Source organism: Dermacentor silvarum, chromosome 9 (assembly GCF_013339745.2).
Source record: "Dermacentor silvarum isolate Dsil-2018 chromosome 9, BIME_Dsil_1.4, whole genome shotgun sequence".
In the NCBI taxonomy this organism is placed as follows: Eukaryota; Metazoa; Arthropoda; class Arachnida; order Ixodida; family Ixodidae; genus Dermacentor; species Dermacentor silvarum.
The window spans coordinates 118,621,633-118,693,721 of record NC_051162.1 but is presented as its reverse complement, the minus strand read 5'-3'; the positions used below and the strand labels follow the sequence as shown (position 1 = coordinate 118,693,721).

The 72,089-nt window shown below is 46.8% G+C and overlaps 1 protein-coding gene across 1 annotated transcript; it reads left to right on the top strand.

Moving 5' to 3' along the window:
• Window positions 1-30,179: 30,179 nt before the first annotated feature.
• On the top strand, window positions 30,180-67,621 carry LOC119463851 (uncharacterized). The gene is made up of 14 exons (XM_049655409.1): window positions 30,180-30,285; window positions 35,321-35,392; window positions 36,680-36,715; window positions 37,462-37,744; window positions 38,255-38,386; window positions 42,264-42,386; window positions 43,714-43,945; window positions 49,907-49,949; window positions 51,168-51,305; window positions 57,670-57,952; window positions 59,801-59,932; window positions 62,062-62,184; window positions 63,989-64,220; window positions 67,216-67,621. The coding sequence occupies exons 2-14, from the start codon at window positions 35,333-35,335 to the stop codon at window positions 67,415-67,417; spliced, it is 2,019 nt and encodes a 672-aa protein (XP_049511366.1). The 5' UTR covers window positions 30,180-30,285; window positions 35,321-35,332; the 3' UTR covers window positions 67,418-67,621.
• Window positions 67,622-72,089: the final 4,468 nt, after the last annotated feature.

Here is a 72,089-nt window from a genome sequence, read left to right as displayed (position 1 = left end):
TATAGACGTTTCCGAGTAAACTTGAGGGCATAGTCGGCTCTGCAGCGTCAAAAAAAGAAAAAAAAAACGCCTTGTTTTGCTAAGCGTTAGGTATATGTGTCCGCGAATGCAAAGATTTGCCTATGCTGCTTTGTTTGGTGTCGGAGAATGCATACGTATGCATAGATGAATATTTCATCTGAAAGGGCACATAAATCGACAGCACAGCTAGAGTCACCAACGACAATGGTGCTGTGCTAGGTTAACGAGCTCAGGCCATTCACAACCTCTCGTTTACTTGGCGAGATTCCTTTACTGCACATGCTAATGTGCAGAACGCAGCAATACGCAGTAGTGCTAATGTGAAGGTAATTTACGGTGACTTGAAATCAAAACACACGCTCACATCAGCAGTTCCACGTGTCCGTCATGGCGCCGTTGCAGCAGCGGTTTCTCACGTGTCCGAGTTTTTTTTTTTTTTCTGCCACGTCCTAGCGCACAGTTTCGCTATATTTGGACAAACTTCCATTTCCCTAGACAAGGCCTAAAATCCCTAGATCTAGAGGAATTTTCCTAGAGTTGGCAGCACTGGCCTGAGAGTGGCGGCGTCTGTGCGTGCGTGAATTTCAGAGGCCACAGCGGGCCGCACTGGGACGGACGAGCAGGACGATGGGCGCATCACAAACAATGTAGCAGCTATAATTCACGTAGGTCACTTATATATAGCTGCAATGCAACGTTCCTTGATGCGTCCGAAAGGTTACGCCGCTAGGGATGCCGTGCCGACAGTGGTGTAACCTAAAATTCTTCTCGTAATGCGATAGCATTGTAGCTGGACTTCACAGGCTTTAGGGGTATATCATCGCATGGTCTAAAGATGTGCGCCGATCCCGAAGGCAATGCAGTCTAACGTAGCGTCTCAAAGCGCTAGCTGCCAGGAGCGAAGAATGCGAGACACTCGCACGTGACGGACGCGCCAAGACGTTTCGAAGAACGACTTCGGCGTGAGAGGAGCATGCGTGCGATCGTGGCCTAAATACTACGGCAAAAGAAAGTGTAAAAAAAAATAGCGGTCGTGGCCTAATGATTTGAGCATTCGGCTGCTTCGCTGGAAGATCAAGGTTCAATCCCACCGTCGGTCACGCATTTCTTTGCATGCATTATAAACGAACTTCATCCACTTTTCAGATAAGTAACAAAAAAAATATCGAGGTGCGTTAAGTCTGCACGAGATCGCGAGTTTCTCTACGAGATATAAAACCGTCCCTTTAATAAACCAGTGCGACGCAGACGTCCGTAGCTGTCGAGACCGTCACAATCATCGCAATCTAAGTATGCTGTTGCGTGCTTATAGAGAGCTAGCGGTGATAAAGCGCTTGCCTAATTTTTCGTTTCTTTTTCTTTGTGAAAGCACTACCAAAATTTTGTTGCGCCTAATTAGGATGCACAATGCTTCCCACATGATCTTTTTTTCTTTACTTTGGGTGTGTTCGAATTCTGGTAAGCATTGGAGACAACCTACGTAGACAGCCGAGAAGACGGCTTAGAGCCGAAGTAAACGAATGCACCTGGAGGACTTGAAGCTACTTCACCTCGGCAAGGAAAAGCTAAGAGAAGCAAATGTTATCACTGCATTCTGGCACCTTGCGCGTAATAAAGCATGGCTACGTTTTCTTGTGCGCAGGTGACCTTCCCGTCGAAGTTTCCAAGCTTTCTGGTCAGCCGCAATGTCGTGTGAACAGCAATTAAAGTAGCCTGCATCGTTTTGTGCTTTGATGTTGTATTCGCGAATCTGTCTCTTGTGCCAGCTCCGTCGGAATTTGAACGACACGTAAGGTGGCGGCTGTGCGCTTAGCTGTCTAAGTAGCCGTCTACTGTGAGTATTGGGACAGCCTTTTTAACCGCTCCACCGCGGCCAATCACCCCCGTTGATATGAGCCATGCGATAACGCCACAACAACTATGGTGAGATCAGCCGTTAGGGGGCCAGCCGCTGTCGCAACAAATTACTTTCAGAATCGGGTGAAAAGCTGAAGTCCGATTTGTCTTGTTTTGTGTGTGATATTTTTTTTTTTGCGAACCGGCGCATGTTGGGTGAACATTGTCGCCGGTGGCTTCGAAAGAAGCCACCGGCAGATCTTTAGACAAATGGTCCCCTTTTGTTGTGTCGCGACGCAAAGGCAAAGTCACGGGAGGTGATAGACTCTAGCGGCACACCGAGTGCGCAACCCTTCAGCCAGAGATGCTGTCGTTGGCACTATTGGCCTTGCAAGGGTAGCCTTTGCTCGGTTTCGAGCCGGCTTTCTTCTCGACTTAAATTTGGCCTTGAATTGAGAGGAAGAAAGCGCTTTATTCAAAAGCAGGGTGTTATGGGGCGTATCTTTGCCTACAATGCTACTCGGCATAAAATAGGACGAAGGGAAAGAAGGGCTTGGGAAGAAGGTGCGTGGGCAGGAGAATAAAGAGTGTCAGTGTCACCCGAAAAGGCATAGCATTGAAACCGATAGCGAGGTCTGGCGTTGCGCTGAAGTCGTCTCAGAACGCTGACGTGATGACAAGCGCGCCGGCGGCGTTTCAGGTGCCATAGCTCTGTGGTTCACGAGATGAGACCGAAGGACAACTGTCGGCGTTCGTCAGCGTATAGAAGGGATTGCATAAATTTAGCTTGACAATCACCACTGTGAGGTATATGCACAAAGCTACTCAGCACGAATGCGAAACTGTGCGCCTGCAGTGGACGCCAGAACGCTGCCGCGGCTACGATATAGATGATGGAGCACAGCGTGACCAAGGACGACTTAAAGAAACATCCTTGAGCGTGACGGGGCGTCGACTTGGCTTCATCGCTTGTGGAGCCAAATGAACTTCGCATCTCTGGAGGCATTCTAAGCCTCCGCTCCCGGGCTGCGCATGCGTCGTCGATAGCAGGACAGCACGACAACGCCGACGCTAACGGTAATGGCGCACATGCGACTCGAGATTCTGTGTAATTTCTATCGCAATAAAAAAAGGCGTTAAGCAAAAAAAAGTTGATGCCCTGTGATCTTACCGACAGACTAAGTGTCCTGTGGCATTATGTTAGGTAATCTTGTAATCTAGGAGCTTAACGCGAAAAAAAATTATTAAGCGAAGCTTTATAGCCTCGCAAGTGTCGGCTGTTGTTGTGGTGGTGGCGGTGGTGTCACGCTGAAAAGTGGGCCGATCCTGGTGATAGTGCAGAAAGGGTCCAAGCTCAATGGCACATACCCTGTAACGCGCCCTTGAACTACCCTTGTCACACGTGGGACCCAAAGAGACAAAATCACCAGCCCTTCCCCTGTCGAGAAAATGGGAGGTAAGCTAAGCTTGTCGTCCGATTCTAGCGTGATGGCTTCCGAAACCCTGGCGAAACGTCAGCGAAGAGCCGCTGACCCCGAGTTGTGTGGAGCGCGATGTTGAGGCCAAACGTGATCGAAGGGGCCACCGACCCTGAGTTTAGGGCAAACGAAGCGGAACGCCTGCGACAGTGTCGTCTTGCCACAGGCTTCGCTTACCCCATTTTCTCGACATAAGATGTGTGTGGGTACGGGGAAGTTTAAATCGTGCCCGAGTAACAAATAGAAAGTCGCGGGGCTTTCTTTTACTTGCCAAAGACAGCTCACCTCACTACTTCCGGCGTGCGAAAGTCGCGACAAGTGGTGACGTCCGGACACCGCGGGGCAACGCGTCACCTTCTCGCCCATACCGACGCTCGCACCAGACTTCCGCGGATTCTTTGCCGTTGCCTGGCCACCTAATACAAGCCTCGAGACCTGTCCATTCCCGCAAAACGTGGAGCCCGAGACCCGCAACAACGCGACGCCGAACCCCATGATACCTGACCCTGCCATCACTGTTCTTAAGTTACCAGAGTTCTGGGAGTCTGGAATTATAGTTTCTGCGCGTCGGGCCGCTTTCCCGCCGTGGCTGCGTGACATCGCAGACTGCTAAGTGTACCACGTCATCCCTTGGCTGCCACCTGAAGTTATTGCCATCGTCGACAACCCCGTAACGCCACCCCAAGACGCAGCTTCCACTCCGCACAACTGAGTCAGAGCGGCGTCGGTTCAGCAGCTGCTCACCGCGAAGGAACTCGGCGACCGCAAGCCCACGGATCTCCCGCGTAGCACGATTCATCTCGGCAGCAGCGCAAGCTGCGCATCGGCTCATTGTCGATTACCGTTCAAACAGCGGTTCAATAAATGTGCTGGGCTCAGTTCGTCTCACGCCTTCCCCGAATACTCTAGTCAATTGCACCTAAACATACCACAGCTACCTGTAAACTTTCCCGAACAGGTTTGCTTTTGGTATAGCTGTATTGACTGTCTGAGTCTATTTCCCCTGACATCTGACAGGGTTGTCAGCAAAATGTCTGCAAATACTAGCCGACAACAAGTATCAGTCCTTAAGACTTTAGGTCCACGTATAACGTAAAAAATTTTTCTCGCTCTGATTATCTGACTATGTTCCTTCCTTATCACTTGTCGCGCACAACATGTTGATCCCGGTGATAACGATGGATCGAACTCAACAGAGGAATCGGTCAAGTGTAACGTCAGTGGATCCCTGAGAAAGCGCGAATAAGAATAAAATTGAAATACAATCGCCACATTACAGTCTGGCCAGCGTTCCAAAGATAACCTGTTTATTAAAGACATTCCCGACATGTAGAAAAGCGTCTTTAGAATTTCTACATAATCAGCAATTCAAATTTCTGGAATTTTCGTGAATAATTCGCAAAATGCCGGTCTTGAGCTGGAAGGAGGCTGTGACACGCCGAATTCCTGATTTATCTAATCACGTGGAGCAAGAAACTGTAGCATTCCGAAGGCAACGGACGCTGCACGCCATAGTGCACTTCGTGCATGTGGCCCGGTAGATTTTTTTAGAACCAAGTTTCCTCGCTAAACGCACGCTAAAGTTCAATTACAGCAGTTCGGAGATATTTTCAAAGTATAGGCACAAGGCGAACACGCTAATGCTTGCATTCAAATGCAGGAGACAGTTTATGTAGAGCTTGGGGACATTTCGTTTCTCTGAATAAAAAACCCCAAGAACTGGCGTGGACAAGGATACCTTCGCAAAATAACTTAGGTGGTCTACAGACAGCCGGTAGATCGTCTATTACAGTCCGTGGCTGCATCATCTTGCGCGTTTTGACGCGATAAGCGTTAAAGGCCCCGTGTCGCAGAAAATCCGGCGTCGGCGTTGCCCTCGGCGTCGGCGTCCGAGGCTGAGAAAATCTTCCCCAACCACCCCGACCACACAGGCCCTCCGCGTGGCGTAGAGGCACTGCTGAACTAATTGAATTTCTCAAAGTAAATGCGTCATGAAAATCGGAAAGTACGACTTAACCATAATCTACAGACATGAGAGCGTCCGATTGTAATTTTAATATACGAAAAAACATAATTCTGTTACGAGGAAACTCAAAAACAAACCCCTTTTCCAACATATCTACCATTTATACAGCGGCGCGCCCGGGTATGTTACTTGCGAAAACACCACCCAGATGGCGCTCGCCTCCTCGGCAGCGTTTTAACGGCAGTGTAAAACGGCTGCGGTGCGCAAAGGCGAAGGCGTAGAAAAAAAGCTGCAGTTGCCCGGAAGCCTGACAAGCATTCAGAGATCTTTGAATGATATCGCGTTCCACTCTTAAAGGCGAAGCTTAAGCGTCCTCTAAATTTTTATCGACCGGTGTCGGTAAGTTTTCTCCAAGCGGCCCGTTCAGTAATTATTCGGCACATTCAGTACAGGCGCCAATGGATCTGTGTATCTGCACTGTACCTGTAGCGTCTGTGACATTTTTAATGTGTCATTTTATAAAATAGTTTTTTGCCTTTGCGATATGGTGTGATAACATTTTTTTGCATTTTACCCGCGCGCAAAGGTGCAACCGCCAGCATCTGTTGGTTCCAACATATCCTTGTCCATTTATGCAACTAACGACAACAAAAATGGCATTGTTGCTTGAGAACCCCATAAACCTCGTAACATAAACAGCCTTAGACGAACAAACATACAGGCAGGGGCGGATCCAGGTTTTTTCTGAGGGGGGGGGGGGGGGGGGGGTCAGCTTCTGTCAATGATGATGATGGCGATGATGATGACGATAGTACTCTTTCTTATTTACTGAAATTTACCGTTTTTCCTCACGATAAACCCGCGTTTTATACGGCTAAAGCAACACCTGTAGCCCTCCGAGGTGGCTCAGTCAGCTCAGGCGTTGAGCACGAGATCGCGGGATCAAATAGCGGCCGCGGCGGCAGCATTTCGATGGAGGCGAAATGCAAAAACGCCCGTGTTCTTGCGTTGTAGTGCAGGTTAAAGAACCCCAGGTGGTCAAAATTAATCCGGAGCCTTCCACTACGGCGTGCCTCATAATCAGAACTGGTTTTGGCACGTAAAACCCCAGAAAGAGGAAGAAGACCTGTAGCGAAGCCAGGTATCGGTTTCTCCCAGCTTATAGGAAAAGGACGTTACCCAATACAGCCATGTGCTTGGCGGTTGCGCCTGATAATACAGGGTGTTCAAAACTAAGCTTTATGGTTTTCTTAAAGTTAGGCACTGGGAGGCATGCGAAGACCACCTGTGCAAATAAGTTACGTGGCTAAGGGGGCACAAAGTGAGATGATAATTATCGGTGTGAGCAGCCCAATTACTAAAATTGAACAATTATTTTTTGTTGACTGCAGTAAGTGGGTATGTTTGTATTGAAAACTTAGAGACAGTCGAGTTTCTACACAGTATCAGTCGGAAGAATTATTCTAGCATGTCCGTGCTCCGAGATATCGGACTCCAAATTTCAATTGTCGTACTGCGCAAAATAATCGAGAATAAAGACGCGACAATTCTCATGAATTCCCGTGAATGATCATGAAGCTCAGTGACCACTTCTATGGAGGGATGGCGGTGCCATCTTCTCTCTTGAGTCGTGGTGGTGTGTTGACTAGAGGAACGTTCTTGAATACGGGCGTAACGGTCCGCTCCAACGCAGCAACCACTACGCTGGTTGTTTACGATATGCGAATCACCGCGTATGAAGACTCACGACGCCACCTACAAGAATAACGATGTGGCGTAGTAGGCGAGAGCGCGAGCCAGCGTCTTCATGTTTTGTTTCCCACGCGACGTCATCCTTTTACACAAGGCGCGCATCTGCTCCCGTTTCTCTAACCACGCGACGCCATCCTAGGCCCGCGCGCTGGCGTTGGCCGCTGACGTCACGCTCCCCCACTTCGCAGCCGCGGCTTGAGCCTTCGCCCCGCTCCGCGAGAACGCCGACTCAGATAAACGGATCCGGTGGGCTGGAGCCTCCTATGCTTAATGTACGACAATAAAACTGCGAAGTTACAATGAAAAACTTGTAGCGTACGAACGGTACTGTGCTCGTACTGGATATTGTCAACGTGTAACTGTGATCACAATGAGTGCTACAGTTAAAAAAAGTTGCCTATGCGTAGTTCTTAGTTTAGCTGTTAGTTGTTGTTATTATTTATATATGAACACTTCAGCAAGAGATCTCTTTCATTAAGCAGGTTGGTCGCGGAACCGATGACAGCCAATGAGGCAACCGTTAACACCCCAAGGGGAAACTAAGTTATTCAGGCACGAAGGCGCTCGAGCGGACCTCGGCGTGTTTGACAAAAGGGACGTCCCCTCGTTCATTCGACGCCACCGACGGGACGAGTAAGGCACGGCAGGCGTAAGGAGGTCCAAGGTGTTCATGAGAAAAAATAACTACGGCGACTTCGCGACACCACACTCCTACGGAATACAACAAAGCTTGTGAGCGAGCTAGCTTTACTTCTACATGGCTGATACCACTGGTACTCGCGAAAAATACTTTTGAAGAATGCTGGTGGCCATATTTTTTTGTGCGACAGGGCCATCCCCCTGTCAGCGAGGGGGCGATGCAGAAATCTGAGGGGGGGGGGGGGGGGGGGGTCAGGACATCCGGACATCCCCCCTGGATCCGCGCCTGCATACAGGCTGTCTAATCTGTGCCCCCCAAAATTTGTAATATTTCGATTCCTCCGATAGAAACAATAAAAAACGTACCACTGCTTGAATTACATAGAGGAAAAATACGGCAGAAGATCGCTCTCCCCAAATAATCTGTAGCAATCGGCCTCTCGGTGTATATAACGCCACTTCAGACGAGGCACACTCGTTACAACCATCAAACTGCTCTAACCCCTTACATTGGCCGACCAACATACCGCAGCTCTTAGACGCCCGATCCTGCGGCGGTCGTCGGCGTAACCCAGAGAACGAGCACAGCAAAGCATGAAAGAACGAACGAACGCGGAGCGCAACGAGAAATGAAAAATGTACGCGAGGAGGAAAACGGAGGAGGAGGATGCAGCGGAAATATGAGGCGGAAAGCGGAGGAGGAGGGTATGGCGAAAGTGTGAGAAGAAACGCGTAGTGCGGCAACGATGGCTACGAGATGGCGCCAGAGTAGCGCGCGTCACATGGGAGGTCTAATCCGCGGCGGCTGCTGTGAATCGCGCTGACGCGGTGCCTCTCGCGATCTCCCGATTATCAAGGCAATCGCATTCCGTTTGCTACCTGCCGCAGGAGACAGATTGCGCCACCAAGTACATAGCGAAATGAAAAGCCGTATAGAGCTGCGCTGAAGTTTAGCATTAGGGAGTGTAGTAATCGTCGGTGAATTTTTTTTTTCACGCACCATTGGCAATTTAGAATTCTTTGGGTTGACCGCTGCACCACAATACTTAATGACAATTGTAATTCCACTTTTCGAGCTTTTTGTGTATTGTTCTTTTGAATATTTACCCTACTTGCGTGGACCTCGATTCCATGGTATATATAATATAAATGATAATGATGTGGACTTCGAACAGAATAAAGTAGTTATATTGATTAAGAACTTATGTCTACACATCCTAAAGCTAAAGGGAAAATTTTTATAAGTAAAAGCAGCCTGTAAGATTCCGTGGATAGTCGCAAACCTAATTGTCGCATGCGCGTGCCTAAAGTCGCTTTACGTAAGCCGTAACTATGTATTCACTCAAGAGCGTGCAAAGCTTCTTCATCTAGTTTATCTGATCTTCTGTGCTCGTGTCGTCTATCATGGGGTATTACATAACCATTTGATCCTATTACTGGTTCTTACCCGCTTCTTTCATAACGACGTTTTGTAACTGTTCATTTCGGCTCTAATGTGGACTTGTAGGTCAAACTCCGTGACGCAAGATAGCAAATAGCTTTGAGCCCATTGTGTGGCGTCAATAGACTTGCGTGCGCGTTTTCACAAGATCAGCGCTTCTAGGAAGTGTGTGCAACCAGTGAGACAGGCACCACGAAGAAATAGACGCAGAAAACGAGCTGTCATTTTGTTGCTTGGTCCTCACGAAACTGGGGTACATTTCTACGCATCTCTTAATAGCACACGCATTCCTGAATAGATTCTATTTTGTCTCCTCGAACCCAGGAGCTCCGTGTTGGGATCTCGGGTAACGTGGTGACCTAGACAGACCTACGTAGTCAGGCAAGGTTCATTTTCGCAAGAGCAGACTCAAAGCCGCTTTATGTAAGCCACAACTATCTTCACTCAAGTGCATGCAAAGGCTCTTCAGTAAGCTTCTCTTATCCCCAGTGATGCATCATCCTTCACGTGGGATTATACGTGGCTTTCATAGTACTTGCAAGCGGCTTCCGTGATCAGTGTCTTCTGCTGCAATGTCGTCTGCAATAGTACTCCACTATATTAGCTCTGGCAGTAATCAACGTCATGTGTTCCGATGCCTTCTGCAATAAGTTTCTGCTACTCACCACACCATGAGCCCATTTGTCACTGCTCTGAACGCCTCAGCCACATTTCGACGCACGCTAACGAGCGCGCAGTCAGCCTTTTTATGTAATCGTTGGAGGCCCTCTGGCAGTTTTTTTTTTTCTTTTCAAAACTTTGGGACCTCTTGCTGTAATATTCTTACCATGTAACTCCAACATGACTGATTCAATAAACTTGACTTGACTGCTGCAGGTTTCATTCCACCTTACCACTCTGGAGACGGAGACCAAATAGTAAAAGAAAAAGCAACCACTATTGCATGGCTGCAACCTACTATATATGTATGAAATAATAAACACAGCGAGTGCTTTGTCTCACCCTAACAATGACAGACGGCGCCACTGTTTCGTTCTCGGAAATTCTGCACTTTTTTTTTTTTGCGCCTGATGTCGCAAAAGACGCGTGCTTCCAACTTCACGTCAGACGTCACGTCAGGTAGAATATGAAGGTTTACTGGACAGTTGCCTGGTCCTCGGCTCTCGTACTACGTGCAGACGCCGGCAGTTAAATGAATGTTCCACAATTCGCCGCCAAGGCCGCGGGGGGCACTGGCTAACACTCCAATGCAAAGCTAATCTCGCATACATGCATAAATAACCCTGAGAGTGGACGGGAGAATGACCGACGCGCTAGCTGAATTTCTAATGCACCGCACGCGTCACGCTGACGATGTGGGCTCAGTGTCCACCTTCAGCAAGCTGCGTTTACGTTTCCCCTTTCCTTATTATACCTGAAGTTCAAATAAATCTATTTCCCTCGTGCTTTTCTTGGCTTCATTTCCTAGTGTCTTCGTATGGTTGTAACTATAAAAAAATTGAGCCCCTTGAATCTTTTTACCAATCTTGCTCACTTCCCCACCATGGTCATCCGTGAACTATATTTTAATCTTATAATCTAGGCTCGCACTGTCTACCAACTCCTCAGGATCTTGATCCGCTGACGTGGCCTGCCTGTTCCTCGCAAACTCGTGCCGTACCGGTTGTGTGTATTTATTACGCATCAGCAATATATGCCTCCACCACCATTATTTTTGCAGACCACTTTCCGTAGCCCACATGTAAAAGTACCGCATAACGACTGCTGCTCGACAAGTTAGGTGCGCGTTTGATCACCACTACTTTTATCGTTCGTGGTGTCGCAGTCGCAATGCAACCATTGCGAGGGAACTTATAGTGAATCTGTATCATGATCGGTACATGGACGTCTTTGATTTCACTGCCTCCAAGATGGGCCGGCGAGGAGTTTCGCGTCGACATCACGAAGCGCTCAGTGTCAAGAATGGAGTAATGTCGGGTCGGGTCATAATTGGCAGTGCAGCCAGAAATGCCGTTGTAACACAACCTTCAGCCTTACACACACTGAGTGTCAGCACAGGTCACACTTGACTAAGGAGATTATACAGGTGGCCATTAAAGGCGTTGAACGTCACAAGTACGTTATCCAAGCCACCAATATCGTTATAAAAATGAAATTGCATATCTGTGGAAGTTTAGAAACTGACGCACGTAAAGAGGCATGTGTCTGTGCACGCATTCCGCATCCTAATTTTAAGCGCGTGTCTTCCCGCTAGACATCTGATGGTCAAATTCGTCTTTTTTTTAAAGTCAGATATAATGACTTGATTTATGTATGAGGCTTGTTTCCAGAATCAATTCTTTTTGGGAGTTCATCGCCTGTTTTGTCAAATTATTTTCCCCGTTTCCCCTGTTTCTGGCACTGGTTTGTAAGCGCAGACAAGGTCGGTGACTATCCTCTACAATGTTGCCGCATTAAAGCGGGATGTCATGTGAACAACTTTCTGTATCATTTGCCCCCAGTACAAGGGCGATGCCGTGAAAGGAATACGAATGTGACGCCCATAATAAGTTTATTTTTATAGGACTTGTCGCAATTCACTGCTGGGCGCGATTCACTCCTCAAGGCAACAACGTCACTTCAACTGCACCATAACGCATTGCCAGCAAATCGCCGCTCAAGTACATGCCGGATGTAACGCCCCAATCGATGGCAATTCGAAGCACGCGAGCCCGCGTAAAGAAGGAAAACGCGTGGGCGGCAAGAAGTCACGTATACTGCGCGACGTCGTCGGCCTCGCTAATTACACACGTCCTCAAGCGGTCGCATCCCGACGTCTGGTAATCGTCTTCGGTTCGCCGTATCTGATCTCACACGCAGCAAGTACGGAAAACAAGCACGCTTCAGCTGCAGCAGACGTCACCAGAGTCGATAGCTACTATTAGCGGACGGAAGAGGCCGGCGACATCTTTTCTCCATCAAACTGCTTGCATTTCGCGGTCAATGACGCCTATCTGGAAGTATCATTTAGGACTTCATTCATTCTTTGCGTGTCCTTCATCGAAGAGCTTGTGAATTTAGCCATGGAGGAGCGTCATAGCAGGGGTGCTTCCTGGGTTGTTTGCCATTCTCTTCCTAAAGAATCTGCTTTGTATAGCACTCATCTGCCACACGGAAATCAATGTTCAGCAGACGCGAACTGCAACGGGCGTGCGTTCTTCTGCGCTTCATTCTTCGTCAAGCCCTCTTCATCTCCTTTACGAGGCTTCATAGCTCTTACGCGAGAGAATGCATGCGTCACCAATTTTAGCTCGTCTGTTGTTGTTCGTATATACTAAACCAGAAGAAGATGCTCACCGGTCGAGAAAATATCAGCGCACAATGCCAACTGCTCAAATATCGGTTTCAGAAATGCTAGCACTTTGCCGGTCATTATACTTGTTCCGCAGAATAGGCCCTTCTTTACGGTGCGTGACAGAGCAGGTACATACCAAAATTAGCCTAACCTCCTTATATGCCCAATCAGTGACAGGAGTGATTTTATTTCAAAGAGCCCGCTTGTAAGGTGACTTCATTTTGCCGTCTTACTGCACATTTTTTGCACACATCTAAAGAGCGTGTACCTTCGATGATGTTTCAGAAAGATATACCTATACAGTAGCGAGATGCTTACGTTTCATGCTTACTTTAGGTCCTTGCGGGTATCTTCGGCAAACGTCCCTCGCACTAAGCTTTACCGTATTTCCTCATATATATATATATATATATATATATATATATATACTTTGACGACCGCTCGCTTTTGGCGCTGACCGTGATGCAACGCTGGTCGTCGTGCCATGCAGAAGGCGACGGAGGCGCTACTGAAGTTCCAACGTTCGAGTGGCCTAACTGGAGGACTACAGCAGTTACATCATGCAAACGAAATGTCCTGCAGAATAAAAATGAGTTATAGGGCACATGGCAGGTACTACGAAGTCGCGGCAAGACGTTTGCCGCTATCGTTGAAACGAAGAGCGTGCAATTCTCGCATTCTACTGGTATGCTAACACATGGGGCGAACACTTGGAGGTTAACGAAGAAGTTTGAGGCGCTAAGGACTGCGCGAACGGGAGACGAAGAAATAATCGACGTAAGGTTAAGAAGGCTTGAGGCCATGCTAGTTGGTGTTTTCATGTTACTGTGAATGACAGCGCACGCCGGGACAAGGACAGGAAATGACGCTTGTCTTCGCCAGTTCCGGTCCTAGTCCCCGTGTGCGCTGTAATTCAGAGTAAAGTTAACAGATGGTAAGACGGCGGAGTAGATTATAGAAAGCAATCAAGCGTCGCCGATATTCTAGTCGACATAAGTAGCAAAAAAAAAAGATGTAATTGGGCAGGGCATGTAATACGTAAGGGCAGACAACCGGTGGTCTATTCAGATTTACAGCATGAGTGCAGAGTGGAGGTAGAGCAATCGAGCACGGCCACTGGATTTTAAAAAAATATTTTTTTTTTTTTATCCAGCGGCCGTGAATCGAGAAACGGCAGATAACTAGGTGGTGCAGTGAAACAAGGAAATTCGCACGAATAAGATGGAATCAGCCGGAGCAGGACGCAGGTGATTCGAAAACACTCGGTGAGGCCTTCGTCTTGCAGTGCACATAAAAGATGATGACGATGATGATGATAGTGATGAGGATGATTAGGACACTCGCGCGTCTTCGTGTGTGAAGCTGTATATGGCTAATTTTTGGCCGATCGCGTCCGTGGACAAAACGACGCGTTGAACAACAAAGCGGGCCGATCCTGATGATAGTACAGAAAGGGTCCAAGCTCAATGGCACATACCCCTGTGCGCTCGGGGACCTGTAACGCGCCCTTGAACTACTCTTGTCACACGTGCGACTCAGAGAGACAAAAAAACAATGCGCCGGAGCGATGAACACTGTTGCACAAACGCTACTCTATGACTTTGCGTTTCGAAACGTCAGTGATAAAACGTCATCAGCATCATCATCAGCCTATATTTATGTCCACTACAGGACGAAGGCCTCTCCCTGTGATCTCCAATTACCCCTGTCTTGCGCTAGCTGATTCCAACTTGCGCCTGCAAATTTCCTAACTTCATCACACCACCTAGTTTTCTGCCATCCTCGACTGCGCTTCCCTTATCTTGGTATACATTCTGTAACCCTAATAGTCGACCGGTTATTCATCCTACGCATTACATGGCCTGCCCAGCTCCATTTCTTCCACTTAATGTCAACTAGAATATCGGCTATCCCCGTTTGCTCTCTGATCCACACCGCTCTAGCTCTTCCTGTCTTTTAACGTTAGGCCTAACATTTTTCTTTCCATCGCTCTTTGTGCGGTTCTTAACTTGTTCTCGGGCTTCTTTGTTAACCTCCAAGTTTCTTTCCCATATGTTAGCACCGGTAGAATGTAATGATTGTACACTTTTTCTTTTCAACGACAGTGGTAAACTCCCAGTCAGGATTTGGTAATGCTTGCCGTATGCACTCCAACACAATTTTATCCTTCTGTAAATTTCCTTCTCATGATCAGGGTCCCCTGTGAGTAATTGACCTATAGATAAACGTACTCTTTAACGGACTCTAGAGGCGGACTGGCGATCCTGAATTCTTTTTCCCGTGCCAGGCTATTGAACATTACCTTTGTCTTATGCATATTCATCTTCAACCCCACCCTTACAATTTCTCGGTTACACTGTCTTGGTTACACTTTCTATTACACTTTCCCGAGATACAACGTAGTAGCCTACCAACCAATAACTGTATCTCATTCTCTCTTGATATAGCCATTTCCCTGGCGACGTCATCAGTTGCCCCTTGGACTCGGTACGGGTAAGACCCGTGTCGCTCGCTCCGACGAGAAAGAGCGCGCCTTCAAGGCGCGGCGGGCTCAATAGCGCGAATGGATGCGAAAGCGACGAGAAGCGGAACGCGCAGCGGCCCAATGTGCTGCGGCCGATGGTGCAAGGTGGTGTAAATTTATGCGCCTAAACTCGCTTTCACTCTTTCTCTGTATCTCTGGACGCAAGAATTCATTGAATGCTCACCCCTTGGGGTCGTCCCTCAAAAGATCTTGAGGAGACGTCCCTCAACATCTGATATGTCATGCCACCTTCGGCGCTGCCGCGTCATCGCCATATGACAGCGAGCCTTCACCGACGCTTCAGCTTTTGTGCATGAAGGCTGATTACGACATACCGCCATCGTTGTTGCTGCCGTCGTTGTTCGGTCGGCGCTTCACAATCGGCCTCAATGTCGGTTAGCTTGGTTTGTCTCTGCCTGAAAATATCACCCGTAGGTTCCTAATAGCTTCACAATCACAGTCAATATCGCTCGAACTGAAGCCACTGGACCTCGGCAGCGCGTGTTGCGTTAATGTAGCATTGCTTTCCTTTCGCAAAAGTAGGCTATCATGCCCTAATGGGCATTTCTGCTACAGCTATTCTATTTGGAGAAATAATTGATCGCCCCAAATTGATCGCCACTTTATATGCTCAACAAACAAGCACCATTGCAGGTTTATTCTCTGAATCGACAGATACGTGTTCTCGGGCACTTGTTTCAGGTACTTGGTGATATTGAATATCCGCGCATACGTGCTTCGTAATATTTTGTTATGTGTGCACGTGAGTGTATTAGTGTGCGCTCTTGCGTGTGGTCATGTATGCCTGCGAAAGAGCCCGGTGAGGTTCATTTGTAATCAAGTCGATAAAACGGCGTCCTTCTGAGTGAGTGCCGGGTTTTGTAGCTTTTGTATGTGTGCTCGGAGAAAAAGTTGCCATATTTGCGCCTACAACTAACTGTTCGCGTGCTGCATTTTTTTAGGCATTATTGATGATTATGGGAAAAAGTACCTTGCGTGCTTGCCAGGCCACATCAGACGTGTTGTAGACAAACGTCCCTTTCCAACCGTTGAGGTCCCATAATGGCCGAGCCCCAGGCCGGGATACCATTTGTACTCATTTTACCTGGTACCCAGCGGCAGCACTTGCCTCCCACAGCCGCGGCGGATGCTCTTCAACAAGGCCGTCTGTGGTTGGCCTACCAGGCACCCAGAGACAACTTTGGGTGATTGTGCCGTCTAACACGACACCTCAAAGCGCGGGCTGTCGCACGGAAATAAGATGACGAAGTGGCACGTGGTGCACGCGCCCAGTGTTTCAAAGACCTGGCTACACCCTCGCTGCTAACACACCTTCCCTCGTCACCTCGCCCACCCACCTTACCCTCTCTTGCTATTACAAGAACCGTATCTATATATTCTGTGCCGAGGAGAGCATAAGCCGGCCTTAGCTGCCCTCGGCAATGCCGTCCCAAACATAAACAGCATGCTACGAAGATAGCACCCAATATTATCAAGCAACGAGCGGATGATAAAATCTTTCCTGGATGTACCAAAGGTTCGCAACAGAAACTTTAAAGACATGTTAGTGCGCGCAAAAGTCAGCCAACATCAATCCCCCGCAATAGAAGCACGTTCTCGTCCCAGGTGCAAAACCTGCAGGCACCTTCGAAGTGACCTGAAAAATTAAAAGCACCGCAAACAGCTATACAAACGAAGTGAAAGCTAGCTTTACTTGTACTAGTTCAGGTGTAATTTATATGCTTGAGTGTTACTTCTGCAAGGAACAATATATCGGCGAAACAGGACAATCTGTGAACTGTCCGTGAACAGTCTGTGAAAGAGACATCGCGAGGACACAGCTAAAGAGCTTCCCAAAGCCGTCGCCGAGCATTTCAACCAACGAGGTCATAACTTTGATGAACATAAACTCTACATACTACAGTCAAATTTCCGTTCTGCGCGAGACAGAAAACATAGAGAATCGTACCTCATCCACAAGTTCCAGACACTGCAACCAATAGGCATGAACGTTTCAAAGGGAGCTTGAGAATCCATTCGCTATGCTAAACTTCAAATTATAGGCAACTGCACTTAGTTATTTTTCACTGAGTGGCCTAGCTTTTTTTTCTTTCTTTTTTTGGTATTGGATTGTCAATAATATTCGAACCTTCCTTTCTTTTGATTCATTCCTTTCGTTCTTTTATTTATGTATTGATCCGTTTTTTTTTATCGAATACCATTTTTCTGCCGCTACTTTTATTCCCTCTTTCAGAGACACGATTGTTCACTGACCTCCAGCGGAGCAGATGGCCTTCACTTTTAAACAGAAGTGCATTGCTGGAAAGAAGTTTTTCCAGGGGCAATATAAGTGGTCCTATATTATTATGTGAAGGCCCTAGCACCTTTTTTTATTTTTTTATTAATTGTTTGCAAATGCCCAGACGCGCTCGCGTGTCCAAAACGAATTAGTAGGGCAAGTCCCAATTTGACCTGCCTAGGATGCGAGCGCCATCTGGATATCATTTTCGCAAGTCCGTCCGTCATCTAGCCCACTTCCAGGAAAAGAGGAACCTACAGTGACACGTCAACAGGCCGACACACGGCGCTGCCTCAAATTCCTCCACCGACGATCAGCAATTCTACACCCTCGCTCGTTACCTCGTCCACCCGCCTCGCCCTCTCCCCTATATAGAAGAACCGTACCTATATATGCTGTGCCGAGGAGAGCATATGTCGCCTTGAAAAATACATGTCCACTTGTCCAAACGTTCGCTCCTGCTCTCACCCTGTTCTCGTTCTGCTCATACATCTTATGGAAGACACTCATGTTGTACCGAAGTGCTGAACCCATCGTTTCGTCGAAATTTCAGTACGCTCAAGTGATTGGCCACTTGAAGGACATGCATGACTTAACAGAGTTTCAACCGGACTGATACCACCTTTTGATAAGTTGCCTGTCGTTGTGACTTCTTTAAGTTCAAAACTAGTAGTCATTTTTGCATGGGGCATAGTGCACACAGCATGATCTGTAGACCCTTTCTAGGCTATGAATATGAAGTGTGTCTAGTGCTTGCACGTTTCTCGCGGATAGTATGTTTCTCTCATATACATGAAGCAACATATACCATGTAAGAATAAAAAAAAGTTCTATCTTTGTCTAACGGCTAGAGCACTCGGCTAATGTGCTCTGCTCCACGGCAGAGGTTCGATTCCCACATTGGTCACACATTGATTCATTTTTACTTAAATCAAGGCGAGGCAGGAACCTACCTACCGTAAGGTGCCAAGAAGGAGCCTAACAATGCTTCTCATTGAAAAAAAATGTTTCCTGTCGTGGTCTTAAAACTTTGGCGCAGATAGCGTCAGCGAGAATCGCGCCACAACTAAATTGCTCTCGCCCTGGTCTATTGCGGGAGCCCCCCCCCCCCCCCCCCTCTCTCTTTCACGAGCAGCAGTAAGAAGCAAATCCTGTCATGGCTGCTGGAAGCAAACACCACGAAGCGCGGCCAAAGAGTCCCGCTTGAGAAGACATTCCTATTTGCATTGGCTATGGGTCCAACGGGAACGCGGGGCCTAATAGAAGGACGGCGCCGGTCGAGCCGACGAGCCGAGCGGCGACGTGGGTCTGTGACCCGGGCCGGCAATCTATTTTTGGGGACTACATGTAAACACGCCGAGACGGGAAAAGCGTCCCAACGTCCCCTTGCGCGCCGGATTTCCCTACGTCGCGATGTACGAGCAAGGAAGCCCCTATGGCGTGCGACGAAGGTTTGGGATAGATTGAAACGGCGAAAGTTCAACTTAGCCGAGGATATGCGCGTGTGAACACACTTTGTAACGTTTTGGGCGTGTGAGTGAAGTTTTCCGCGCTACAAGGGTTTTACATATTGAAGAAAGGGTTCGACGGTATAACGCTATAAAGCGCGAACACAAAGCAAAGAGTACAAATTAATAGACTAGATTTTTGTAGAATTCCGCAAAGACCCGCGACGTAGTGGAACATTTGTGAAAGCCAAAGTTTCGACATTCTGCGGCATCGTAGCGTCAGGCTATGAAGGAAACTCATAGGGGTACCTCGGAAAAGAACCAAAAATACAGACTGCGGCAATTTCTTCGGTTCTGAACAGCGACCGCTGCACATAGCCTGCCACAGCGGACACTGCTGTTGTTTTTGAGAGAAAGAGAGAGAGAGAGAGGTGTGGTGACGGTGTGCGTGTGTGCGTGTGTGTGTGTGTTATATCGCAGCTGGCAGCCACATGCAAGTCAACGCAGGCGTACGAGTTCGATTCCCTGTATCGGTCGGCGGCAAAGATTTCTTTCGGGGGGAGACCTTCTTTATAAATTCATAACTTGGTTTGCTCGGTGTTCGTCTGGGGCCTCTCAAGCACAGCACAACGCGCTTACGTGGCAGTCTGGCGCTTCTGGAGCACGGCGCTCACAACGCATACATCGCGCGAAACTCGAAGTCAGGTAGAATAGACTCGAGTGTCAACGCATCAGTCACGCCAAGCTACGCGCTCACATGAAAGTGGTCACGGGTAATCCTGTGGTATGAATCCGGGTGGTAAGGAGGGGGGACCACCCGAAATGCCTAGACAGAGCTCCGAAAAAGCGGAAAGAGAACGTCAGCGTTATTCAGCAACCAACGTGTGAATGTCTGGTACGTAACGTCATATGTTCTTTTCCTAAGTACTGCTTTCATGAAATGTCACTACATTGGCGCTTGAAGATCGATGACTATATGAACTATATGAAACCATGATGAACAACACAGGGGGGCACCGTTGACTGCGGGATAAACGTGGTACAGACGTGGCACGCGAAACTTGTTGCGATTGCTTGCCTATGGAAGTTGTCGCGGTTAATTTGCAACAACTGCCGTGATGGTGTGGTGTTCCTTCTTTACATTGGCCAGCTATGTGTTAACTACGATTCCTAATGGCATTTATTTTTGATTTTGACATAAAGGTCTTGTTTCCCGTTGGCCTTGTCGCCCAAAACTACTTGTCTAAAGCGTAACTGCTGCAAACCTTAGGCACCAGCGTCAGGCAACAAGGCACGCGTAAACGCCTCGAAAGCTTCGTGTTCCTATGGTTCCAACAGAGGCGCGTCGAACCTTGCGCATATGTTTAATGCATTAGAATTGTGAAAGTGCAAAAAAGTGCATATGTGTGAAGTGTGGGACGCCGGTCACGGAATAGAGGTATATATATATATATATATATATATATATATATATATATATATATATATATATATATTACACCGCCAGTTGCACTTCGCTGGTTGTGTTGCAGAGGCAGGTTGTGTCACTCTGTAATATGATGAACGCAGTTTAAATAATGGATCCATGGCCTCAAGAAGGTGTGACGTAATGCTAAGGCATTTCTCTCGCATTTACCGCTAAATCGCCAATGACGTTCTTCTTCCGCATATGTAGCTAGGCTGAATCTGAGTATGAGGGCATGACTTGAACGACGGCGTATAGCGTAAATGACGTTGTACGTATTGCGGTGTGAAAAAAAAACGAGGACAAAGACACACACATCGCCAGGACGCACGGCAGACGGACAGCAAACTCACTTACGAGCACCATAGAAATTTTAAAGAACTTTTTTTTCGCGAGCTCAGCGAGCCGCGCGCTGTGCTCGCGAGAGAGGAGCCTGGACATTGACATCATATATTCCAAAAGAACTTCTTCTTGGGCAAGTTGGTGCTGATATTTCCTAGGTGAACTTGTCTGTGGCGCGAAATGCATTTTGTTAAAAGGGGACAGAAGAGAAAAGTGGCGACAAAACTTCGAGGGAGTTGTTCGAAGCTTACTTTATTAAAAAGAAAGGGTCCGATTGTGTTAGTGACACATCCATCACATTGTATTCTGCAGAAATGTGCTTTCTAGAAAAAATGTTATCATGACCATGTAGTTCCTTGTCATACCTTGGCTCTCTGCGCACGCGCTGAAGTTAACTTTCTTTCTATATGCTCTGACGCTGTCATTAAACAGTTGGTAGTTTGGCGCTTCACTGTCTCTTCTCTTCTGTCCCCTTTTCACAAAATGCATTTCGCGCCACAGACAAGTTCACCTAGGAAATTGACATCATAGCTGCGCCGATCACGTGTACAGCCGAGTCATGTGACCGCGCCATGGTGTAAGAACAATAAAGAGAGGTGCTGACACTCTCCCCACAACGCGCGCGAAAGCGTCGCCCGCTCGCGGCCAGATTATGTTCGGCTCGGTTACAGCTCAGTCAGCGCCGTCGTAGAGGGCGCTGCGGAATGCGGTCCCCGTCCCGGCGGCAAGGCGCGTGCTGCCGCTGCTACCATGTGTGGCCGCGCCGTTTTGAAGACACGCTTTGTGTTCGCGTGCGTTTCATGAGCTTGTGCTTTGGTATTGCCACCTGGTGTGCCACCTTTGGTATTGCCACGCGTGAAAGTATTGTCACCACGGGCCCTCGACAGCGGTGGCAGCGGCCTTCTGAGGGGTGCTTTTTTGCAATGGGTAGAAAGTCCTACGTTCCGAACTGCAATTCTGGATACCGGACTTGTGCGCAGAGTGTGCCTCTATTTAAAGCGCCGTCCGACTGCGGTCGTCTAGAGCAGGGGTGCCGTGTAATTCCGAAGGCAGACCGAACCCTAGTGCTATACCGACCATTTCTGTGCCACGCATTTTTCAGAGGATACGATATCGACGGCATATTACACGATGAAGTGGCGCTACTTGACGCGCCAAATACCCCTGTTCTGTCTGCAAATGCAGTTCCCACCTTATTTCCGAACTGTCCAAAGTACCTCCTACGGTCAGATAAACTTCGAAAGCCGCTACGAAAGAGAGAACCTCCTGTATGCCACAGCAGTTTGTGCAAATTTTGCTGCATGTACAAGATATATACTGGGTGGTTTAACTATCATGCACCAAGATTTAAAAATACGCAAATGTCACATAGCTTGAGAGAACCAAGGTAATGTTGCTTGCCGTCGCTTGCAGATATTTCACTCCGGTATTTTTTGCATTCCGCCTAATTAGATAATTATATTCATAATTGATAATCAACTTTTCAAATACTATAATTATATAAAAGATGTCAATTAGAAAATTGTAGAGCGACATGAAAAACTCACGATACAGCTTTCTGTTGCTCAATACGTGATAATAAAAGTGTTGTCCGAGCGTGAAAACAATTATCGTGCTAAAATTATCGAGCTGCTTCATGGACAATTTTTACAGCGTAGCCGTTTCGGTTCGCGTCGTTGTCCGCCGTGGCCGCCGCCGCCGTTGGACAACCCGACCCTCCGCCAGTATTGTGGCGCCAACGCAGCGTGCGCAGCCGCAGACGACGAGATGCGATTCAGACGAGGCGCCTCTTTCCTCTTTACCTCCGACTCCCCCTCCCCCCTACGACGCTGCACCGTGTTCCCTGATGGGCTGCAGAATCTAAGCGTCTCTTTCTCCTTCATAATCACCATATATACTCAACGCGCTTCCAATGTGAGATATGCGCCGCGTACTCTGGATGCCTCTTCCAGCGGCCGTGCCTCTTCGGTACACGTTACAGCGTCTGCTCGCAAGGTACGAACCGCTACTGAAGAATTAAGCGAATCGTAGAACTACGTGCGCGGCTACAACCAGGCATCATCGGGCTCAGCAGACTGCTGTGCAGAGAACATTACAAGCCGCAGCTCGCCTTCGACGCCAGGCGGACAGTTCAGATCGTTCTCGTCAAAACGAGGCAAAGAGACTTTGTCACGAAGACCCTGGTGTGCGTGGTCCCAAAATCGGAGCTACTCTTGCGCCGCTCCACCAGCTTGCGCTGTAACTGTGCTGCGTGTGCCGCGCAGGCCTGTGACTTTTTTCTTATGTGTTTGCAATAGAAAAAAAGTCTATGAGATTATTGTGTGGTGGGTGTAAGTGTATTTGTGGAAAGACTGTAGCATGCATTGTCAAATACGCTTATATTGGCATATTCTCATATACAATTTAAGACAAAGGAAAGTCACCTCTTTTTTTTAGATCATACCTGCTCATCTTGGCTCGAGGGTCGGGGGCCTTTCCAATGTCAACGAGCTAGCCCACTCCCAGGCGCGAGGTCTCACTTGCCGCGCCGGGACTTGCGCGGCTCAGGCGGAGGAACCAGCCCCCAGCCTTCATTTTAGAGACATTTTGACTACTTTCAACGAGGTCACGAAACACTATCAAATGGGCCGTAGGTCCTTCCCACTCCCACACGAAAAGTTGTCTCGGCCACAGGCAATCTCTCTTCGCATGCTTCAGACGGAGACATACCCCAGTCTCTCCATTTACAGTCACTAGTCAGACATTTCAGCACATTGTCCAGACTGTAACGATCGCAGTGATTTCAAACACATGCTCTGGAGGTGCCCCTCTTTACAGGGAAAGCATCACGACTCCTCTGAAGATGAATTTCATTCCATGATCAAGAGCCCGGTCCTACTACAACAACTCCAGGCTGTCCAGAAGGCCCACGACGCAGCGGTGAGGCTAGGCCTCCCCGTCCCTACGTGGGAGCGGCCCGCGATCCTCCCCCTATAAAACGGGGGCGGAATCCTTCAGGACCTCAATAAAGTTCTTTATCTATCTATCTATCTATCTATCTATCTATCTATCTATCTATCTATCTATCTATGCAAGAGTCACTCAGTCCTCAATGGACGAAAGCCAAAGGAATAATATACACGGTCAATGCTAAGTGGAATTGGAATAAAAAAGGCACTTGCTGAGGTTTTCACTAGTAAACTGTATTAGTGATGCTGTATTCCAAGATACGACGCTTGCCATCGTCCCACCTAATAAATTCCCATTAGAAATTGTTTTACAGCGAAAGCTGTATATGGATAGGCGAAACGAAAAACCGTTCGTCCCTTTTTTCTCTAAACATCTCCATTGGTTGCGCCGTCGTTACGTCGTTCTCTACGTCGCACCCAAGCGCGCGCGCCATTGGCAGCACATTAGTGACGTCGTTCTCTGCGTCGTACCTGCTCTGCCAGCAACGTCGGCTCCTCAGCTCGCCGTTGTCGCATTCGTTCGATATCTCGAGTTAGCTCGGCGTCGTGGTTAGCAGCATCCGTCCGCCATTGGCGCTTGCGTTCCACTAGAAACACAAACATGTAACCAATAATTGAGAAACGCTTCAATACAGCGTCGGGATTAACCCACTGCTAAACACCGGGGCCGCACGTTTCAGCTTCGCTGGTTAACCATCTGTGCGGAGTGCTTGGGCGGTGGGGTTTTTTTTTTTTTTTTTTTTTTACTTAGCTATGTGCATTCTCATCATAAGTTCTAGCCATGAACAGCCACTTTGCTCTAGTGCGTTCAATATCGCAAGCATGCGCAGTTTCATTTCTCAATTTATATCGTGGCCACGTTGAAATCACGCAACGATGCTTGAACAGTTTTGCGAGTCTGAATAGAAGCAGCGATAAGCATGAAAAACAACATTTTCCGGTGCAGTCACTTTTGTTTTGATCGAGGGGTAGCACGCTGGCTAACGCTTTTATTTTATATGCTTGGATGAACGGCTAGACTGCACAAAACAAACTGTGCGCGCGAGCGGAACTCGAGTAGGCTTCGAGTGCTGCCCGATCGATCCGTGTTCCCGTCATTCACGCCCTGCGTAAGATACTTTCATGCTAGCGAAGCATTAAGCCTGGTACACTTATCACGCTAATCTGAAAAAAAAAACGAATTTCCTGCGCGCTTTGAGTTTTACTCACTCCACTATAACCGAAAATTTATGGGAGGCAGAGGAATACCAAGCCGCCGGCGCCGCTAAGCTGCGGCCGCCGACCGCGGCGCCATCTATCTGCTCGCAGCAGAGCTACTGGGTGCTCCCGCGCGCTGCCGAACATATTCTGGACGCTCGCGCGCGCGCAGTGTCAAGACCTAAATATTCTTACATCATGGACTACGCTAATGAAAGCGTGCGCGTGACGGCGCCCGGGTATTTCTCCGCTCTAGCCGAGATATGGCTCGGCCTAAGCGCACCTTGACGCAGGAAGAAGAGGCTACCCGACGAGAGAAGCGCCTTCAACCCACGCGGGAAATGAATTGCCGTCTTCGTGCTGATCCAAGCTACCTCGTCATACAAAGCCGCCGATATGCGACGTCGCAGAGCCGATCCGGAATACCTTCGTCTTCTTTCTAGGGGTTTTTGCGTTCCAAAACCAGTTCTGATTATGAGGCACGCCGTAGTGGAGGGCTCCGGATTAATTTTGACCACCTGGGATTCTTTAACGTGCACTACAACGCAAGCACACGGGTGTTTTTGCATTTCGCCACCATCTAAATGCGGCCGCAGCGGCCGGGATTCGATCCCGCGACCTCGTGCTTAGCAGCGCAACGCCTTAGCTGAGTGAGCCACCACGGCGGGTGATCCAGAATACCGAGAACGCGAGAATCAAACCAAGCGTCAACCCCGGCCTGCTAGGCTTAGACTGAGCCACCGAAAGGCTTAGACTGAGCTAAGGAAAGTCACCCATTTCCGGCCGCTGTTTCTTCAGACTTGGTACCGCTAGTGTCAAGCTGGCCGCATCACTTTTTTTTAATTTTTACGGTTCCAGTGTAGTTAAAGATAAACTGTCAAATTACCATTCAGATGCAAGTTTAGCACTTCTGCTGGGTGTTGGGTGTTGCAGGCTTTTCCTTTATTTATCTCTCTCTCACAGCTTACTGCACCGTAAACCTAATAATAATTCCTTTTAGCTCACTTTGATGGGCACGCTTGAGTGTAACAGAAAGTGGTTACTGAAGCCGTAATTCGTATTTTTCGTTGAAATTTCGAAATAGAGATCATTAGCGCTTTGTAGAGCTTCGCATGCTCATAGCTGGTTTCTTTTTTCTTTCTTTTTTGGCTTTTACTGCAAAATTCATTCGCTGAAAGATAACTAACAGGAAGTGCCCGAAGCCAGGCTGGTAGAGCGAAGCGTTACTTTCGAAACTTGCCGTCCAGAAAGACAGATTGAATGCGTCGCACAAGTTGAGCTTGACGCCACACGGGGAAGCCTTTCGGTCGGTTGAGGTTTGCTTCAATCTCGCTAATGGGCGGCGTCGCTCCTCAACTGTTGACTTCCCAACCCAAAAAACAAGCTACCAAAAGAAAATCAAAGCAATGTCACTAAGATGCTACACTTCTCTTTCTCGCTTGTATATCCCCTTCTGGCAAATTGCCAAACAGTTGCCTTCTCCAAAGGCATGAAATCGGTACTTCGCAGCATTTGATGCGAGTGCGAAGACCGAGGCAGCTTTGAGCGAAGATTAGGGGAGGCGCAGAAAAATTGTGCGAGATTAGTGCAAGAGTAAGAAGCGAGAGGAGATGTTATCGCAGAAACAAAAAAAGAGTACTACGAGCACTTAGCCTGATTAGGTCTGCAGACATGCTACTACATGAAACTGGAAAACGACTGCAAACAGCAGCGCAATACGCCTCCGGCGCCGTCGAAAGATTGTCTCTAATCCCCGGAGATTACAGGAGGGCAAGTCCGTTGTATACGACCCAGTTTTGTCCTTTAACTGCTTTAGTATCTTGGCCACATACAGCAAACGACGGTAATGTTCCTTCTTTTTTTTTTTTTTTCAAGTTTTTGGTTTGTGTTTTTGTTTATGTTCATCATTCATTGTTTATTCTGACAACGACAATAACAAAAGAATTGTCTGGTCTGAGAGGGTATTAAAGAGATACGAATGCCTGACAATTTATCAGATGCATTTCCCTTGTCAATTCCCGTCACACCTTTGTGGGTGAAGTCAATTTCACCCACATGCAACAAATAGACGGGACTCCCGCCTGCGGCAGAAAGGATGTTCCACATTCGCCACCAAGACCGTTAGTGGTGATGCTGGCTTACACTGCTAGGGTTAGTTCTTGTAGATAAACATATATGCCCCGGAAAGTTGATGGGAAAACGGGACCGCGGTAGCTCAACTGGTATGAGCATCCTACGCGTAATGCGAAGACGTGGGTTCGTGCCCCACCGGCGGTCAGTTCTTTTTACAGCGTAAGCTGTGATGGGCTCATTCCAATATCCGTTTCGGTTGGCGGTGTTGTCCGCCGCCGCCACCGGTGTCCTTCGCAGCTATCGCGAAGCATTAGCTACAATAAAAAATTGCCCCCACCTCCCCGAAGGGAATCGTGAGGAAATGCGAATGCATTTCTTGCGCCGAGAGTACTGGGCGTAGTAATTGTAATGGCGTAAATTAATGACGAGACGAGGATTTGTACCGTAACCATTTATTTACACATTCATGAGCACCTGTTTGTGTTGTCATTGTAGCTGACGGCCATAATCACAGCCTTGTGGTCGCTAAAGTGTACAGTCAAAGGGTCTTTGAGAAGCATGCGCACGTCACAGTTTCGGGTAAAGGCGAGATCAATGCAACTTCCATGAATGGTAGTCGGACACTTGTCGGACTCGGCGGAGGCACACTGCATAGAGCACTTTGTCCGCATGTACTCCATTCGTGAACTTTTCGGGTTCTTTGGAACGAGTTTGGAAGAGGAGGCCCCGACGACGAGCACGGCGACACCATCATCGCCGTCTGTGACGACAACCCTCGTCTGGCGCCGTTCAAGTCGTACCTGGTGTGTGCCTCGTGCCGCGAGTCTCTGGTCAACGGGCGCGTCCCTTCGATGAGCGTGAGTTTCGGCTACGTATATATAAATGGAATGAAGCGCGGGCCTCACTCTCGACCATTCGCTGGCTGGGCGCCTCTCAAGGCGATGGCAGAAGTCGGTGAAGGCGAATGTCTCACGGTTGCCGTCAGACATATATATATATATATATATATATATATATATATATATATATATATATATATATATATATATATATATATATATATATATATCCGTAAAATTGCTTCTGTATGAAAATGATCTTATCCTTCCTTTGTCGGAAAGTGTTTGTTGACCCCCGTACTTCCTCCCCCCCCCCCCCCCCTCCGTGTCGTACCCTGATAAATAAGTCTCCCCCTGCAAAGGCAAAGAATACAAAACAAAACATTTTCATGTACTTTTATTTCGTGGCGCAAAGCAATCACTACTTTCTTATGATATGTCAATGAGATTTACGTCCACTCGTACACTAGGAGCAACAAAACATGTTCGCACGTGTTGTAAATCCTCAGCTTTTCTGAAACTCTTTATCGTCTTATCAGTCGGTCTCATTCTTTTTTAGGTGGCAGAATTCATATCGCTTTTCCTATGAGGGGAACGATACACTTTCTTATCATTAACCACGGTTTGCACAGCTGATAGCAGCAACTGCATTTGGTGGGTAACCATCTGTGACTGCAGGCGGTTGCGCGCTAAACGCAGTTTTACTCCTGGATGAGCAGTTCAATAAAGTGTTTTTTTTTTTTTTTCTTTTGCCGTGGTAGCTGTCAAACAAGTTCAAAGCATCCTCACCCACACCAAACGCCCTTCAGCGTTATTAGCTTGGTCTTTTGAGCGGAACGTTCATCGTCAGCGTAACGCACACCGGAAATGTAGGTGGTAGGTAATCAACAAAGAAGTTGTTGCGGTAACCACAATGATCGAGTCAAAGTCGTACAGGTCGTGCCAGTAGCTTTTGTTCATTAGGTGCAACTAAAATGCGAAGTTCACCTAGTAAACATTCTGATATCCCAAAATAACAGCTAAATTCAAAGCAATGCACAAAGAAATATTGCACATATTATAAATTGCTCTCACGATGCCAGGAACTCAACGCAAAGTTCCAAATTTATATACGCCTTTTGTGGCGTGGAGTGAACACATGTCCCGTAACAAGCATGAGCAGCCTCGAATCATGCTGACGTAGTTGAGCTTACAGCAGATTGTCACTGTCACGAATGAATTATTCTGGTGTAAAAATGGCAAAAGAATTCAATATATATATATATATATATATATATATATATATATATATATGTCACATCAAAGCGCATATAATGTCACTGACGTGAGCAAGTCATGAAGTTATGAAGTTACAGTTGATTGAACCAATTCTATAACACAGATTATACAATACTAGCCGTGTTTACATGAATGCGACAGTAGCGTATAGCATTTCAAAGCGCATTTGGGAAAGGCGATGCGACGCGGTTTACATGTAGCGCATTTACTCTCCCGATAACGTAGCACCACGTGCGTGAGTCGACTCCCGCCCGCAGATCTACCATCGCCTCGCGCATTAATTCGATGCGCATTCCGAGCGCATTATCACTTTTTACATGAATGCGATGCGCTAGAAATGCGATGCGATGATACGCCAATGTCGCATTCATGTAAACGCGGCTACTAACTGCAGGGAACTAACCAGTTCACGCGGGAGTTCAACCAAATCACTGTTCACTAGAAAATTGGACAGTACATTCACAGCTTCTACTTGCATATAGGGACAGATCCAGGGTTCATCCGCTAGCGTCCTGATCACCCGTCACCATGTCAACGATGAGCAATTAATCCCAAAACAAATTACCACGTCTTTCTCGACAAATAAAATCCACGATCTCGCGCCGGGCTTTTACAGTTTCTATTTGTTTAAAAGAAGAAGACCGCGTGGAAACACAATGTGCTGACCACGTCACCAATGTGCCAATCCCGAACAAACATCATATCTCTGTCAACGCAACACAACACAATCCACAACAACCTGGCCGGGAGCTTTCACAACTTCTCGTTGTTTATAAGAATAGGACCCGCCCTGAAACACAACAATGCATTGATCATTCGCCACCACTTCACCGGTATGCAAGTACCGAAATGGATCCCGTGTATTTCTCGACGCAACAAAATCCACAGTTAAACCACGCCGGGTTTTTGCAGCTTCACTCTTTGTTTAAGGGCTGGCTGCTAGACCAGGGGTCAAATACTAGTGTTCTGGCTACTCGCGACTGTGTCACCAAGTCCCGAAAGAAGCACCTGGTCTTTGTCTGTCACATCACAAAAACGGCCGCCGTGCTTCAACAACTGTGGAACTCGCCTGTTTGCATGTGTCCTTCGAGAAGAAAAAGAAAAAGAGTGCTTGTCGCAGAAACAATGGCACTGACATGAAGTTTTCTATGACGGAAAACCCCCTTCTGCGAAGTTAGGAGCGGTCCGTATTTTGGTGAGAAGGTTCGCTCTACCTTGCGCTTTATCTGTTTTTTTTTTTTACTCTACTTCTGTGCAAAGCGCAGTCGGCAAGAAAGCCAGGAGCAAGACAGAAACCAAGAAAAGAAAAAAAACTTAGAACACATACGCGCACTCAGTTCTCTGACTGCACAGCTGCAATTGCGCGGTGGCTGCGTTTGAGGACGAAGACTGAATCTCGTTACAGGTAAGAAACACATGCATAGTATCTATCGCCAACTAGCGCAACGTCTAACATTAGAACCAAACTTGGTCTTCTTTTCGTTCTGCTGACAACAAGATAACTGATAACGATTAGGGTCGCCAGCTGACAACGGCGCGTGCACTGCACGGATATGGCAGCTCCAGTTGCCGATTAAGTAAACACATATTGCGAGAGGACTTCGGCGTCACCGCCTTGCTTCCGTGCAAGGCGGTGACTGGCACTTCATCGCAAACAAATTCAAAGTTCCTGCAAGAAAGGCAGCCTGCTCGAATATGAGGGAATTTTTCATTAGTAGTGTTATCACGGTGTCAAGTTAAATTTTAATTAAATTGTGGTGTTCAACGTTCCGAAGAAACGCACGTGATCTGGGAGGTGGGTTTGAATTGGGTTCGAGATGGGTTCGAATTATTTCTACACGTGGGTTTTCTTTTACGTGCACTCAAAGCATGGTAGACAAGCCTTCAAGCATTCAGTTCCCTTCGAAATACTCGGTAACGATCCAGCGACATTGTACTGTCTGTCTGTCTTCTCCCGTATTCTTTTCACGCACTTGCGCTATTCAGAGCCTTTACTTTGTCAATGATACGTCTGCACGCCCTTGGGAAACCTTTCGATTCAGTTCCTGACCATTGTGCTGAAAAATGATTTGAAAACTGCTTTAATGACTAATTTTCTCAAATAAAAGTGTGAACGGAGATAAAATGTTCTCTTATATGCACAATCTTTTCAATTAGTTTGTTGGTCTTGATGTGCAAAGGTGCACTTCACGCCTTCAAATAATGTCTTGCATCAGTAGTGAAGCTATCAGCGCTAAAATCTCCTCTTACTTTACGGGCGAGAAAGCTTCTGCATAATGGGCTGTGCTCAATCGGTATTTTATAACTTGTAGATACCGTTGTGTGTCATTTGATGTGCCCGCAACCAGGCCTAAAAAATATGGCAGGCAATAAATTTTGGTGATGCCCTTAGCATAAGGTCAGGTGCGTTGGCGAGCACTGGCTGTCAACTTGTCTAACAGAGAGAGCCCTGTAGCTCAATAATGGAAGACCGTCTTTCTCTGTGTTTTTCCTGTCCTGGCGCTGTTTGGGGAGCTGATAAACAACATTTCTTGCTGTAGTCAGGTTGTTCAATCCAGCGTTTGTTCACAACCCTAGCAAACAAATTGTCAGCCGAATTGTTCTTTCTGAACCCATGAATAGGGTCATAACACTTTTCTGTAAATGACCATCCACGTGATAATTACACCTTATGTAAGCGCTTAAATATGAAATCCGTCCTCTTGTGACCCTCAATTGTTTTTAAAGCATCTCGAACTGTTTCTCTTTTTGTTCGGAAATGACAATTCCGCAAGTTGGTGAAAGGCTCACGAAAGAAAAATTGACATCCTCTAGTATGTATCACGAAGCTAAAAAGGAAACCCACACGGGATATAATACGTCTTCACGTGGTACATGCTTCAACATCGTGCCACCACGAGCCACTTTTTCTACTAATATGATACGATCTGTATGCTATCGGCAATATTCCATATTTACAGGGGCCATATTACCGAAATTTAAGAATTTTTTCTAAAAAAGTGCAATACAGTATTAGAATTTCGGCATGCGTTTCGGAGCGACAGCTTTGCAGAGACCGCACTGCTGATGATATGCAGAAATTTTGTAAACAAGCATGCTCAGGGCGAAACGGCCACTTTTTTTTCACTCTGCTTATCTAAAGCAATATCTTCGCGGCGTACGTGACATACCTCATTGCCTGATTTATTCGTGCGTGTCTGTACAAACAGTGCTTTAGTAATCTTATCACTTGATACTCTCAGTTATTATGCTGCGGGGAAGCTTAAAGAAACCTAGTCAGCACTATTTATTTCAGCTTCTACGGAGAATTTCTTTCGTGATTGCGTTTATCGTCATCATCATCAGCAGCAGCACTATATTTATGTCCACTGCAGGACGAAGGCCTCTCCCTGTGATCTCCAATTACCCCTGTCTTGCGTTAGCTGATTCCAACTTGCGCCTGCAAATTTCCATACTTCATCACCCTAATCTAGTTTTCTGCCGTCCTCGACTGCGCTTCCCTTCTCTTGGTATCCGTTCTGTAACTCTAATGGTCCACCGATTATCTATCCTACGCATTACGTGGCCTGCCCAGCTCCATTTTTCCCTTTATAATCAACTAGAATATCGGCTATCCCCGTTTGTTCTCTGATCCACACCACTCTCTTCCTGTCTCTTAACGTTAGGCCTAACGTTTTTCGTTCCATCGCACTTTGTGCGGCCCTTAACTTGTTCTCGAGCTTCTTTAGTTAACCTCCAAATTTCTGCCCCATATGTTAGCCCCAGTAGAGTGCAATGTTTCTACACTTTTCTTTTCAACGACAGTGGTAAGCTCCCAGTCAGGATTTGGCAATGCTTGTCAAATCCTGACTGAACCAACCCAATTTTATTCTTCTGTAAATTTCTTTCTCATGATCAGGGTCCCTGTGAGTAATTGACCTAGATAAACGTACTCCTTTACAGACTCTACAGGCTGAGTGACGATCCTGAATTCTTGTTCCTTTGCCAGGCTATTGAACATTATGTTTGTCTTCTACATATTAATCTTCAACCCCACTCTTACACTTTCTTGGTAAAGGTCCTCAATCATTTGCTGTAATTCGTCCCCATTGTTGCTGAATAGGACAATGTCAACTGCAAACCGAAGGTTGCTGAGATGTTCGCCGTTGATCCTCACTCACAAGCCTTCCCATTCTAAGAGCTTGAATACTTCTTCTAAGCATGCAGTGAATAGCATTGGAGAGATTGTGTCTCCTTGCCTAATTTGTTGTACATATTTGCTGTACATAATTTGTTGTAGACGCCGTCAGACAAGATGACTTACCTCATTTCTACGGCCGATAATATTCTATCGCAGCTGCCAAACTTCGCCGGAAAAAATGACATTGAAATTTGAATGTCCCCAAATCCAATCATAATTTATGCATCGAGTAGCAAATTCATGCGTTCCCGTGGCAGCTTAAGCGTAACTTTGTGTGCCTTATCGTTCTTGTATTTAACAAACATGGCGTGTAATATTTACCAACTTTTCTAGCAATTTAATTGTACTGCAAACATTTCGTCATCGAAAGATAGGTCCGCCTATCAATTCGATAGTATTGCGGCTGAATTAACACTTCGTAACATTTTAAAGCAATCAGATCGATTATAAAATATTGCACAGTTACTCAGGAACGATAGGTTGCGGCCTCATGATAAATGAATCATTCTTCATGGCTAACAATGTGTAATCTCGTATGCTTACGCCGTGTCAGCAAAGCTGAATGTCAACCAACTCGCCCTTGTAACAATGCGTTGTACCGACAGCTTAGTAATGAAGGATTTCGACAGTGCCGTGCAATAAATACGCGTAACATTCCTAAAGCATTTCACTTAGATGACACATCTTTAGAGAGACGGATGTTCTCCGCCATTTACCGTCGTACTCTGCGGAACCCCTGCTCGCACATTTCTCCCGCCATCTGATATCGCTTCATTGTCTTATCAGACGCTTCAGACACAGACCGCTTCATTTTCCCGCACTTCAGTGTTTGCACCTCCTGGTTTAATTATTTGGACATTTTCCTGATTTAGGCGTACCCTCTTTGCACGGATACTCCCAGGAACGAGATTGTTTCAGTACGCCACGCTCTGGTGCAGACTTGATTACTAAAACGGATCCATAAAATGTAATGCTAAAAGTACCCGATTAATTCTTCACTAGAACATCGTCCCCAGATTGTTCCGTCAGGTATATCGCTGGTAGCGTCTGCCACCAAAGCTTTATTGCAATAGCAATTTATTCCACGGACACTAAAGGAATGTTCTCACCATCTGCATCACGTACCGCCGTCGTATTCTCCTAGTATCCCAGAAAAACGGGTGCTTTCCACGAAATTACCTGGTTCCACGAGGTTCCGTACTTGTTCTGGCTAAGCAACCGCACCAACGTTTTCACATGTTTACTGTTCTGCATTATCTGTCGTTGCTTCGATGGCGTACAAGATGCTGCTCACCTCAGTCAACCCGCCTCACGCGTATAGATGGCGCCACGTTTGCGTGCCCAGGCACGCCGCGCATGGTTGTTTGATTAGACGAAGGCTTGTGCAAGGAGGTTCAGTTTTCAAAACAGTAGTCGTGATGGAGGAGACGGTCAGCCATTTCGACATATATATCAATGTACATCTACTCACGTTTCACTTTCGTGTTCTATACCGATTCCTATATAAGAGGGATCCACATTTTTTGGGAGCAGGCTCAAGTCCACAAGCAATGCGGCTGCAGATTGAATGTGGTAATTACGTCTGCAGAAGACCTTCGCGACTCAGCATACTTTGAGGAGGTCAGTCAGGCATTAGCAAAGTCCTTCGCTGGCTCACGTTGAAGAATAACCCGGTAGGGACTTCTCTCTGCTCACCGTCAAGCACAGCCACAGCACGCAGATCAAGAATTACGATACAAATCATAAAGCTATAAACGTTAAGTAGCTCCTAAGGACACCTATAACTCAGTATCCATAGTAAAAGGTTTTGTTGCACTCTGCAAAGAGCTATCAGGCCCATCCGTATGAGAAAAGGCGGGCTCACGTTGATTCAACAAGCGATTTTTTGCGATTCATCCCTTGTTCTTGGTAGAAGAGGCTTGCAAGGAGGTTCAGTTCAAAACAGGTTGATTTCGGCTCAGTAAGCGTTCAGGCCCACGTCGAGGCACCAAAATGCTTTGGCGGTAGCCATTTCATGCTTACATCTACTCACGATTACGGGAGAACCACCATTTTTTTTTCTTCATTGTCTTCTCTCACGCGTCAAGCACAGCCGCCTCACCACAGCAAAATAAATACACAGCAAAGATACGTTACGATAAATACACAAGTATAAATAAGCGGCTCTAAGGAACCTACTCTCAAGGCTATCAATCAACGCTGAGACGGTTGAGGTATGAAAAAGCGGGCTATACAAGTTGTTTTTTTTTTTTTCTCGCAGGCCTGGAACACGATGACAGTCGGCGAGTTCCTCATAGCTTTTCTTCTTTTCGCTAATTTCTTTTCAGCAGAGGTAAGTAAACGCGATATCAAGCTATTTGCGTGAACACCCATAAAATGAAAATATCAAATATCGCGAAGTTCATTACAATGCAAGAGTCAGAAAATACTCATGTGGCCACGCGCTAGTTTCGTTCTTGTGTCGGTGATCCCTTTGACACAGCTATCATTGTTATCGCTTTCCCGTTAGATCAGTAGGTCTGATGATTGCCGACTGCACTGCCCGCATCGCCACTATCACAGTGCCAAACTGCAGACTTTCACAGGCGCAGGTTAGCCCAATAAACAGTTTCTTTCCCCAGGCTTCGTCGCTTGCTTGCTTGCTTGCCTGCCTCCCTGCCTGATTGCACCCATCACTACGACGTGGCAACCCACAGCCACGTGTTGTCACAATTTTGTTGAATCACTAGTATTTACTCATACAAGTTTACCGTATACAAAATGAGCCGAGGTACTACACTGAGTGATTTTTGACGTTTAACTAATCGCTCTCATCTACAGTATGGTTAACTTTTAAAGGGAACATTCAGCCGGCCAACCGAGAACAGCTCAATTGTGACTTGAATGCAGGCAGACCATTTTTGATGCATACACGTTGTCCTATGATGTGCCCTGTCAGCTCTTTCTTTTTCTTTGTTGGGATAGTGGAGTTGGTTATTGCCATCTAATCTAATAGTAATCTGATCTAATCACTGGAGTCTTTACATCACGAGCTACAATGTAAATACATGGGAATTGTGAAATCGGTTCGCTCTGTATCCACTGTGCCGAATGAGATGAGGTTTACGGCATATTAAAGAAGCTTCAATCTGCCGAACATATGAGTACCGTTTTATTTGAGCAAATCATTTCTGTTATAAACGTTGATGAAAGTCGCGAAATATAGAAAAGCAGAAGCATCAACTCTACAACTCTGCAACTCAGAGACAGAAAGCAATGTCAATATTCAGCCAGTTGCACTGAGTGAAACATCTAAAGCGAACGAGATTGGCCTATTACACAGTGCGGCAAAATATACAGCCAACTTATGAGCAAGACTCTTGCAAAATCGTCGTAAATATTCTATAAATTTCATGTAAGCTACCAACTCATAAAAAAGTTGCCCGCTTCAGGTTCTCTATGAGATACACTTCACAGAAGTGACACATCTTGTTTGGTGCAGAATCTCCGATTCGTAAACGTTGTACTTTAATTTTCTCATTCATCTTGCTTATCATAATTCATCATTCTTATCAAGTGCAGAAAATTTCATTGAAATTGGTTCAGTCTTTGTTTAATGACAGTATTTCTGGCGTTTCAGATGTACTTGAATAATGAAATTGAAGTTGGATCCAAGGTAAGATCTCTCGGAACCGGACCGTAGTATGCTCAAACGTATTACCGTTTACGCAATGCTGGGTTGCCGTACGACTAACAATAGTGGCAGCTACATCTTGTGACGATTTGTTTAAACACAGAGCACACAAAACTGAGGCTACAGTGGCTTACCACATTGTACTTACCTGCTGATGTAAACGTTGGTAGCGGCATAATTGATGACATGCCATTGCTTTTATGATTTTGATTCGACAAGAACATTTGCCCAGCACAATAACGTTTCAATCGCATTGCAGTTGCGCAAAGAATCACAAGACGTCACCACCAGTGTTGCTACTCCTTTGGATGAAAAGGATGTAAACAAAGAGGTCCATGGAGACTTACAAATATGGCAAGGAATAATTCAGCAAAACAATTCTTACAATAACGCAAATGAAAGTGTCTTGCTATTGAGGCCCAAGGTTGCTGCTTGAGTACGAAAACATGCAGGGTCAAATATTTGCAACAGGATGAGGCATGCGCCTGCTGCAGAAAAAGTCCAGACTTGACTCAGCACATTGTGATAGAATATCAAGACATTAAATCGGCGGAACTGTAATAAAAGTCCAGCTCCCAGAACAGGTGTGGTTCAAAGGCCTCGTTTTAAAGGGGGATGCCATTGGAGATCATCTGAAATACACAGCGGCAGTGACCTAGTATTTTGTAAACGGTAATGATCTTACCAGATAAGCCAAAACGTTTTGTTGCCATAATTTCCCAACGCAGCTGCCGCCTCCCAGCTTTACCCATCCCATGTCGCCGGGACTCCAAGGTCATCCTCGCGTCAAGCGACCCTTCTACATCATCGGCCATATGGTGAACTCGGTGGAAGAGGTGGACAAGTTCCTGCGTCAGGGGTCCAACGCCCTCGAGGTGGACATTGAGTTTGCCGACAATGGTACCGTGCTTGGGACGTACCACGGCCTCCCATGTGACTGCTTCCGAGGCTGCTTCAAGCGGGAGCCAATAGGAGAATACTTGGACCACGTCCGTAACCTCACTTCCTTGCGTGAGTACTCAGTGAAGTTGACTACCCGGCGAAAACGCCTCTTCCAAATAATACTAAACGTTAAAAATAGTAACTTTTATTAAGGCCACTTTTTCACATTTTTTGAGGGAACCTAGGTTCTCTAGCTTAAATTACGAAAACAGCTGCATGGGCTTAGATGTTTCTTATGATGATGTTTCGGTAAGCTAGAAGGTAGCCTCTTTCCGATTAGACGTAGCAGTGGAAATATACAATTCAGACATCATGTTATGACCTGTGTGTACGTGTATGTTTTGGTCAAACACAATCTGAAAAATATTGGCATGCTTACAGTGTCTGTGCAGGTGGATTGCCTGAAGACGTAAACATTACTCGCTTGACAAATTACAGTGTGACGTCAAAACTGTTAATAAACTATCATTATTGAACTTTTATCTACACACACTTTGCAGTGCCTTGTACATGTGGCGCGCGACTCTTTCGCTTGCTGGGAGCCTTGAAATTTGCAAACTCTCACGCTTCTTGCTGCAGCCCATTCCAAATACAGGGGTAAAATGAGCCTCCTCTTTCTCGACCTGAAGACAACAAAAATTCCGAAAGAGGCTAAGGCCGTGGCAGGTGTTACGCTTGCCCTGAACCTTGTGAACCATCTCTGGAAAGGCGGTGAGTTACGCTTCTTCATGTCGCGTTATATACTGTCACGCTCGAGGTTGTGAGCTAACTTAGCACCAGCAATCACTGTACACGGGCAACAATAACAACGAAAAATACGCAGACTGCATGTGGTCTTGGAGTCCATACGTGAATGCGAAGAATTTGTCTCAAAACGCAGGTGATGAAATTTTTATTGCGACAGCAATTATATGGACACTCTAGGCGAATCCTGCCGTCGTCGTCGCCATCGTCGTCGCCGTGAGGTTCCGTATAAAGTGTAAGGGCGATAACACTGTTGACGCGCGCCCTACGCCGCATGTGCAAGTGCGCGGCTCATTCTCGTCCGCGCGAAAGGGAAGAACGCAGGGCAGGAAGTGTGCCGTCTTTCGCTGCGCGCGAGGCAACCAACGTTGCGAGACATAGGAAGAAGGGGGGGGGGGGGGGGCGGTATTTTATTCCGGCTGCAACGACGTATATGGCGGCTTCCCGCTAAGTGCTTCGCCGGCTCGAGCATTTGTGCGTGCTGTGTGTTCTCGGCGCTCAGTTTGCGTTTAAGTGATAGACAACAGTGCGACGGTCACTTCGCTCGCTGCTCACACGAACAAGTCGTGGAAGGCGCGCGACGAGTCGGTTGCAATGCGACGGTCGCAAATGGTCGCTTTGATCGAAAAGCAACCACGTCGTGTCGGTTGCTCACTGAGCATTTTCTTTCTCTCATTTTTTTTTTTTTTTGGCTCAGCAACTGGAGTCAGATAGCTGCTGAACGAATTCGCGGCGCACAAGCAGCACATCGGAATACGCTGATGATTATGTTACGTGGCGATGGCAGCGTGAGCTTAGACGCATCTCACCACCGTTTTATATTTTCTTTCTCCGTTGCGTCAAGAATAGCGAAAGCGCGACTGACGAGGGCCTCCGCTGCAAATTCCAAGATTGCTTGCAACAAGCTCGGCATCAGCGAACGTTACGAACATCCAAGAATAAAGCGCTTATGTCAAAAGTAGCGAGAGCCAAGCTTGAGCAATAGAAGATCTCAACTCACCTGTGGCCGGTCGGTCCACATAGTAGGAAACTGCTGCCTACTTGAAGCAAATTGGACGTCTCTCGTGCTGTCCTGTCTTGTACAATGCCCGTAATCATAAGAACCAAACTCCTTCAAAAGTGAAAGCAAGTGCCAACAGCACCGATATCGAAGCCTTCGTCGGTATAAATAGCAAGAATCAGGCCGCGATTGCCTACTTGAAAATCGGTCAACGCGTGTTGCTCCTTGGTCGCCAGTAGTGGTCTTAGGTTCGAGAGAATTGTGCCAATCGCCAGTGTGAATGCGTCTTCCTAGTCAAACCTGAACACTAATAAATCATCACAAAGCGTTGTGCCCAACACGTGTCATTTACTCTTTGTACGTGATGGGGCACTGAAGCAAGCAGTCGCTAAACTTTGATAAAGTAACGGTCGCCCGCACTTGCGACCGATAAAATCCCATCGAGATACCCATCTATACCCTCCGCTGTATCTTAGGGGGGTGGGGTTATGGCGTTACGCTGCTCAGCTCGATATCGCGGGTTTGAACCCGGCCACGGCGGTCGCATTTCAATGGGGTCGAAATCCAAGCGCACTCGTGTACGTTTAGGTGCGCATTAAAGAACCCCAACTGGTCAAAATTAATCGGGAATTCCCCCCCCCCCCGCCGCATTGTGCCTCATCATCAGATTGTGGTTTTGACACGTAGAAACCCAAAGTTTCATTTTTAAATATTTTAGCAACTTTCCGCAGAAACGAGCACATTTATAATCTAAATCAAGTCTATCCGCTACTTATACGTGTACCACTGAAGTTTGCAGAGTAATCGCGGGTGCTCGCTGTATACGAGTGCATCCGAGAAGATACGACGCTGTCCGTGTCGCTTGCGCACTCTGATTAGACAAGACTCTCGCCGTAGAAGCAGCGACATACATTTAAGAAACTTAGGACTCATGTAGCACATCTAGCTCCGAGTGATAACCAGGGGAAAACAGTCACTGGTCAAACGGCCAGAAAGATAACAATGTATATCGTTGGTAATATAGCTTTGTATACGTTTGGATTCGCATACCCTGTGTAGAACAACGAATGTACGAGCGGTTAATGCATGCTGAAGTACGTACATTAGAACATAACAGTCAAAACAACAGAGCGACGTTATAGAAAACGCTCAAGGCAACAACGCGAAAAAAAAGGCCAATATCATATATTATTCGAGGCAACAGTACTAATAAAAAATGTGGTTGATCCCTCTTATATAGGAATCGGTATAGAACACGAAAGTGAAACGTGTCTTCACAGAAGTAGTGTAATGTTTATTGCACATTGATATATAATGTCTATTGGTGTTTTGTGGCTAAAGCGCCCTTAGGCGTTGATGCACCCACGCTGACGCCTGGTGGCACGTCTCCTCCATCACGACTACCAACGTCGATGACCATGAGCAACCGTCGTGCATATGGAAGCTGCACTACGCTGCACACGCTAGCACAACGCGAAAGACGAAGCACGTAACTGACACACTAATACAACGCGCAAGACAAAGCACGTAACTGAATCGTCACCGAGTCAAATCAGCGCGTACAGCGCGTCGTAATTGCAGCCTCCGCGATCAACTTCAGAAACATTTTCAGAGCTAATTGCGGAGGCCACGCTCCGCTGTGCTGAGTACGGTGAACGCCACCTAGGTGGCGTTGGTAGTGCTTCTTGATGCCAGCGTCCCTTCGAATGCTGGCATCGAGGCGTCGTAGTGCTGAGACCACCGAAGCGTTCACTGTCGGTGCGCGTTAGTGTCATAATGCAGTACTTCTCTTTTCTGCTCGTAGGCGGCGGCACCGCCCCGAGCAAGAGCGCGGGTACACGGAGGAGTGTTAGATATATAAGGCGCGTCTGTGTAGCTCTCTGCAAATGCGTTTGTGGCGCAATGGGTTAAACGCTCGGCGATCTATCGTCGCGGACCGAGAGGTCGTGGGTTCGAATTCTAAATTTTGCATGTTTGTGGAACTTTTTCTTCTGGTTTCTTTCTTTGTATTATGACGTATTTCCGTGACGGAAATACGTCAGTGAAGTCTTGGTGGACCCCGGCATAAAACACTTTCGTGTTAAAAAGGCACTCTCATTAACAAGTCTACTCACACTCATCGCTCCAGAAGCATTATACATACTTAACGTTTGCGCACCTAATGGCTTCTGTTAATTCGATGAACTTCCCTTTTCGCCTGCATTTACGACTACATATCCTCCTAAGAGCCCTTGTACAATACATTGCACATTGCCTTCAACATATTTTTTTAATTCACTCGCAAGTGATAACGCAACATTAATTCTGGGTATGAAGTAAGGTGCATGTGTAACTGTAGAGAAGACATTTACTCATATTCTTGTCATACGCTTTCGAGAACTTTGTCGCTCAATTGACCTAGACCTCTGTGTCGTCCCAGATGGCAAAAGCAACCTTAAGGTGTGCTTCGAAATCACTGAGATTGTGTAAAAATAACAGACCCGGCAGCAACATGGCAATGTTGCTTCCGAGTCTGTTACCACCCCTAGTTCCATCTTCACCTCTGCTTTTAAGCAATTAAATGCAGTTTTTAACATAGCAAATATGAGGAGATGCTGGAGATATGTATTTTTTTCGCGTACACGGACACGCACCTTTTGCCATCTAACCTTGGGATTTAAATTTTTAAAATTGTTTTTTCAAGTTCATAACATAACAGTAGACAATAAAACCACATTGAGAGTGATTTTATCCCATGGTTGTGTTCGGGTCTGAGGAGGATACAGCTACTCTCAGAGTATGACTCTAACCGCACACATTTTCGGAATTCTTCTTTATGTGTACGCTTACAGTGAACTTTTGCAGTGTTGCCGATGGACCGAATGAACGTGCTGCTTTCCATCGGCTACGTCAAGGACCGTGACGTCACCAGAGGGGCCCTGGCATTTTTGAAGGAGAAGGGACATGCGGATCTTTTACCCAACATTGGTATGAACTTATCGCGTGATCTGAAGGCCTGCATAACGTGTTTAATATTTCTACACAATTTCAAGGAGTAGTTTAACGTTATGTGTGCAACGTTTACAGGTCAGACGCAATATGTTGAGTTTAAGGTAGCTATACCATCCCGCTAAGTACAGCCTCGAACGGAAGACCGTCTGTGACGAAAGAACATGATTAAAATTACACTCACACTCGATCAGTGACAATGCAAGTCAGAGATGTTCATATTACGCGTCCAATAAAGTACACCTCCGCAAAATGTCTTAAAATATGCACACCGTGTTTGTGTGTTTGTTTGTTTGATTGTTTTCTTTCGTGTTCTTTTTTTAGCATAGATTTCATATTTCTTTCTAGGCATATAGATCCATTGCGACCAGAATCACAACTGCACGAAATCACTGCGCCTTCATTCCACAATACATATCCATTGTAGCAACTAAGGAGCTACGAAAATGTTCATTTATCTGTGATTTTGATCTTACTGTACAACAGACCATTCCGCGAACTCACAAACTGCTCGTTCGACTTATTTAGTTAACAACAGTGAACATTTTGGTAGGTACATTGTGAGTTTCCTCACGTGCTAACTCCTCCGGCCCCTTCAAGAAAAATTGTTAACAGGTCACGTGGCGTAAACAGCTGTTCTCGTTCTGGGCCCATTACCAGGCTCCGCCGGAAAGTATGTACATCATATATGAACTAAATAAAGCGCAGTCCCCAGTCAGCGTTCTGCCACAGGAATTCTTAACAAAGGCTGAGTAGTAGCTGAGATATTAGCAAATTAAATGTCCCGAGGCTATGTTGAGAGGAGGCGAGCTTTTCTCCCTGCAAGCCAAGTTATCTCACGTTGCTTTGACAAGCACCTGCAAGCGACACTCTCCGCCTGTTTTCTTCCATATCACAGAAGACGTCACAACCCCCGAAACTTTTTTCTTTTTCTTTTTGTTCTTTCTTTCACGTTTTTTCTACTTCCCGAACCAGTTGCAGAAACCGTTTAGAACTCAGCGTTTCATGAGAAACCTCCGAGTTTCTCGCTCTCCTGGTGTCAGTTTATGCTCTAAGTACACCGCACGTGTGACGTAGAAGGGCCGCGCGTGTGACGTCATCTCACCGGCGCGCATCGTGGCTCCTACGAGAAGAAGGGTGTGTTGAGTTTAGTTTTGAATTTCCAGATGCCCTCACGGCGTAAATCGGTCAATTACTTTGCACGCACGACCGCCACAGTGCTATGTACGCACCCCGCCTGTCCGTTTGATACGCCCAAACATAGGTGAGAAGCCCCTTATAACCTACATTTGCCTTGGTTGCGCAGGTTTCGACGTGGGAATGAACGACCCACTGAAAAGCATCGCACGTATGTACAAGAGGCTAGGCATCAATGGTCACAGGTGGCAAGGCGACGGCCTCTCCAACTGCCTGCGTTTCCTCATGCCTGTGGACAGGCTTAAAGCGGCGGTCAAGTTACGAGACAGTGAGGACGGCTACGTCGACAAGGTGTACCACTGGACGATCGACCTGCCCTATTACATAGAGAAGAGCATCAGGTGAGCCACGGCAGTTGTCGCAGTGTATGGCTTGGCGCTTCGGATAATTCTCGGGCACTTTTTTCGGCGAACGGAACGAGGCTAACTACTGAATGAATCATTAACTCGCAGCCTATATTCCCATTTCGCTGTTGAAGTACATGAGGAACAACGAAATGTTCTCGTTACAGAGCCAATGGATGGTGTTGAATGAAATGTATGGCGTTTTAAGTGAAAGTCAAGTTCTAACAAATGCTACAAGAAGAATATGTATTAAGGGCTTCATTCTTTTACAGCAATTAGTGAAATCCGCGTAAGTTTGAAAAAAGAAACCTATGGAACAAAGTTTCTGGATCACTAACTCTGCACGAAGCGCGTTCACTACAAAAAGAAAAATAAAGTATCGCCGTTAAACCAAACTCACTGGTTTCACTGCACTGTATGCAATTGGTGAGGTGAAGCCTGGGTACAGTTGATGACGCTGCAAGTATACTTAAGTGTCCTGGCGGCTCGTACTTCTCGCCACCACATGTGAAGAGCTACAGTCAAGCGCCTTTATAACTAAGCACTCGGGTCCTCAAGTATCCTTCGTTATGAAGGTCATTTCATTGTAAAGATCACACACCGAACCTCTCGCAGCGGATCCCAATAGGCACACTCTACAGAGAAAGGTGTTATTTAACATGAATTCAAGACATGCACTGTGAGAGAAGACGCTTATTTTCCGCCGCAATGTGCGGCTGCAGCCCGCCATACAGTTCAACAGCGAGTTGGCTCATTTGGTGATCGCTGTGTCTAAGGCTATACGTCGGACGTATGCCAATACGTCGGTCAGAATGAGGCACGTCGAAAAGTTGGAAGATACTGCTCCAGGACAGCCGGCCCGGTCCGTGCTGGAGCCCCTACTGCGCCCACGGGATAACCAGTGATGTTGTCGTGAAAGTAGAGCGCCGTAAGGCGCGACCTAGGTATAATCCAGCATGACTGACTCCGGCGCTCGTGCTGAGTCAGTCATGCCGGATTAATTCCGTCCAACGTAGTACCAGAGAAATTCTTTCATGCCGGAGAAATTCTGTCCGACGTAGTACCTTTAGGCACAGCGATGACCAAACGGGGCGTCAGTGCCCACTGCTATCACCTGGTTCACCGCGCCGGTAGCCAGCGTCGGAGCGTAAACAAATTCGCGCATGGGCATGGCCAGTGCGCGCAATGTCCCCAATAATCATCCACGAAATTGCACTGCGCCAGCAACATCCGAGGAGACGCACGGAGAAAACTTGTGGACGACGCACGGCGTCCACACGCACACACACGACCTCACTCCGCAATGCCGTCACGCCTAGAGACAAACGCATACAAAACGAACAAAGAAACTTCTCCTCCGTAGTATCTAGGCAAAGTCAGATATTCAAGGAGCAAAAGCCCCCAGATTTTCTCTCTCGCACCCGCTTTTACTCGCGCCTGCGCACAAACGTCGGGCGATTCCTGAAGTGACCGTCTCGTGTCTCTACCGATGCCCGCGTCGGTTGTGCGTTCTCACCGATGCCGAGATCACGGTGTTAGAAGTATATCTAACGCCGTGGCCGAGATCATACGGCCGGTTCGTGGCTATGACGCAGGATTCGTTGCTCGCTGTTTACAACTCGATACATGTGGAATGTCCATAAACTTCGATTGCTTTCAGAAATTCAGGACGCGTTAACCGTGTCTGCATTCACTAACGTAACGTAGCTATGGAAGGTCAGAAAAAAAATCGAAAACGAGACCGGTGCCAAACTCGCCCGGACTACTTTGCGTACGAATACACGTGTAGAAGTTCCGCCCCCGTAGCCTTCGCTTCATAGCCAGGAAAAGTTGTCTGCGAGTATAGTGACGCCTTACAGAATTTAATACAGTGCTGGATAGCCAGCTATTTTCAAATGATTCTCATGATTAATGATTCTGTCCGATTTTGGTAGGTGCGTATATTTTTTTGTTCTGTATCTTTTGTCGCAGGCTTGGTGTCGACGGTATCATCACCAACCAGCCTCACAACGTGCTCGGTGTCGTGACAAGCATTTTCTTTCAAAATCGACTCAAGGTGGCCAGCGTGAACTGACAGCCCCTGGGAAAAAGTCCGCCGTAGCCCGAACGAGGCTATCGAGGATGAGGAGGACATGGATACAAACATTATCGGCGGAGAGGAAAATGGAGTTGGTCAATAATCGTTGTCTGAGTAATCAAACGGAGGGCCTGCCACTTCTTCAATGAATGAATGAATGAATGAATGAATGAATGAATGAATGAATGAATGAATGAATGAATGAACGAATGAATGAATGAATGAACTGTTTAAGCGCGGCTTTTCACCTGTTTACGTGAATGGATGCAACGCGGCTACGGCTCACTATACGCAAGTTGTCAATTAAACTTTAGTAGAGCCTCCCGCGTGGCAAACAGATTTGGCCAACGCCGAATGCTGAGGCGCCATCTGGTATATCAAAATTCAAACGCACCTTCGCGGCAATGGTGGCGTTTTTCGCTAAGCCTAGCAGCGTCGAAAACGACGCGGCTGGTCTCAAGTAATGACAACAGTACATCCCAAATACAGCAAGCAGCAATGCCGAACTCGGATCTAAGCAGGCAGCCTGGGTGCCGCCATCTTGTCACGCCAGCTATAGGTAAGCCCCTCAGCACTATACCCAAAAGTTGGGATGTGTCCGAAACCCTCAAAAGTATTTATAGTATTCTGCGCATATGCATATTGTAACAGCTATACTATGGCGTACCCAAATGCTTTGCGTACGCCAAACTATGACTTTTAAACGGTCTTCAGTAACGAAACAGCAGCATACGCAGTTTTACGTGTCCGGAAGTGCAGCGTACATCTCGTTCTTGCAGGCCCTCCGCCAAGCTCCAGAGCATTATTGAACTAACTGAATGTTTGATAGTAAATTCCATCAGAAAATGCACAAAGTACGACTTGCACACAGCTGCAGACATGACAGTTTCGGAATGTTATTTGAATATACGTGAAAACATAAATCTGTTACGCGGAATCTAAAAGACAAAGCCCTTTTGCTGCTGCCGCTAGAGGTCTGTCTGAGTGACCGCGGCCACTATACGTGACGGCACAGTTAACACAGCACACATCGTCATTCCTGTAGGCCCTCCGCCTAGCGCAAGTGCGTTATTGAACTGATTGAGTCTCTCAAAGTAAACTGCGTCAGAAAATTGGTAATTTACAACTTACACAAAACCTGCAGACATGACAGCATCGGATTGTAATTTGAATATAGGACAAAACCTAACTCTGTTACGGGGAAACTCAAACACAAAGCATTCCACCTGCCGTTTGTTCTTGGGCCCTCCGCCTGGGGCAAGTGCGCTATTGAACTAATCAAATCGCTCAAAGTATAATGTGTCAGAAAATTGGTAATGCACGACTTACACACAACCTACGGACATGATAGCATCGGATTGCAATTCGAACACACGAGAAAACATAATTCTGCTGTAAGAAACCTTAACCACAAAGCCTTCCAGCTACCGTTTGTTTTTGTGTGAGCACGCCACGAAAAATCCCGACCAACTAGAGGCTAACAGCTTCGTTTTAAAGTAAATGGCAGCTAGAATTACAATGCGATGCTATCGTGTATGCAGGGTGTGTGTAAATCGTACTTTACGAATTTACTGACGTTTTCCAATTACTTCAATGAAACACTGGCGCTAGGCGGAGGGCCTACAAGAATGCGGAAGTATGCTGGGCTAACGGTACCGGCCACCTAATGCGAACTGCGGCCGCTTAATAAGACCTTAAATGGCAGCTGCAAAAGGCTTTGTCTTTCCGTTTCCGCGTAACAGATTTACGTTTTCTCGAATATTTCAATAACAATCCGAAGCTATCATGTCTGCAGCTTGTGTTTAGGCCGTACTTTACGCATCTTATGACGTAGTTTACTTTTAAATATTAATTTTGTTCAATAAGGCACTTTCGTTTGACGGACGCCCTAGAAGAATGAGGACGTATGCTGCACTTCCGCACACGCGCGCGCGCATGACGTAGGTCGCTTGTGGTGGTGGTGCTTGTGTAACGTCCTCTAATGTCACTTCTGCTTGCCTAACGTCGCCAACAGCTTCGCCGTACGTCCGCTTTGACAGGGTGGAATGGGACAGGATATTTTTTATTAAATCCATATGAGACAATGACTTCATAGAAAGATGACATTTGAAGTGACCAACAGAGATGGAGACCAAGGGATCGACGGTTATGGAGACTTGGTGTAATCAATAGTGATAGGTGGCTTCAAGTCATCAGTTCATCACTTCAGGTCTTCAAGTCCTTTTGCCGAAACATCGGCTCCAGGTTGAGGCTATGGAAATGATGTAGACCTTCCATGAAATTCATTTCAAGTGGTACAGAAACTGCATGGAAAACACGGGTAATCTTCAAAATGCCGAGAGAAACAATTCAATTCATATCGTTTACCTGATGAGTTGGTTCAGTGGCAATTACGTTACTTTGCTAATCCGGATGCCGCTGGTTCTCTTTTTTAATGCGCGTAGCTTTCTTAGGATACCTGAAGCCCTTTTGCGCTATCTGTGCTGTGCTGTGCTGTGTAGTTAACCGTTTTCCCGCCAACTTGGATCACATCGTCTGATGGGGAGAACATCGGACTTTGTCCTGAGGTGACTGGGTTAGAAACCAAAAGTCGGACCAACTTGGGTAAGTGGTTATGTGACACAGGGCATGTACCGATCTTCAATGACAAAAAGAATCCTTCAACATTTATCCTGTGCCAGTATGAATCGAACCAGCGTCATACATATTCAAACATTCGTGTTCGAATTCACAAACGCGCCCCGCATAGACCGCTAGATGGCGTAGCATGCCTCGTGGAAAGGGCGACACATCGAGCAGCAGAAGACGCTACTGCTGTGTTTTCGCTAAACTTCCGTCACAAAATAGCACTGCTTTGTTCGCAACGTTCTAAAACAAATAGCATCCGTGAATGCCTGGCCTCGCCCGAAAAAAAAATGAAAAAGACCACCGCACGCCTGTCTATACAGGAGTTCATCGTCACCATTGTGCTTCATCCCCGCCAAGAGTTCAAATACCTCGCCATTGTAGAAGCTAGCAGCTGCTGATGTGTCCATCGTTTTCAACACCTTGTCCCAGCTAAAAGCGTGCATGAACAAGGTAAGCAAAGAACAATGACATGTGTTTTACTGATAGGCCAGCACCAGGACGCTGAAATACTGTTGCAACACTTCATCGCAAAAAAAAAAACAAGACATAATCGCAATAGTATTATCTGAAAGTTGATTTTCTTGTAATTTTCGCAAATATATTTCACTTAGTTTAATGGAACTATCAGGAGCGAGATTAACCTGTTCCTCTTAGCGAAAGTTACATGGAACGATGAGAAACGCCCCCAGCAATGAAATTTTGGACCACGTAAAATACCTAGTTCAAGATAGTGTAAATATACCACCGCCTCCGTGCAACATTTACCGTTTGAAATAGGAGCGAAACCGTCCCGAAAATCTCGCAAATAACAGCCGTTTTTGATTCCGAAACTGCAATGCTCACGCAGCCATTACCACTGACCGGAAGTGACGCAGCGCCCAGAACGCGCGGCTCGTCCGCATGACCTTCGAGATTAGCGGCTGCCCGCTGAGCGCGCTGAAAAATCCCGGAGGCGGCATGCTGAAACGTCCTAGAGATAGCCACCAGGTGGACGCGTCAGCTGTTTAGGTACTGTTTAAAGGCCTGCTGACAAGAAAACTGTACACGATCTGTCATCTGCCTGATTTTGTGTCGTCTGCCGACTCCATGCAGGAATATCTCCTAAACTGTAACATAATTTACGCCCTTAAAAGAGAATAAGGGTGTAAATTTGTTCATAACAAACACCCTTACAGTCAAACAGGAAGAAAGGGTGTGAGTCACAGACGTATTTACATTCTTATTCACATTTAAGGGCGTAAATTATGTTACAGTGTATCCCAGTTCCTTCTCCAGCTGTCGGCGCTGTTCATCAAGGTAAGCGTGGACTAATTAGCTCGGATGAACCCTTGTGCAAAAATATCCTCAGCGCGTGACAACATGACTAACCGTTTTCCTACATGCAATAACATTCTATCCCAGCTGCAGACTGGTGCGGGAAAAAAATGGCAGTAACATCAACAAACGTAGTCCGAATTTACCATGACTCCGCAAGCTTAAGCTTCGGAATATTACCATTCAAGTAGTTACCTAAACAAGCGTGTAATGTTGATTAACTTTTCAGCAACTATCCATGTTCAGCGATAAATAAACTGCAAGAAAGGGAATCGTTCTTCTGGTTACTGCTGTATGTTTGATCAGAATTTAATAAGCTTTCAAGAATTTCTTCTGCGCTCACAACCATTCTGAAATATTGCTCAGTAAGTATGAGCAAATATTCACCAGCCTTTCCCCTGTCGAGAAAAGGGGCTAAGCGAAGCTTGTCGTATGCGTATCTGGCCTTCGTCAGGGTAACGTAATGTTCACGACATGCAGGATAATGAAACCTAACGTTTATTAAATGTATGCATCGAGGGAAGGAAACGTACAACGCAACGGAAGGAAAAGTTGCACGAAAGGCAAACAAAAGTAGAAGAAAAGGGAACGAAAAGTACCACGAGAGGGAACGAAAAGTAGTAGGAAAGGGAAGGGAAAGTAGTAGGTCGAGTACACACACGACAACCTTCGCTTACCCCCATTTTCTCGACAGTGGAAGGGCTGGTGATCTTCTTTCTTTTTCTTTGACTCTCTCTCTTTGTCTCTTTCCTTCTTTCTTGCTCTCTTTCTTTCTCTTTTTCTTTTTTGTCCCTGGTATGAGCTTGGACCCTTTCTGCACTATCGCCAGGATCAGCCCACTTTTCAGCGTGACACCACCTCCACCACCACCGCCAGCCGAAACTTGTGAGCCTATAAAGCTTCGCTTAAAACAGCTCGCCATATCCTGAGAAACGGGTCGTTCTTCAAGGCTAGCAATATGTAATCTCCTGCGTTTACGTAACCATTGCCCTGCAAGCGACGTGAATGTCTACCAACTTGGCCAACTGAGCACCTTAAAACAATGTGTTGTGCCCGTACCCTAGTAATGATTCATTTCAAGAGTGTCGCACAATAAGTACGTTGCAGATGTATAGAACGAAACGAATACACAAGAAGTAAGGCGAAAATTCACAGCATTCAAAAGTGACCATAACACAGCTGCTCACAAAATGGCTATAGTCCCATTGTGAACACCGTGGTAGCAAAGGGCGGTTATGGATACTTTTTTTTAGTATTGTCTCGCAGGTCGGGAGCGTAATGGCAGTCAACGAATTTCTCGCAGTTTCTCTGTTTTTCGCCAACATCTTTTGCGCAGAGGTAAGGGAATGACATAACAAACTATTTCTATAAATGCTGACAAAAACAAGTATAGTGAATTACGACCAATTGCGTTGTAATGCGAGCACTAGAAGTCAGGTGTTTTGTTGCTAATCATATTTTTATAAACCGGCTATGGCAAACAGCATAAATTCTGATGCCTGAGGTGATGACTTGTAGAGTTGGAAATTACCGGCATAAAAATGGCAGCAAAGACTTTGCTAATAATCGAAATTTCAGTTATCTGCTTTTTTTAATAATCACATCAGGTAGCATGTTGAAATTGATTAAATTAAGAAGGTGAGTTCTGAAGCCCCGAAAGCTTCGAATGAATTTTGTTGCCAGAAAAAGTTTTCAGATGAACTCCTTCAAACTTGCGGCGAGGTAATTGCACTGCTGTGTCACTTACATTTTTTTACTAAAACGCCATTTGATGAAGTGCACCGGAACACCAAAGCATTTTCTCGCACATTTGGGCACGGACGTCTCAAAACTGGTGCCAGCTTCACAATTCCTTCGAAGGGCACATTACGTTGAGAGCTCGACTGCTCAGACTCGGTAATGTCAGAGTCTCCCATGGCGATTAGCTAGAAGGTAATTACTGACATATGGGTAATAACTTGATAATCTATTTCAGTTTCTCGTGCATGTAATGTCCGCCTCTCCGAGTGATACCGTTCAAGCCATGGAATTGTGGTATCTGTCGCAAGCGATTTGTCATATCTTGTTATGATTCTTTTTCTAGTTTGCTAGACACAGGCCGTTATGACTATCAAAGAAAGCGTTAGCTTCTATGAATGCATTACTCATTCTTCAGGGCCGATCGTGGAGATAACGTAACCCGCTATCGGGTGGGTCACGTGGTTGGGGTCCCCGCGTTCTGCCGTCTTGCTGAGCAAGTGCGTGATCGCCGTGCTGCAAAGCGCGATGCCGAAGATGAACAGAGGAAATTAAAAACCGCGTAATGAGCGATGGAAGGACAGAAATGTTGGGCGCAACTTAGCACAACTGGCAGACAACGGTACTCTATTAGAGTTCCAAAATGGGGTGCCATGAGAAGCGAAGCGCAGCCGAGGACGGCAGAGAATTTTGTTGCTAGCTTGAGCACACTCGTTGCCATGTAAAATCCAGCTCCGCGTCGGCAACAGGAAGTGAGTGCTTCGTTAGGGCTCTTCCTTACTGAGAGCCTTGAGCCCTTTTATCGAGCCCTTTTAGTAGCGTGTTCATAACAACAGAGTACTTCGGGTCAGGCATTTTTGACAACCAAGTTATCCAAGCAAAAAAAAAACTTTTTGTCTAATAGTTTACTATAGGTGCATGTTCGTGATACGATCAAATATAAGGGATGTGCCCCTTGCTTCCAGTTCATGTTAGCATCTTTCTTGCTATACTAAGCAGCGAAATTTCTTTGGCAGACATTCCAACTGCATAGCGAAACCGCTGCCAGCTGGAGCGTTCTATATATTTATAGGCTATTGTAGCTTGTGCTGTTTTTGGGAAGCTGTGCGTGTGAGCATAAAAAGCGTGTTATTGTTCACCTGCACTTCAGTGCTTTGCGCGCACGTTGTTCAGCTGCCTTGTTTCCAGACACATGCAGCGCGAGAGAGCAAAACGAAATTATATTTGGCGTAAATGCAGCTACTGACTGTGCGAGGAACTCGCAACTGCGAAGCCCTTTCACATTGATGAATCCAAGAAATTGCCTTAAAAAGGTGGGACAGGCCGGAAAATTACTGACAACGTTGACTCAACGATGGAAAATTGTGTTTTGTTCACACTTCGGAGAAGGGACCACCTGGAGGCATATTGACTGTTAAGCGGAATTGTTTAGGTGAGCCTCTTAACTCACGAGCAGAAGGCCGGCACATACCGCGCTGCGTCGATGGACCCGCAAGTGTTTGCTCGCCAAACGGCGAGCCCTGTGAGTTTCGTAAACATTGTCCGTCGATGATTGATGCGAAAGTGTCAAATGGCTCATTGAGCGACAAAGCCGGCGTCTGTTATTGGTAGCCGCGAAACGGCAGGTAAAATCCCATTGGCTGCGACGCGACGTCACGAGCGCGCCTCGACAGAGCAGAGCTGGCGAGAGGGAGCACCTGTGTCTCCCGCACTAGCGCGCCAGGTGTTGCGTGAGGGGAGAGGGCATCACCGCGACGCCACGTCACCCTCACGCTCGGAAGGCTGTGTTATCCGCGCGTTCCTTCTCCGCGCAAGCTCTCGCCGGCGTTCTAACTGTGCCTCGGTAAGGTCAAATGAAAACGCGCCAAGCGTCTCAATGCGCTCGCTTGCCGGCGAGGAGTTCATTACTGAGTTCAACTGGACATTGATGCTTTTCCATTCACAACTCATAAGAAGTGCTTAGATGTCCTCGGATTTTTTTCTGTCTGCGTATCATGTCTTATTTGCTTGTTCGTACTCGTTTCATGACTTATCAAGGCACGCGCTTGGCTATGGACGAATGCTGCATGTGCATTCTGCGCTAGAAAAACACGTTTAGCCTTCCTTGGAGACACTGGTCTCGATTACATGTTACAGCGGAGCGGTTAAAGTCGAGCTTGGTCCGTGCGCAGCGATGTTCGCAGCATAGCCAAGTCGGGAAAGGGATAAGTGTATGGCGAGAGGGGGAAAGCTCTCGAGATGGAAGAGAGTATGGCGAGGGAGGAGCAGGGAGTCGAGTGGAGAGGCGGACCGGCGGCACAGGTTGCAGGGCGGAGTTGAGCGGGAGCGAGCCAATGCACAGCCGCGCCGAGCGCACATGGAATGACGTTAGTAATGACGTCAGCGCCCCCTAGTAACAGGCGCGCTCTCACATCAGCGGGCCTTTCTCTCGCCCTAGACTTTCTCGACGTAGCGCAATGGCGAAGCCGACCGCTAGAACTCCCGAAAAAGAAGCCACTCGATTGGAACTCCGTAGAGAAGCGGCTCGTGAGCGTGCTAGGAAACCCATAGCCGATCCCGAGCAACGGGCAAGGGAAGTTGAAGCCAATTATCGCCGATGAGAAGATGACAGTGTTAGAGCAAGAGAAGCGTAGACCAAGCGTCGGCGAAGAAATGGAGATCCCGAGTTTCTCGCCAACGAACGAGCATCGGCATCGAGGTATCGCGAAGCTCATCGAGAGGAACTTGAAATTCTTAGCGACAGCGAAGACTGAACAATCCCGGACTGCCCGTGATGGGAAACTTCCAATGACGTCAACGAAATGGATGGAAGGCGCCAACGTAAGGTTTCAACTTGAGTTGTTTAACGTGGAGTTTGGCGATAGCTGCAAAGTCGGCGGTAGATTGTGGTTTATCAACAAGTTGTACAATATTAACGGCGTGCGGACTGGTGAATGTCGTGTGAAAGCAATCGTGATGCTTCAGAAGAGCTTCCCCAATAATGAGGACATCGCCGATCTAAAGGTGTTATCTGCTAGAAGTCAGGGTTCCGATCATGAGTGTGATGACCGGATACCGCTACCCTCCGATGCCCAAAGACCTGCCGAAGCTAAACGCCGTGGAGGAGCGCTTGATCACACCTCGCCTGCCCTGCATGTGCCTCAGACGCCTAACCCATCGAGACGGACAGTTTGGTGCAACTAACTTCGCACAACTTTGCCGAGGCTTCCACTCAGCTCTGCTGGTCATTGGTGTTTGCGATAGCAAAGCCACACCTAATTTTTTCAACTAGTTTGTATATTGCGTGTGGTAGTTCATTTTGTGCATACCGCGTGTCTGTGAGGTGCGGTGTGCTTAATATTTCATTTTACTTCATACCCATTCGAGTACCATGCCGCCAGGCAAGCCCTGTCCAGCATTCACCGAATAGCTATTCCTTAACCAGCATATACGCGCTGAAAAACATTCCTATACATTATCGTCTAATATTAGAAAAAACACTCAGTTAGTGTTCGGCTATCGAATACAGCCGAGTCATTGCATGAAGGCGTGCAGACGACATTTGAATGCATACAGGTCAGACTAATGCATCCTATCAGCCACTTATAATGCGTTAGCATTACGAGTGTCTAAGTGGAAAAAAGTGTATGTGTGTGAAGTGTGGGAAGCCGGTCACGTGGTACAGGCATCTATATATTAAAATATAGTGTAACTGACGTTGGTCTGCTCCGGACCATCGTCAATTGCTCTTCGCTGCTCGAAGAGGCAGGACGTGTGTCGAGTGAGCTCCTGAACAGCACTTTGCAATGTGGTGAATGAGCTTTTAAGTCATGGATCCGGGACTTCAAAGATGTGCGTCGTAGTGCTGACGCATTCCTCTCGCATTTACGTCTAAATCGCTATTGCATTATTTTTCTCGTAATAAATTACTTTCACTTGTACAGTCAGACCTCGATTTAACGTAGCCAAATTTTACTGAATTTTCTATTTCCTGAAGCGCTTTCAGTAGCACGACACGTATTCACAGAGCCTTCTTGAGAGGCTTGGTTGCCCAGAAAAGCCACAAGAAGGAAAGACGCCACCTGCAAGTTTCAGCGCCAGGGCGCCGTGACGTCACAAATTTCGGCGGCGTCTGCTAGAGCCTGGTTAACTGTTTATCGGTAAAAATGGAATACATCTTATTCAAAGATAACGATTGAACTTCGCAAGTTTCGCCAAATATTACTGAGCCCCAACGAGGCCCAAATACTAAAGAGTACTTTGGGATCCGTCCCGTCACACTGACGTACCAGCGCTGGTGTTTTGGCGCCAAACTGAAAAAAAAAGTCACAGGCCTGCGCGGCACGCACTGCACAGTCACAGCGTAAGCTGGAGGAGCAGCTCAATAGGAGCTCCATTTTCGGCGCGACGCACTACAGGGTCTTCGCGTCGTTTTCACGAGAACGATCTGAACAGTCCGCCCGGCGTCGGACAGTGAGCTGCGGCTTGTGCTGCTCTCTGCAGAGCGGTTTGCTGAGCCCGATGTTGCCTGGTTGCAACCCCGCGCGTAGCTCTACGATTCGCTTCTTCAGCAGCGGTTGGTAGCTTGCGAGGCAGGCGCCATAACGTATCCGCCACAGGTATCCAGACTACGTCGCGAACATGTCACATCCCCTAACCCGCGGCATGGTACGTTGATGATGGTGGTTTATAGGCATCCCCTTCGAAGCGGGGTGGTGACAAATAGTCACCTAGCCTGCTTGAGTTAACCAAGTCCAGCTACATGCAGCATGCAACTGCTATATGCAACAGTCCCCTATGAAAATGGCTATGCCCTTCATGTTTACTGTATGTTTCCTGGAGGTCACACGAGGAAACATCCTTTATGTTTCCTAAGTGTTGAAATTTGGCCACTGTTTTTATGTTTCCTGCAGTGGCCCTCCTTTATGCAACCTTTGTGTTACCGTCGTTCATGTATCCTAGATGTTGAAATTTGGCCACTGCCTTTATGTTTCCTTCACGTTCCCCACCTTTATGCATTCTTTATGAGGCTATATTGCTAAAAGCCTGTATTTTATGTAGACATGCATAGCTGAAGAGTTCCCTGTGCCCATTTTATATTTATGCACATTTTGTGGGTTTAAAGTTTTGCGTTGGCGTTTATTATCAGGTTACTGTTACCTACATGATGCAGCGATACTGATTGTAACTCCTCTAGGTCACATAAATTCACGCAAAGTTGTTCTAAGATGACTAACTAATTAGGCCTTCATAGAATATTATCGTATATTACACTTGCAGTACCACTCGTACCTGCCTCACTGCAGTGTTGCTTTTGTTCAAACGGAGGGCACCTCTGTTGGAAACACATTCAAGTATTGCACAAGGAGGTGTGAGAAAAAGAAGTCTGGTAGAGCGAAGCGGTCTGCGCTGGATGCATGAAAGAAGACGAAGAGGGCTAGGGGAAAAGCGAGGAAGAAGAAGTGAGAATGAATGGCGGATGACATTCGCCTCACTGAGATTGTCTTTTGTATATAGCCGTTCTAGTTAGGAACGCTACAGTAATAATCAACCTATTATTGAAAAAAGAATTACTAGTTTTCGAATATTTGTTTGTCAGTATTAACTCAATTAGTGTTTCTCATTAATGTCCCTATCAATAAAAAACTTGACATATGTAAAATTTCATGTGGTATTGCACTTCGTTAAGCGTGGACCGGTACTGCACCGTCAGCACAAATTGAAGCACGATCGTGTAATAACTAATTAAAATGCCTCTTCCATGTCATTATATGTAAGTACGACGTGTAATCGCGCTGTCGTCGGTTTCTACGCATGAAGTAGACCACCATGTACGTTTTGGCGACTGAATTAATCCGCGGCTGAAAATGCTGGCGCAAGTGGAAACGGCAGCAACGCACTCTCGTCCTTTTCGACTTGTGCGCATTTCATTTCGTGCTCATAGTACAATTATAGGCAAATCAACCCAAATTTTTATCAATTGCAGCTGCCGCCCTCCGAGTTGACCTACCCCACGGAGCCGGCGCTCAAAGGTCCACGGCATGTCAGGAGGCCCTTCTACATCATCGGCCACATGGTTAACTCGATCGAAGAGGTGGACCAGTTTCTGAGCCAGGGCTCCAACGCCCTCGAGGTTGACATTGAGTTTGCCGACAATGGTACCGTGCTGGGGGCGTACCACGGCGTACCGTGCGACTGTTTCCGAGGCTGCTTCAAGCGGGAGCCAATAGGAGAATACCTGAAGCACGTCCGTAACGTTACCGCTTGGCGTGAGTTCGCTGTATACTTGATAACTATGTCGAACATGCAGACTTCTTCCAAACATACAGTCAGTGCTGTGGATACAAAAAAAAACGTTTCGCATATCCCAGACTGTTACTGACACTGATGTTCGAAGTGTAACACGATAGCGCGTTAAGAGCCCGCTGTCGCAAAAAAAAAAAAAAACGGTGTCGGCGCCTACCGCCGACCGTCGACGAAATCGCTAGTTCTTAAGACATACGCAGTATAAAAACGTCACTTTGATAAATGACAGTGTGTAAGGTTGCCCGTACCCTCCGCGCACCAAGATAAGGGCGAGAAGGAAAAAATGTGGTTGATCCCTCTTATATAGGAATCGGTATAGAACACGAAAGTGAAACGTGTCTTCACAGAAGTAGTGTAATGTTTATTGCACATTGATATATAATGTCTATTGGTGTTTTGTGGCTAAAGCGCCCTTAGGCGTTGATGCACCCACGCTGACGCCTGGTGGCACGTCTCCTCCATCACGACTACCAACGTCGATGACCATGAGCAACCGTCGTGCATATGGAAGCTGCACTACGCTGCACACGCTAGCACAACGCGAAAGACGAAGCACGTAACTGACACACTAATACAACGCGCAAGACAAAGCACGTAACTGAATCGTCACCGAGTCAAATCAGCGCGTACAGCGCGTCGTAATTGCAGCCTCCGCGATCAACTTCAGAAACATTTTCAGAGCTAATTGCGGAGGCCACGCTCCGCTGTGCTGAGTACGGTGAACGCCACCTAGGTGGCGTTGGTAGTGCTTCTTGATGCCAGCGTCCCTTCGAATGCTGGCATCGAGGGGTCGTATTGCTGAGACCACCGAAGCGTTCACTGTCGGTGCGCGTTAGTGTCATAATGCAGTACTTCTCTTTTCTGTTCGTAGGCGGCGGCACCGCCCCGAGCAAGAGCGCGGGTACACGGAGGAGTGTTAGATATATAAGGCACGTCTGTGTAGCTCTCTGCAAATGCGTTTGTGGCGCAATGGGTTAAACGCTCAGCAAAAAAAAACAGGCTTACTGCCAATGACAATGTCGCCACCGCTTATTCATGGCTAAAATGTGTGAGGAACCGCCACGCAAAGCTAAGCGTTTTTCTGTCGCTTCCCAGGCTATACATTTTTTTAAAGGATATATGAGAAAAAAATATATATTTTCTGTTGCGCACATATTGCAGTGCCTCGTACTAAAGCGTGCAATCATTACCGCTTTTTGCGAATGACCGCACTCGATTGGTGTTGATTTTTTTTATTTATCTAAAACACTCTCAGTCTCGTATGACTATAAACAGGGATGTGCTTTCAAAGCAACATCATTAAAGAATAACAAGTACAGTGAGTTGGGGTAATAGCATAAATACACTCCAGGTTATACAACGTTAGCTAATGTTTCACGAAAAAGTTCGTCTCGGTGATGGCCAAGACACTTGGGGTAAGGTGGTTCCATTCCTGGGAAGTACGGGGAATGAATGACTGAAAGGACTTCGTGTAACGTCAATTCATTACCACCTTATTTGGGTAGTTGGCGTGTTTTGAAACGTACTGCGTCCGGCAGTGCTAGGTCATCGTAAAGTTTGGTATGATGGAAAATTTCATGACACAACAAAAGACGGGCAACTTTGCGACGGACGGCTAGTAGTAGGAAAAGCGGTCGCTTATCTTTCGTTGCCTTTACACTTACAGTTCGATTATAGTTTGAAAGGATGAAACGAACATAATTAGTTTGTGCTAACTAAAGTGAAGTGACCAATGTTTCGAGATTAGGGAAATGCTTGACTCTCACTTGTTTTTTTTTTTTAATCTTTCTTTTTTTGTGTGTGTGTTGCAGCCCACTCCAGATACCGGGGTCAAATGAGTCTCCTTTTTCTCGACTTGAAGACGGCAAAGCTTTCGAAAAGCGTTAAGGCCACGGCCGGCCAGACGCTTGCCCAGAACATTGTCACCCATCTATGGAAAGGCGGTGAGAAACGTTGGTTCATATCGCTTACCCTTCATGATTAATCCTGTTCAAAAGTTTTAGAAAATTATGCACATCCGACACGCATGTTGGAATATATGTGAGGCGAAGCTTTCGAGAAGCGGTTAATTAAGTGATACACAAATAACGGTGACGTGTACAATTGTGTTTACTTTCGTCCTGCACGCAACGTGCAATTCCACCAAGTCGTAGCTCGGGGCCTCCTATCTAAATACATGGGAATGGAGAAATCTTTTTTTTTCGGCAACCCCTGCACCAAATTTAAGAGATTTGTTGCATTTAAAATAAAATGGTAAAATCTAGTGACTGTTGGTTGCGAAGTTTTGATTTCGGTTGTAAATTTTTTATTAAAAATTGCAAAAATCTCAAGTTTTCAGAAAACGAAACTATAAAGTCTACAACTCTGTAACTCGCCAATTAAACGTGATATCACAATTCTGTCAATTGCACCTCATAGCTCATCTAAAGCGGATAAAATTGATATATAATACATGGATCTCAAGTAGACTACCAATTTGTGAACAAAGCTTTTGCAAAACCCGTGTAAATGGTGTAAGAAATTCACGTAATATGTGAATTCACATGTAAAATTTGTCCGCTTTGGATGCTCTAACGGATGCAGTTTACAGATCCTGCGATATCTGTTCTAAGTGTAGAGCTACGAATTTGTACACTTCGTGCTTCTATTTTTTTTCCCAAGCTTATCAGTTCTTGGAAATTCCATTAAAAAAGTCATGTCCTAAATCGAAATTCCGCTTCAACAGCCATAATAATTTAACTTTTTCTCTCAAGTGCAACAAATTTCATTAAAATCGGCCCAGTGGTTATCTTATAAAAGCGTTTCTGCGTTTTAAACGTATTTGAATTGACAGCATCGGAGTTGGGCCCGAGCTAAAGCTTCCTCTTGATGTTTACGCGCGGAAATGAACGTTTGAGGTAATTATAGTTTCCGCAATTTGGTCTGGCTGGCGAGTTTTCCACGACCTATACTGCCCTTTGAGTAAACACATGTCAAATAGTGCCCACGCCATCACCCGACGCAGCCAGGTATTGAAATACCCCGTGAGGACACAAGTGAAACTCTTTTTTTGAAACTTCTACAGAGGACTTCGCAAAATTACATGACATCTTTAGTGGTAATGAAGCAGCATTCAATCATTCGGGCCATGTGACAAAGGCGATTCGCAGCTTTAGAGCTTGGCAGTTTCCGCAGGGTTTCGCGCACCACACAGACTCGGAGAGTGGCGGCATCGGCGCACGTATTTCGGAGGCCAGGATAGCAGGTAATATTTCAACAGACGAGGACTGAGGACGACGTTGTGTGCATCGCATAACACTAGTCTTTGAGAACATGTCAATGTCACAGTGAGAGCCCGCAGCGTTCGCAGTGCACAAGTTCAGCGCTGGAGCAATCAATCACTGAAGTCTTTTGATTGTGTTATTGCGATGGATACGGACACTCCAGGCGTATTTCTGCCGTCGCCGTGATGTTCCGTAGGAAGTCCAAGGGCGATAACATCGTCGCGGCGCGCCGTATGCTGCGTGTGCGAGTGAAAGCGTGCGAGGGTGAACCGACGATGGCGGCCCAATCTCGCGCGCGCCAGTGAGGAAAGCGAGGAGTAGGCGCGCCGTCAACCGTAGCACGCAAGGCACCGGGGGAGAAGAGGGAGGCGGGGGGGGGGGGGGGGGGGGGGGGGGGGGGGGTTACTTCGGCGGCTGCTGCGTATCGCGCGGCCGTGCGGGCCCTATCTTGAAAGCGATCTGCAACGGGGACCCAGTCCGCAGTGCGCTGTTTCCGCCGTTTAGTTCGCGTTGAAGCGAGAGGTAGCACAAAGGTCAATTCGCTTACTGCTGCTGGCGCGCTTCCTCACTACAGCGTTTTGAAAGCGAGTTTCCGCTGCCATCGAGAGCCATGTGTTCGTGTTTGCTTGTGTGTACCTGACACCATGATTGTTCATTTAGACAGCATGGCTAGGTTTACAAGTTTATACGGCCGATAAAACTACTATCCTTACTTCGTATAGATGTCTAATAATTTGCTATCGCAATCGATGATACGCCTTCCGGGACTAACTGCGACCTCTTTTTATGTGTTGCACACATTTTTGCAGTGAAGCCAAAGTACAGAATGAACGTGCTGCTTTCCATCGGCTACACCAAAGAGAGTGAGGTCACCTGGGGTGCCTTGAAAATTCTGAGGAAGATGGGACCTCCTGATTTCTTGAACAACATTGGTACGATTTTGATGCGTCATTTGAAGGCTAGCTGTAATGTGTTTAGGTGTTCCTACGCGAATTCAAGAACAGCTTAGCCTTCTGTGTATGATCATTAACTTTCCTTCACAATTTACGATGTGGTCGAAACAGATTCGCCGCCCCAATGAGTACAGTGTTTGGAGGAGCCCCTCTGGAGAGGTATGAACGTAGCTGAAACAAGGGAGATAGCGAGATAAATAAAAGAGAGGAAAGGCAGGAAGGTTAACCAGACGCAAGTCCGGCTTGCTACCCTGCACTGGGGGAAGGAGATACATGGATGGAAAGAGAGAGGGCGCAGTTTCGCGCCCATTTGAAGGCGGGCACAGAGTCTACAAGCGGTCGCCGAGACCTGTCGACTTGAGGTCCTGCAGTAACGCTTTCATGGTGTGTCATCGGTGCGTACGGCTGTGGTCCGAGAATATTCATTTCAGAAAATGGTTTAGAGTTCAGCCTGTTCAGCTAAAACAAAGCGTGCACTCCAACGATGGCAATCCAAGCATTGATTGCCGTAGAACACGGGTACGGTGAAATGAACCTACACAAGTGGAAGAGAAGGAAGGGATGAGACAGGCAGGGAAGTCGGCCAGACGAGCATGCGGTTTGCTAGCCTACACTGGGAGTACGACAAATGGGAATAGAAAGTGACAAGGAGGAAGAAAGAGAATACTTTGTACACATACGAGAGTGCATAAGAGGACTATAAACAGTCATTCAGGCCGGTGCACTTCATAAAATACACTAGCACGCAGATAGTGCTAGCTTATTTCGCCAACGACACATGGTAGAGAAACAGAAAATGGTCTTGAGCTGGTACGGAGGGATTTACGGCTGTCCGCACAGAGAGGCGTTGAACTTCGTGACGAGGTAAGGGGCATCCTGAATGGTGGTTCATTGTTTCCTGGCACCTTGGCACCTACAGGAGGTATACACGTCGGACTGTCGGCCGTTCCAATATAGTATCAGAAAGATTTCCTAAACTCCGCTCCCAGCCATAAGCGGTACAGCGATGTTCTGTTGCACTTGTAGCAGTAGCGAAGGTTCCAGCTTATGGAGTCGTCAATTAAAGACACTCTGAGAACACTTTGAGTGCGGGCTAGCAGGCGGTATTCCCTTAAAGTGTTCATGCTCATTATTGGAAGCACAAACATGTTTTGAGAAGTGTACTTGTTATTTACTTTTCCAACAATGAACATGTCACATCGCTATTTGATTAAGTAGATAGGACTGTGCGCAAGTCAAAACTGCGTAAAATAAGTTGCTTTTTTCGCTAGACTTTATCGACTAGGCGAGAATCTATGAAATTCTCTTTGAGTTGGGCAGCGGTGCAATTGCCACTGTGTTCTTTATTTATCATCGACTATTACTTCACAAACGCCTATCAAGCTATGATTATTTTCATTTCCTTGTGATTTTCTGCACGATGCTGCCCATTTCAAAGGCGTAGTGACGTTGCCGGTTTACTCACGTTCTGACGGCCTTCTTATGAATGGATGATCTATCAACCTGTGTCCACCCAATGGCACTTCCTGTCCCCGTATCGCATTAATCCACGTCTTGCTAAATCATTTTCCCCAACCCCCTAGCAGGGTAGCAAAGCAAAATCTTTGATCTGTTTAACAACTCTGCCTTTCTATCCTCTCTCTCTGTCTCTAATCACGTTACACTCAAACAGTTATGCGCAAATCCGGCCCTTGCGCCATTAAACCCCCTATATCATAATCATCATCGAAAACACGTATGCAGCTGTGCGCTGTATAACATGGCAGTTCAATGGATCCCGCAGGTTTCGACGTGGGCATGAACGACCCCCTGAAGGACATCGAGCGTATGTACAACAGGCTGGCCATCAAAGGTCACAGGTGGCAAGGCGACGGCCTCTCCAACTGCCTGCGCTTCCTCATGCCTTTGGACAGGCTTAAAGCGACGGTCAAGTTAAGAGACAGCGAGGATGGCTACGTCGACAAGGTGTACCACTGGACCATCGATCTGCCTTTCTACATAGAGGAAAGCATCAGGTCAGCCACGGCAATTGCTGCAGCGTATAACGCGCCGGACGCTTGAGATCGAGGTTGCGGGGTGGAACTGTCAGTTCAAGTCCCTCTCCAATTTACGTAATGTGGTAGCGGCGTCCAGTTTCGATCCTTTGATTCCGGCATGGTATACAGTCCCAGCCGATTGCCATTCAATCAATCGATCAATCACTCAATTATTTATTTTAACAGAGTACGATTACAGCAAGAAGGATATGCAGAAGGTCCCAAGGTCACAAGACCCTACCGGCACCCTCGAGTGCGAATTACCATTTTATTCTTTCTTGTTTAGATTCCTGCAAGGTGCCACGTGGTCCTTACAACGGCCGTCTCCCCGTAGAGTGATTTTCTGTTTTAGATAGCTTGGCGAAAATGCCCCAGCACATCAGTAGCTATCAGGTAGAGAAGTTCTTTAATGAAACAGCTGGACAGGCTTGCCTGGTCGGCGCACCTAGCGTGCTTCTCCTGGTAACTGCGATGACAAGCCAAGTGATACACATAGAACATAGCCTAGACAGCTAACACACGAAACATGCAGCATGCAGAATTAAATACCTCGTTGAAACAGTGATCCACAAAAAAAAGTTAGAAGCGCCTTCGTAGCGCGGGGCGCGCAGCAGGCCCTATAGCCAATGGTCCAAGCAGAGTCCTAGGTGCGATCCCCGAGGTACATTCAGTGCAGACTTTAAGACGGACCTTCGGACTATGCCGAGGCAGCAATAGCAGATTAACTGGGCTAGCTATGTCCTCTCGCAGAACGCGCAGGGCGTCGTGATGATCCTATATCCACTTGATTTTGCCACGTTCGGACGAGTGTAGTGACAGCATCCGCGGTCATGCCTGTCGAGGCCACACAGCATGCGGAAATTGCGCATATGGTCAGGAGTGCGAACCGGAGTGCCCTGTGGCTCCGGGTCGGTCGCGATAGCATGCTTTGAGCGTCGCACAAAAGCAAAAAAAAATTGTATTTGAAAAGCCGCCTCTAAACAATGAATTGGAATTTCCACAGAGGAGTTGGTGAATGCGGACCAAGCAGAGCATGCACGCGTGCGCATTACCCACTATGCCCTGGCGAGAGGGTAGCCACAGCAATACGAAGCTCAGGAGCAACTTACATAGGACTGTCGGCATAGTTGGCAAAACTCATGAGCAACACTGGGAGCATGGACATTATTTGACTAAACCCCGGGTGACATTCTCGTCACCTTTCGATTCCTCCATATTGTCAAGTTTCTCACCTTCTGTGCTCCGATTGGTCCACAGGGCTGCTACAACCTTTCTGATTGGCTCGGACGGTGGCCATTACAGAGGTAGACAATATGACGGAATTTGACAGTGAACGAAATAGGGTGCCCGCACCCCTGGAGCAAAACTTTTTTTTCTTTCTTTTTTTTTAGGTTAACTTGTTTTTTAAGCGTTAGATTTTCTTAGCTCATTGCTCAGTTTCGCGCCGTCGGCGCCTGCCCGCAGTGACAGGAGCGAAGGAGGCTCCAAAAGTTGTTTCTATTGGCGCACGCACACGCCGCGCGCGCTTTCACCAATGAGATGGAATGTTCGGTGACGTCAAGCAAGGAGTCAATTCCCTTGTAACCCCACCAGATGGCGTTGCCCACCGCGTGTCAATAAAGCCCCTTTTGACCGCTATTTACCGCTCTGATGTACTCATGTTGGCAGGCGATCTATTAAATTTCTTTAGTTTAGTTTTGCACCGATGCGCACAAGAAACCTGCATACACCTGCTTTAATGTACTAGTTGCATTTTCCTTTTATTTTAACACATCAAACTTACTTTTCTATTGCATATCGTGTGACAGATGTAAAGCAACAAGTTGGCAGGATGGCGTGCTCGTGGGAGCATTATCTCACGGCAAGAACGTGAACTGTATTAAGCATTGTCGTTGCCTTCCAGTTGTACATAATATATAAAGGGTGCTTTTCGTAGTGTGCTGCAATAAATACTGTCCTTACTAGCCTGTTTAACTAAAACGTAGACGTGCCGTGTACGGCGCTCAGACGCGCCATTTGTCCCTGACTGCCGAGGCCAAAGTTTATTAAAAGAAGTTAATTAATTTCACGTCACCAAGGGTTGCGGGAAATGTGGTCTGTCGGCTGGTCTTTCGCCATTTTGTGCCCCAGATTTAACCCGCCAATTTAGCTAGTGGCGGCAAGCGCCCTTACAAATTAAGGCTGTCACCACCTTAAAACGGCGTTGCATGTAGGCTCCCTACGTGTCAACGGGCGTTAAAAACCTCCGATTCGTCGCGGTCACACTTTGTCACGCTCGTAACACGGTCACGCTTCGCATATCCCGCGAGACTTTGCCGCCGCGTCGCGTTAACCAGATGGTTATCATGGCGTCCGTAGCGCCGGTGGCTCACTCGGCGCACTGCTAAGCGCTCGGCTGCGTCAGTTTACGACTAGAAAACACTCAAGCATCGGAAAGGAGCGTAGTAATTTAAGGCAGAACACCATACACACTGAAATATGCGAGAAGCCGAGCGTTCAGAGTACAAGCGATTCGGAGAGCTCGAGATTTGGAGTGATAACGCCAAGCCCGCACCACAGCTAAGGCTTAAACATTCGCGTTTTGTACTCGTAGCTGTCCTGTGAATTTTCTTTCGACAGCGTTAAGGGCCCCGTGTCGCAGAAAATCTGGCGTCGGCGTAGGCGCGGGCTCGCCGGCGTCGTTTGCGGAAAAAAATCATCCCGAACCACCCCGACCGCGCAATCTTTCCGCGTGGCGCAAGGTGTTAATAAACAAAGCTGAAACTCAAAGTAAAATTCGTCAGAAAAATCGTCAAGCACGACTTAACCAAAACCTACAGACGTAATAGCGTCAGATTTTAATTTGAATATACGAGAAAAAAGCCTGATAAGCAGCCAGGGATCTTTGAATACTATCGCGTTCCACTCTTAAAGGCTAAGCTTAAGTGTCCTCCAACTTTTTCATTTGTTATTTTATTTTTCGTTATTTTCGCAGGCTCGGCGTCGACGGTATCATCACAAACCAGCCTTCCAACGTGCACCATGTCGTCACAAGCGTCCTCTTTCGAGATCGCCTCAGGGTTGCCGACATGAGCGACAGCCCATGGGTGAAAATTCGCCGAACTGCTCGCGAGATAAAAGAGGATGCGGTGCACTCACCCAAAAGCATTGTCGGGGGTGGAACGAATGGAGAGTAACTGAACTGGCGGCGTACAAACGTAGTCTGTAATTGCGTAACCAGTATTTGTTACTTGAAGCATTCATTTGTCCAGTAACAAACTTTTAGCGTTTTCTTTTTGTGCGTGTTTTCGTTTATTGGACTTGATGTGGTTGTATTTTTTTCTAGCGTTGACCCAGTCTATGCCTTCTTGATAGCATTGTAATCCCCACCTGCTATGCCCTGAATAATATCAGCAGTATTGAAAATAAATTATTTCATTTATTCATTATTAATTTGTTTCTGGCGGTACGTGGCATTTCATGATTGCTGTGGCTCTGAATCTTAAAGGGGAATAATAGGTCGACTTCTAGCGCCGTAGTAACAGAGTACAACCAGAAATACGGCAAATGTTACCAAGAAATGACACATAGCGAACGGCACAGTGTACTTTGCCTACAATAAAACACAAAATAACAGGATTTATCGTGCAGCTAATAAAATACACATTTCAATTGTTGTTTTAATCATTTGACGAAGTACTTCTTCCTTGAACGAATGAACGAACGAACTAACGAATGAATGAACGAATGAATGAATGCATGGATGAATGAATGAATGAAGTTTACCCTAACGTCCAGAAAGTGTCCCACATGGGGAGGCGTTGACTCGTTTATGTATGGGCGGTGAGAACCCAAGCAGACTCGCTTTTATTTCAATATTTTACTTTGAAAAGCGCACTTGTCTCTTGAGGTTAGCGTTGTTTAAGTTCTTATCCTTTTGATGTGCATCTCGACCCTTCCTCCCCTCCGCCTGCCTTCATTTCAACTGCGCATGCGTCGTTTTCAAAAACTGACATAAATCCTTCTCGCGCAACAACGAACGTTTAATTGCGGTTCAGCGCTCGCGTTAGTTCTGCTTTTGTGTCCGCATGTGCGCTCCTTTTGAAACAATAGCGACCAACTAACTATCCCACCAATATATCCTCAGTTCTTGTAGATTTTATTTTACGTTCTAATACTTCACGATCACGTGTAACTAAATTAAAGTCTGGGTTTTTACGTGCCAAAACCATGATCTGATTATGAGGCACGATGTAGTGAGGGACTCCGGATTCATTTTGGCCACCTGGTGTACTTTAACGTGCACCCGCTTCACACGGGCGACGGGTCTCGCGATCACATGTAGCTAAAGTTGTACGCCTAAGGACAAACTAACGCACAAATTCTCACCTCCTCCATCGCATTGCACCTGTGGAAGTAAATTGTATAAATTGTGATATTCGACACCTCGTGAGAGGATAAACGCAATACAAACAGTAATTAACAAACAAAAGAACCAGAAAATGGGCAAAGCGCCTTTTTCGATTAGTATACAGTTCTAGCGCAAGTGAGACGCCACGCAATCTTTCGTTAACAGTATTACCCAACCTATACATATAGCATACGATGTTATACACAAGATTGGAGGCACAGTGCACGTTTGAAATTATTACATATATAGTCTGATTTATGATCCTTCGACTGAAGAAACAGCTCTTCGCCCAAGTATGCATGTACCAACCGTCGTAAATTAGCACGCTGTTATCATGCTTTATTGCGCGAAATAATTTGTTAGTACTTCGCGAAATTCCTGACGGTCTGTACGTCTGGCAGTATTGGGAGGGAGGCAGCTCCAGTGAGTGATTATGTGAGGGAAAAAGTAATTTCTCGTTGCTTAAGCGCGGCAGGAAATACGCCCTAAGTGGTGACCATGTCAAACGTGAACGGACAGACTTAGCGCAGGTCTTCTTTTAGTGCGTCAACAATCGTGTTGGCAACCCTCCAAGCGAATTTTTCGCAGTGTCTCGTCTGCTTAGCTGTGACGTTCCGTCTAAAGTCCAAGTTTGATAAGGTCCTATCTATAGCCCCGCGCGCTGTATGCTGCGGGTACGAGGGAAAGAGTGTCAGGGTGAACCGAGAAGGATGGTCGATTGGTGCGCACCGGTTTTTAGCTCGCCCAATGTTGAAAGTCACGTGATTAAGCTCGCGTTATGCGTGACGAAAGGGGACGGGGGGTGCAGGTGAGCACGCGTATCCTTTAGCCCCGCCGTGGCTGCGCATGACTGTCCGCGCGGGTGAGTGCATACGTGGCCCACGCGCCGGATCTGGCATGTATCTGCGGATGGGCGCAAAGGCTAAGGGCGAGCCACTGGCGGCTTCGTGCGTGCTGTGATACCGCGCGCCAAGTGTTGCATGTACCGTAATCTCAAGTTTTGGCGACACGCTGCAGCCATAGGCAACACGAAGCACCCCCCTCAACACTGCCGGCGCTCTTCAACACTCTATGACATACTTTAATATGCACGTTGGCATATTTGGCGATCAACTTTCTTGCCCGTCCTGCTCCTCTGCTTTCGAGTGAGACACACTTGAAATAAACAAAAAACGAAAATTTAAACCTCCTCAATTTTTCTGTTCCACGATATTATTTTCACTTACGCCGAGGTAACAAGCTGAAGAAAAAAAAAGATAAATGCAATGATTTCGAAAAGGCTGTGGTTGAAAAATGAGGCAACAATTTCAAGACTCGTCTTGTCCATCCTTTTCCACCGATCTCTCCCCTCACTTGGAGCCCTGATAACATTGACGCTGACGTCCAAGTGAAGGGAACTGTCTTCGTCAGCCGTAAAGAGAGAGCCACTGAAAGTTTGCGAAATACAGATCTTGTCGTCAGCATATTTTTTTTTCACGACGTCATCCAACCAAAGTTCTGAGTTGCTGCACTGAACGCTCAACGCCCGTCCAACGTGACATAACCGCCATCACGTTCCGCGTCCCAAAGTTGGACCGCCATTCCGGCATCTAGTGTCAAGAAAGTCGAACAGACAAAGGCTTTCTTTTGCCGAAAGATAAAACGAACAAAAAACAAGTGAAACCGAGGGAACCGCCGCGATAATTGCGACGCGGTGTGCGCTCGACAGGTGCGCCATTTGCCGCGGCTATGCGTGCATTCACACTGCAGGAACACGATAAAGAAACACAATAAATGAAAGAAAAGGTATCCCTGGTGATAGAGGCACGAGAGAGCCTCGTATACCTGTCACGAGGTAGTACGCGCACCGTTATGCAAATGCGGTGAGCCTTCCGCGGTCCCTCTTCATTAACGTCCAGCGACAGGGACGTAGTATAAGCGCGGCTCGGTTATTAGAACCAGCGTCCAAACACCCCTCCCCCCCCCCCCGCTTCCCCTATAAGCAAAACCATCCCATTTTTTATCTTTTTTTTTTTTTCATCGGCGAGAGCTCTAGGGAGTTCCTTTTTCCCCATCTCTCCCTTTTCACCCTTAGCAACAGCTTCTTTCTCCTCATTCACTCTTTTTTTTCCTTACTTTCCTGTTTTCCGGCAGCCGTTTCCACCACTCGGCGCTAATTTACCTTTCCGCCAGCATCACTCCAGAGCCTTGCATCTAGAGTACGGTCAGTTTTACGAAACTGTCGCGGTCACCGCTGCCCGGTCCTCTCCCTATGCCGCCGAAAAAAGAGTTTCTAGGTGGCCTTGATTCCCTGCGCATGAAGTTAGAGAGGTAGGAACAGCATACCGGGTATGGGGTGATGGGGAAGAAGTCAGCGATGAAAGTATATCAAACAAACGAAGAATGAAGTCTGCGCAGAAAACATTTGCGACAATTCAAGTGGCAGTGAATTACAGCTTCAAGCCAGGTGAGAACGTCTGCGAACACGGTGCTGCAGCAGAAAATTTGCCGATGACAACTGTGCATGGGTGGCGTGTATAAATACTGAAATAGGGCGGGAACTAAAGTGTATCTTTTGTTAGCAAGTGCTAGTGTACATCGAGAGGTCACCGAGGACGCATGGACGCAGTAACCCTGACCGATAACGGGTTTAAGAGATAATATAAATCGAAGGGTAATTAATACGCGGTGGGGAATGAGGAAAGATGGCTGGACGGGTGGCGCAACAACAGGGAACATTAAGGATAGATTTTGGGGCAATCAATTTCTGTCAGGTTCGATGACCTGTTAACACGAACCATATGCTTTGGGGGCCCGATATTATGCGCAGAATAAAATTAAAACTAAGGAGCTTCCACCGTTTGCCACTGCCCCACTTCGAACGGGCTGCTCATAATATCCATTCATCCATCCTCAGCCATACATCGATGGAGGCTTCATACCTGTTGTTGTCGTTGTTGTTGAAAATCACATGGAAGTGTGGCGGAGAAAATCAAATACGTACACGGCTGTAGGATTGGAGTTATACGGGCAGAGGGCATGTGAAAGGCGATGAACATTAGTGCCTTTTAAAGCAATGAGATATCTTAAGAATTGACGCAAGAGAACTTCCCAAGAACAACGACAAAAAAACACGTAGAAACCGATATAACAAGAGCGAACAAGCGTGAAACAAAAGCATTTCTGGAAAACCCGTCTTCCCCAAATCTCCTGTATTATGTCGGCACTGGCGATGAACACTCAGCGAATCCCACCGCCATTCTCTATCTCGTGCCGCTAGTATTTTTTTTTCGCTTTATGCTCCCCTTCGCGAAGTTTTCTAGCCGTTTCGAGACTATAGCCAGCCATCTTTTATACCCACCACGTCGTAAGTTAACAACCAAGGCTGTTTAGCTTGACTCGTGCCTCTAGGGACCACTCAAGCGAACTCTCTTTGCTTCTTTTGTGGAACACAACCTGCCCGTCTCTCTGCTTTTCTG

Coding starts and splice junctions, on each gene's coding strand:
- LOC119463851 (XM_049655409.1), top strand. CDS start 35,333: ATGACAGTCGGCGAGTTCCTCATAGCTTTTCTTCTTTTCGCTAATTTC. Junction 42,387..43,713: donor GGATCTTTTACCCAACATTG/GTATGAACTTAT, acceptor TTGGTTGCGCAG/GTTTCGACGTGGGAATGAAC. Junction 51,306..57,669: donor CCAACATCTTTTGCGCAGAG/GTAAGGGAATGA, acceptor TATCAATTGCAG/CTGCCGCCCTCCGAGTTGAC.